This window comes from Saccopteryx leptura, chromosome 5, assembly GCF_036850995.1.
Source record: "Saccopteryx leptura isolate mSacLep1 chromosome 5, mSacLep1_pri_phased_curated, whole genome shotgun sequence".
In the NCBI taxonomy this organism is placed as follows: Eukaryota; Metazoa; Chordata; class Mammalia; order Chiroptera; family Emballonuridae; genus Saccopteryx; species Saccopteryx leptura.
The window spans coordinates 58,550,041-58,622,129 of NC_089507.1; the positions used below are offsets into that span (position 1 = coordinate 58,550,041).

General features: G+C 44.5%; 1 protein-coding gene and 4 pseudogenes across 1 annotated transcript; 4 read left to right on the forward strand and 1 right to left on the reverse strand.

Annotated features, from left to right (window-relative positions):
- Window positions 1-8,782: 8,782 nt before the first annotated feature.
- Window positions 8,783-46,046, reverse strand: LOC136406373 (DNA/RNA-binding protein KIN17-like; annotated as a pseudogene).
- Window positions 13,075-14,270, forward strand: LOC136405506 (RNA-binding motif protein, X-linked 2 pseudogene; annotated as a pseudogene).
- On the forward strand, window positions 24,727-27,011 carry LOC136405380 (RNA-binding motif protein, X-linked 2 pseudogene; annotated as a pseudogene).
- LOC136406788 (ubiquitin-like protein 5 pseudogene) lies at window positions 45,496-45,717 on the forward strand (annotated as a pseudogene).
- A 7,036-nt stretch (window positions 46,047-53,082) lies between the features above and the next one.
- LOC136406491 (ATPase Get3-like) lies at window positions 53,083-57,258 on the forward strand. Its single transcript, XM_066386542.1, has 2 exons — window positions 53,083-53,277; window positions 56,417-57,258. The coding sequence occupies exons 1-2, from the start codon at window positions 53,083-53,085 to the stop codon at window positions 57,041-57,043; spliced, it is 822 nt and encodes a 273-aa protein (XP_066242639.1). The 3' UTR covers window positions 57,044-57,258.
- Window positions 57,259-72,089: the final 14,831 nt, after the last annotated feature.

Consider the following 72,089-nt stretch of genomic DNA (forward strand, 5'->3'; position numbering starts at 1 on the left):
ACGTCTACCATCAAAAATGAGAATGCCGTGCCCTTCTTATTAGCAGAACAGATGGAAGAACAAAGAGTGGGTTTGGTTCTGTATGTGGTTCCATCCAGGCCCGACAGAAGATAGTGCATCAGCTTGCCTCCAGGCAGCTTTCTCCAGTGACTATGATGGGACTTAGTGTGTTTTACTTTTTACTCTCCTTAGTCATTCATTCCCATTGCTACTAGAGAGTTAATACCATCCATTACATTTTGATCTGATTATATTACAGAAGACTATAATTCCCCTATGGGAACTTTTTATCTTCTCTTGAAGTCCTGAGGGTCCCTAAGCAATCATTTCAAAACCGACTCTGACATTCCACATTCCAGAAGTGCTTTTGTAGTAAGTCTTGGGAATTTGGTATTATTTTTTCAGTAGACTTTTTAGTATATTTATAGAATTATAATTTTAAAGATAGTTCAGAATTTTCATATACATCAGGAAGAGCGAACACACAACACTGATGGGAATGTAAAAAATCCTGTGGAAGAAGAATCAAGAGGGAAGAAAGGAAGCTACAGATGACAAGAGATGATAAAAGGGCGTGCGGTGGGGATTCAGATGTGGAAGCGAGGAGCATTAGCTATGGACTCCAGTGAGAGCAGGCAAAGTCAGAGCGGGACAACTGTCGGTCAAGCTTGGACAGGGACAAGGGCTTTGGGTTTTAGTCCTGTATCTGTCAAAGCTGTCCAGCTTGAGCAAATTACCCTACTCCCCTGGAGCTAGCTTTCCTCTTTATAAAATTAGGAGGTTGAACTAGGTGACTTTCTGAGGTCCATTGTAGCATTTCCATTCTCATTCCAAAACGTAGAAGAAAATGCTAAAGCAACACAAGACTCATGTCTTCTGGGAAAATGTTTCTTAAATCCCAGACTAGAAGACTGTCATTATTTTAGTTGTAATCTATTTTTAAGATTACAGCCAGTCCATGATCCAGTCAAGTCTGTCTTAAACTTTAGATTACACGCAGTCAAGTCTACCCTGAGTTTTGTTAATTTTTCTTGAAAAGGATAGAACTGATAAACGATTGTACAAAGAATTATGATGGGAAAGTAGAATAATAAGCATTAATGTGTAGGAATGAATCCATTCAGCACAAATAGAATCAGAAACTAAGACAGGAATGATGCCGACCTTGATACAGACACATTGGGAACGTGCTGCAAGTGTGCCTGGTGCAGAAAGAGTCACCATTTGGGCAAGTCCATTATTGTTCAAGCCCTGGAGAGAGAGAAGCCATCGCAGGAAGGCAGTTCTATCAGCAGACGGGATCTGAAGGTGGCACCAGGCAGTGCCAAGCAGCATAGATTAGCAGAAAATAAGCCACATGTATATTTAATATCCAATGCATACAGACAGGCTATGCTGAACTGAAAAAACTATGAAATTGTAGCTCATGATGGATAGAAAGCTTAAAATATTTGGGTTGTAAAAAAAGCTCTGATGAGCGGTTCATTCTTCTGGTTTACATCTCACCTCTTCTGACTCCTCCCCACCTCCAGCTTTGTTTCATTTGAAACCAGCTGCCATGAGCTTCTTGGGAGAGTGCCTGTGTGTTCTTCATTGCTGCATGTCCAATGTCTCCTAGAGTCCTGTCACATAGTGGCTGCCCAATAAATAAAGGTTTAATATACAAATAAACAAATGAGCTACTTGAGGGTTCCTCAGAGGAAGTTATGCTCTAGGTCTGATGCTATTTTAAAGACCTACAGCAGGACCCTACAAGTATAAGGGAGTGGCAGTAAGGCTTCCTCAGAACTTTGAGGATTCAAATCATAAAGTCAACACATAATGGAAGAGAGCAGACATTTGGAGACTTTCTCTAAAGCAAAAACAAAACAAGCAAACAACTGAAGAAAAAATAAAACAAAATGTCTTCTGTGCCCCAAGGTGGGGTAAGAAGGACTTGGCTCTAGTATTCTGTGTTGGAATTAACATGGCTAAGAAAGCATAAGCAGCCTGACCCGTGGTGGCGCAGTGGATAAACTGTTGACCTGAAATGCTGAGGTTGCTGGTTCAAGACCCTGAGCTTGCCCAGTCATGAGAGATACAAGAACCAAGTTGATGCTTCCTGTTCCTTCTCTTTATCCTTTTTCTCCTTTCTCTAAAATCGATAAATAAAATATTTAAAAAATTTTTAAGAAAGCATAAACTAACAGAACAGGAATGCTTTGAATGGAAAGAGAAAAACAGGAGTCAGAGAATCAGAGACCAACTTTGCCAGTGTTTACCAGTGTGGGCTGAGGGCAAGGATGTCCTTTCTGAAATAAGAGAGAAAAGTACTCACATTCGGAATATCCTTACAGTGAAAATGGATTAGTCAGAGTAGCTTGCTAGGATCTTATGTTCTTCTAGCACTAATATTTGACTTCCTTATAGGGAACAGTATCTCGACGTATGTCTTTCCTATAAACTCCACTCCTCTAGGAGCAGATGCTGAGATGGAGTTTGGAGACTGGAGGTTTACTGCTCGGTAGGGGTGGGTAATGACCATGTAAGATAAAGGGGGAGGAAAACGGGATTGGGCAGGAAAAGTCTTCAGAGCACAATGCAGACTTGGCCTGTGAAAGGAAAAGGAAAGGACGCAGACTGGGCAGGGAGAGCTTCAGACTGTGCTGTGGGTCTGAACAAGTCTCCACCGCTCTACAGGGGCTCCGGGACAAGGACTAGAGGAGTCCCACGTTGGGCAGGCACAGCCAGACCCTGGTACTCCCAGCTGTACAGCATTGGCTGGGGGTTGCCTAGAAGAATGTGGCCTCAGCTTGAACATGTGTTATATACTGAAGGCACTGCCCCTGGAAGCTGTCAGCCAACTGCCCTCCTTGAAGCTGAACAAGCTGCTGCACTATTCAAAGCCATTTCCAAGTCTCTTATTTCATGCTGACTCTCAATATAGAACGTGGCTGGAGAGTTGGATGCTTGCTTTCCCAGCCTCCTTCACAATCAAAATGAGCATGTGCTGTCAAACAGGGCTCTGGGGAGTTAGTCAGGCAAAAAGACAAAGCTTTATAGAAAGAAAGTATTCTCCCTTTCCTAACTAGCTATTTTTTTTTTTTTCTGATTTTGAATGCAGCATTGATGTCTGGGGTGGCAGAAATCTTGTTACCATGAGGCCATAAGCAAACATGCTAAAGGATATAGTTCCTTGATGGCCATGATAAGACTGCTTGCTTTCTCTTCTTATTGAATAAACCATAAGAACATTTATTGAATAAACCATAGAAAAATGTTCTATGGTTAGCTCATTGGTTTATTTTCCTGTCATTTGAAGTTGACTGATACACCCACTGCCTGGCCCACATAACTTACAGCACACATGCACACACTCACACACTCACACATATAAATTCCCACACAGTAGATCTTAATATCAATGAGTAAGTTGGCATTTTGCTTTATATATTGATTTCTTATTACTTTGGTTAGAATGGCCCTGAAGTCAGAATCCACTGAGCACACTAAGAAAATAGTGTTAAGGTCTGAAAAGCTAAAGACTAAACCCGGAAAAGGGTGACTGTGTGTTCCATCAGTATCCTGTCTGAGCCTGCGGTTTCCAACCTCAGCAAGAGGTTTTGCACTTATTTATTCAAATCCCCGGATAAACTAAGGTTATATGTCCCAGTTAGCAACAATATTTAAAACACAGAAGCCTGAAGTCTGTAACCTATTTGATTCATTTCTCAGCAGTGGAGTAATGAAGCGAGCCTGCAGTTCTTAGGTGCGTTTTCAGGTTTGATTAATGATAGTCTGAGGCACAATGCTGTGTTCTGTAGACCATGAAAGCCAATGTGCACTGTCTGGGGAGGTGACAAGTGGATGCAACTTTTTTTTAATAGAAGACTATTAAACATTGTGTTAGCCTTCTTCCCTTTAATGTACTAGCATTCAAGAGCAAATTTGCTAACTGTCTCCTTGGGAGATAGAGTCATGGGAAAAGGATAGCGAGTAGTTAAGTTTTAAACATGGTTGAAGAAAGTATGGGGTGAGGATGGGGACCACGTGGAGAATTCTGTCTTGCTGGACTGTGGCAGGGGGAGTTCTGGTACCTGTCCCCTCAACGTGGGAGCCCTGGGCCCCTGAGACATCTGAGGAGCGTTGTTTAGAAGCAAAAATGGACTGCTTTGATTCTCTCATCTCCATCAGTCAGTGTTCTCAGAGAAATAAATGACACACTCAAACTAGGATAATTTGATTTAAAAATTTTCCATTGATTTGAGAAAAAGAGAGAGAGAGAAGCATCAACTTGTTGTTTTAGTTAGTTGCTCTGTTTAGTTGTGCACTCATTGGTTGCTTCTCGTACCCTTGACCTTGGTGAGTAGGGACAATACTTTATCCACTGAATGGCTCAGTGCTCAAATTAGGATAATATAAAGAGGATTTAATAAAAGGACCATTTTCAAAGGCGAAGATGGGCAGTAGGGAAAGCGCAAGAACTAGAAACAGCAAAGCTGTAACCAAATTAGAGCCAGAAACGAAAGGAGAATATGCTCACTGGAACCCAAAAGGTAGAGTTGCGTAGAAAACCTGAGAGAGGGTCTGTGACTTTGGGTAGGAGGCACAGCTCACCTAGGGAGAGAACCAGGGGAATAAATATCCTGAAATCACACTCTTTCCTCTCTTCGATCTCTGGAAGGGCTCCACATTGGCCCAACCAAAAGCCAGAGCAGAGAGCCTTGTTGATGTGGTCCATCAATTGTGTGTCCTGAGTACAAAGTACAAAAAGAAGAGCCAGGAGTGGAACTGAAGGACAGAGAAGATATGCTGTCATTTCCTCGTTTATACCTTTGTGAGGTGGTGTCAAACTTCTCCAGGACTAAGACGAGGAAGAGAGGTAAAAGAAACCTTGGTCTGGATCATCTGAAGGTGGTATAACTTGTTCCTCAAAAATTGAGAGATTCTAAAAAACACAAATAAATATACATATAAAGTCCAGATTTTCACGAAAGACTTGGATTCAGCAGGCTGTGTCAGGAGGTGCTGAGGAGGGTGTTTGAAAATGCACCTCTGACTGGTATTGAAGAAAGAAGGAGTCTCATTTCACCTGTTAAGTAATTATTTCATCCAAGAGATAACATCATAGGAATATATATGAAAATGAATGTTAAAGTGCTGAAGAAAAAGGAAAGTGGGACCAAGTAGGAAGAAGAGGTGAGGGACACTCATTGAGGGAAGCAAAGCTTTGCAGAAACCCTCAGTTTATGACTCACTGCTCAGAGCTTCGTCATGTGGGTGGTGGGCCCGCTGGCTGTGAGGGAGTCTGGGGAAGCAAGGCTTTCTACCTGGCATACTGATGCTCTAAACCAAGTCTGGTTTCTGGTAGAGGAAAGAAAGGGAAGTAAATATTAAGTCAGCAACTAGCAGTGCCTACCATCTTACAGAAAACTAAGACTCGGGGATGTGAAAGAATATACCTCCAAATGAACTGTTTTTAAGTGATGGAGCTGGGATTCAAATCCTTCTCTTTTTGACTCCAAAGCAAATGCTTTTGTTCACTAGGTTATAGAGCTGTAATGGAAGTTTGGTTCTGGCTTCTTATCTTAACACATAGCATGAGAGAACTGGTATTTATTAGACAGTTATTAGGTATTTATTAGATACTCGTACTTACTAAAGGACTGATATTTATTCAGGAGGTAATGATGGCTTTGGATATGTGGAGAAAGAAAAACAGTTTATTTTTAGGAGATGAATTAATCTCATCTGGAGTCAGGAACACTGAATATTGGTTCCAGTTTTGCCACTGACTTATGACTTGGATAAGTCATTTTTCTATCTGACATCTTCTTACCATCTATACAATAGAAATAATATCTTCTCAAAACTTACAGATGATGTAAATTATAATGACAATGTTAACAAATACTTTAGTATCTATAGATCAAGTGTTTTAAAGAGAAGTCCAAGACATGTCAAACCAGCATTTTTGACCATGGTACTCATCAAGAACATTTCCAGCCCTGCCTGACTAGGTGGTGGTGCAGTGGACAAAGGGTTGACCTGGGGTGCTGAGGACCCAGGTTCAAAACCCCAAGGTTGTCAGCTTGACCGTGGGCTCACCAGCTTGAGTGCGTAGTTGCTGGCTTGAGTGTGGGATCATAAATATGACCCCCTGGTCACTGGCTTGAGCAAGGGGTCTCTGGCACAGCTGGAGCCCCTCCCTCCCTGGTCAAGGAATGTATGAGAAAGCAATCAATGAGCAATTAAGGTGCTGGAACTATGAGTTGATGCTTCTCATTTCTGTTCCTTCCTGTCTGCCTGTTTGTCTGTCTCTCCCTCTCTCTCATACACACACAAGAACAAAAAACATTCCAGCCCTGGCCAGATACCTCAGTTGGTTGAAGCATCGTCCTGAAGCTCAGGGGTTGCTAGTTTGATGCCTGGTTAGGGCACATACAGGAACAGAGAGATGTTCCTCTCTCTCTTTCCTTTCTCCCTTTTCCTCCTTTCTCTCTTGCTGAAATCAGTAAATAAAAATTAAAAAAACAATAACATTCCAGATAAGGACAGAACATTACCCCAATTCAATGAAGTAACAGTGGAATTAAATACTACCAAAATCTAAGTGCTCAGAGAAATTGTTAGGACCATGAGCCACAGAGAATAACAATACTTCCTCTTCCCTTTCTCTTTCGAAAGAAACCTCCACTTTTTCTGAGCCCCTGGCCCTGCAATAGGCCTACAGAGAGGACCAGGTGCAGCAAGGAGCTGCTGCCAGGATCACTGCGGGGGAAGTTCCTCTGACATATGGCGTTCTGAGGAAGCTCTGTGGGACACCAAAGCTGCCACTGGCAGTCTCATTTCAAAGAGAAATGTGAAAAATACAACTGGCAGCAGCTACTGTGGTATGCAAGACCGTGGGAATAGTGGCTGAATAGCAAGGAGACTTGTGAACACACATCCACAGTATTTTGTTGTTGACAGCAACCCAGCATCAAAACAAAAACAAAAACAAAAGCAACAACACCTCAATTTATAGGTTTCCATTTTAAAAAGGTATAAAAGCTCCCTTGTTCAATGCTTAAAATGAGTAAATGTATTCAGGCTAACTGTTGAAATGAGCCAGAAATATAGGCTGCCTGAGCTTGAATTCTGAATTCTAACTGTCCCCTGTGGGCTAGTTACTTCATCTTTCTAATCTGGTTTCTCATCTGTAAAATGGGATATTAATAGAAACTTTCTTGGGTTACTTTAGTTAGACAAGATAACTCACCCCTTGGCACACAACTAGCACATACTCCATAAATTCTAGCTCTTATATTAGTACGTATTTATAAACTATAAGAATTATGTAGCCATTGTTTCTATATTCAGGGAGGCATATATTCTTCTTACATGCCGAGCTATCCTCTTCTGTGTTGGAGGCACAATGAAAGGAGGCAGCTCCACCAGATTTTGAGTCCTGCTCTGTTTCTTTTAACACTGTGCCCTTCATTCACTTTGCCAGTTTCTACTCTGTGTAACAGAAAAAAAAAGTGATTTTCTTCTTAGACCCTTACGTTCAGCAGCCCAGTACCAATCATGTAAACTCAATCCCTTCATTAATTTACACAAGCAATCCATTCACACTGAGTTTATCATAATTTTTTTGTTAATTCTTACTGTGGGTTTGTAATTCATAGGAAGATAGCACAGAGGGCCCATGATTTCACTTGAAATATTTGCATTAGGTTTATTTCTTCTTCCAATTATTTCTTACTGGTCTTTGTTTCTTGTCTTCCTCTTCCTCTTAAACTTACCCCAAGAATGCATTCAACCCCATTCTCTTTCCCTTTATTATCCAGAGGAAGGTGATTCTTCTGCCAGAAACCTGAGTTCCAGACTACTGCTCTCTGCTTTATCATGACCGGCTTATCAAAGTAGTTCTCCTTAGAACCAAGTCTCTTACCAGCTCTGGAGAAGACATACAGGGTGGAGCCAAAGTAGGCTTACGGTTGTAAACACATGCAACAGAATTTACTCTTGTATTGTTATATGCTATTATCATTTCTCATAGGAACAACTATAAACCTATTTTTGCCCCACACTGTATTTTTCTTTGTTATTCTTGAATTCCTTGACCTTTAGAATGTAGTCAGTGACTTTCGTCTTGGAGAGAAATTACTGAATATTTTCCATTTGCTCTTCCAGATCTCCTCCCAAACTCTCCTACCCTGCTCTGGGCCCTGGAGGGTTGACCTGTGTTGATTGCATCATTGGCTCCTTTGCCCTCTGTCTTCTGGTTGGTGTGGCTAGTGAGAGGCAGTTTCAGGAGACTGGAGAATGGGAGGAGAGTGATCTTTGTATTCTCTCAGCTTCTATCATGCAGGTCACTGCGGGGTGGATACATGTCTACTGAAGGTCACACCCATCTGCTGTCAGTTGGTCCTCGCAAGTAGTGACTTTCTCGGACTACACTCCCTCCTTGCACCTTCAGGCTCCTGTAGCTGGCCTCAGGGATGCTTCATTTTTTATTTTTTGTATGGTTCTAATTATCATATATAAAACACTTTACAATAACATTCTTTTAATGGACATTTAAAAAATTAAGAAAATATTATAAAGAACACAAAAATAAAAAATTTACATACTTTTTATATTTCATGAGATAAAATTAAATTTTTCTATAAGCTTAGTTCAAAAACTATACAGTACTATTTAAATAAATCCATTTGTTTTATGCAAAAGAAACATCTAACACAGTAGAGTCTTGTAGTGCCTTGGCGAACACCAATTTTATGCTTTAGGATTTTAATATGCTAACAAATTTTCAAACTCAAGCAAGTTTAGAAATGTCTCTATATTGAATTCTTTCAGCTATGTGTCCTTTTAAAGAGCCAGTTTCCATGATTGTAGTAGCTGAAAAGGTCTTCTCATTGATGGATTCTAAGATACCTTCATTTCCTCTGTGGCCTCCTTTTAAAATGAGAATTCTTTTTCCTGGTGCTGGAATTACTGTTTCCAAAGGAGTATGGTCAAGCTTCAGCTTGTCTCCAAAGTCAATTATCTTTACAACACCTGGATCATTTGTCAGATACTTTGCTAACAATGCTCTTTTTCTTATGCTTTTCTTTTTTTTTTTTTAATTTAATTTAATTTATTTATTTATTTATTTATTTTTAGAGAGGAGAGAGAGAGACAGAGAGGGAGAAAGAGGAAGAGAGAGAGAGAGAGAGAAGGGGGAGGAGCTGGAAGCATCAACTCCCATATGTACTTGACCAGGCAAGCCCAAGGTTTCAAACCGGCGACCTCAGTATTTCCAGGTCGACGCTTTATCCACTGTGCCACCACAGGTCAGGCTCTTATGCTTTTCTCTCTAAGTTTTTTGGTTATAATTTTCAGCATGATTTCAGGCTGCAGCCAGCAGTCTGGTCAGGCAGCTCTTTCCTTTTCCTCTTCAATCTCCATGATTTCATCAAGTGCAGATTTCTTTGTCTTTTTTCCTTTGGTTGAGCTAAGCTCTGGGGAGATTCTTTCTGTTTCACTGATGCTCCAGTCTCTACCACCTTCAATGAACTTGGTCCCTAAAAAGGTGATTTGGAAGATGTTGCTGTTGAACTATACGTTCCTTTATTCAAATTAAAGTCACTTTCTCTTCATCATTTTCTCTGCTTAATTCTGTAAAAACCAGGGTCTCCTGTTCTTTCCCTTCCAGACCTCTTTTCATTTGTTCTTCAATAAATTTGGCAGCTTTTTCTTCATCATCGCTGTCCTACTGCTTTTTCTCAAGTTCCAGGGGCTGTCAGATAGTTTCTGAGTGCCTGTCTATGTACTGAATATACCAGCCTTGTGGTGTCACACCGCTTCGCACAACCTTCTCTGCCCAGCCACTGGCTAAAATCACTCAGAGCCTCCCTCAAAGTGGCATTCACACGGAGGTGCTCTCAGTGGCTGAAGGACTCATTGCAAAAAATGTTGTGAACTTTATTCATGCCAAAGTGTCTCCTGAGAAGTTCTGGAAAGTCATTTCAGAATTCCTCTAGAAATCCATAAACTGCTGAGGATTTACTAAAACCAGCAGTGGTTTTCCTTTCAGGCATCTGATTCTGTTTAACTCAAATGGCTGGTGTATTTCCCTGTGCGGAACCAATCCTTTAGGAGTGTGGATGTGTGAGCTGTGTTGTCCAGGGGTTACCCAGACCAAGCAGCTTCCCTCACCCACCTTGAAATTAGCGCTATGGTCATGAGACTGGTGACCACAGCAAGTGACCAGTTGGTAGTGAACAACTCTCCTCTGAAGCTTGTTTTATGTGAGACTGGTCTGAACATGGCTATTGTCAGCACAGGACTGAGCACACTTTGGAAGGGAGGCCTCGTCCTCCCGTGGGCACCTGCAGCACTGTGTAGGAAGGCACGCAGACACCCAGCTGTGACTCGAGGTGCTCAATCAGTGGCAGTGCACAACTCCCCACAGAGAAGGGTGAAGGAAAGCTAGCTGGGAATTAAATCTGACTTTTACATCTGACTTTCTTTCTCCAAAATAACTTTGAAAACAATAATACAGTGGACTTCATCATTGATCTAAACTTCATTATAAAGCCCTTGTGGGTCTACATTTATGTGTCTTACGACAGCACAATCTTATTCAACTAGGTGATAGAAGTTTCCTGAAGAATCTAAATATGGAGTAGCAGGAAAGCCCTATAGATGATGTCACATAATGTGGTCTCACTTCCCTAATGTGATGGCCTGGAGAAAAACAAGACTAAGTTTTGAGAGAAAGAGGAAGCTTGGAAAAGTCCAGCATGTTTTTTGGTCCCTCCTACTGCTGGTGAGGTTTCTGAAGCAGTTTGGCAAACTTTAGATTAGGCATAATCAACTAAAGGAAAAGCCATAACTGTATAAAGATATCTAATTCTTTAGTCTATTTAGTTCTTTTGTCTTCCTAATTCACTTAACCTTTGGGCCTGGGGTCTAGGAACCCCCCCCCCCCCCAGGTAGGAGGTGGGATGTGGTATAAATGGAACAATTTTGTGATCTTGTCTAGTTCTCTGAAATCAAGTTTTTTTCATCCCTAAGAATTTTCAACTTGTACTTGAAGGCATTTATAGAAAGCTTCTAGATCAAAGGTCTCTGAGCACTGTCTCCACAGAGAACTTACAGGAAGCTCTAGAATAGTGATGTGCCCGACACATATCATATAAAATGCAGTATAAGTCGCATATGTAACTTTAGGTGTTATAACAGCCCCAATAATAAAACAAGCAGAACTTAGTATTAACCCAATAGATAAAATGTTCATCATTTCAACATGTAACATGAAAACCAATGAACTTGTATTTTCAGTACTAACTCTGAAGTCTGGTATGTACTTTAAACTGACAGTACAGCTCAGCTCAGATTAGCCCCATATCAAGTGCTATGGTAAGTGGCTATCAAGTTAGATTAGATTAAAGAAAAGGTAAATCGAGGGCCTACTATGCCTCTTAAATGTTTTTTGCCATCTGTTCCAGACAGATGATGGTCTAAATGACTTGCGTAGAATGTAGTTTCAGTATTTCTGGCAGGAGAGTAGAGATATTTCCAGAGGTAAGTTCCCAGGAACCAGAACATTGAAACCACTTAAGCTTTGCACTTGGACTTTGTCAGAATCACTGCCGTTTACATTTTTTTTTAATTGTAGGATTCCTTCTCTATGAAATGTCCAGAATAGGTGAACCCACAGAAATGGAAAGCAATTGGTGGATATCAGGGATAAGGATGAGAAGGGCATGAAAATAACTGCTTCATGGGTACAGGGTTTCATTGTGGGTGACAAAAATGTTTCAGAATTGGATACGGTGGCGGCTTTACAACACTGTGAATGTACCCCATGACACTGAATTATTCCCTTTAAAATGCTCTAACCAACTGCGCTATCCGGTCAGGGTGGGAAAGGCTTTTAGTAACTAATGGGTGAGCATCTTTCCTAAGATGAAGTATTTTCTGAAATACTGTCAAACTGTGTTCCCCAGAACCTTGGATATTCTCTGGGCCTTTGGGGTAGTAGGCTAGGGAAGAAGTTCTGCGTACAGTCTCGCCTGCTGCTCCTGCAGCAGGCTTTTCTTACCTTGATATGTGAGAATATTCTACAAAAAGTGTGGTTCATAAGCCACTAGTTTGATTTCCAACATCTAACATTGGCTCACCTACACGGAGATCTGTGCGGTTGTAGACAGCTACCTTCTAACATCCCTCCGAAGAAACTACAGCTTCTCCCAGAGGCACAGGTTTACTTCACCTGTTTCCAGTTTCTATTATGGAATTCCCTCGCACCTGAGTTCTCCTGCTATCACTTTTTCATTGCTTAATACTTGACGTTATCACAATTCAGATAGCACAATCTTAAGGAGATTTGCTGCTAAGAAATATAATACATGGCAACACCAGTCTCCTGGGCAAGAAGCCATTAGTGTGGAACAGCTTTAGGTAAACCCTAGATTCCAAACAGAAACCTACAGAGTGAGTTTAATCCAAAGTGGCCTTGTCACAATTGAGGTATTTTAGTTAAGGCCACGCTAAGGGTGTATGTAGCCAAACAGCTGAACGCGCGCCCCCTGTCGACCCAGCTGCACTTGACAGGAGAGCACCGGTACGCAGGGCGGCCGCCACTTTGTATTTGCGCCCAGAGACGTACCTGTCATTGTTCCCCACTGGACTACAGCCTCTAAAGAGGAAGAGGCCTATTTTATTAATATTTGGGCCAGAGCTTGTCGAATATTAAATACGGCATCGTTGGGCACAGTAACGTGCACAGGAGGCGATCAGTAAGGCGATCAGTAAATACTTGCCAGATGCCTACACGAACGAATGAATACCTGGCAAGAATGAGTCGGCCTCCTACCACGCCCACCTCCTAGAGGACTGCATTTCCCCGCGGGCCTGGCATCATGGGCTCCCGTGAAGTACCGGAGCGACAATACTTCCCACCGACCCCTATTAGTCTTCCCCAGTCGACGCCGCAGTGTTTCATGGGAAAGGTAGTTCTAAGGCTTGTTGTCCCGCCCCCAGCAAACGGAGGCCAGACTACACTTCCCAGCAAGCGGCGCACCGGCCTGGGAGGACTGGCAGCGCTGCAGAAGCCAAAGAGGGTGTTGTGCCCCGGTGGACCCTCTACAGCCCGAGTTTCATGCAGGTTCGGTCGCAGGGCCTCCGGAAGACGGCTGGAGACCGCCTGGTACGACTCCGGAAGAGAAGGATTTCTTGAAGAAATCCTAAGCCCGGAAGATGAACTCGTTAACTAAAGTAAGGCTGATCAGTGAGCTGAATGAGCGTGAGGTCCAGCTCGGGGTGGCAGATAAGGTGTCTTGGCACTCCGAGTACAAAGACAGCGCCTGGATCTTCCTGGGAGGACTTCCTTATGAACTGACGGAAGGGGACATCATCTGTGTGTTCTCACAATGTGGGGAGATTGTTAACATCAATCTGGTGCGGGACAAGAAGACTGGGAAGTCCAAGGGGTTCTGTTTCCTCTGCTATGAAGACCAGAGGAGCACGATTCTGGCCGTTGACAATTTTAATGGGATCAAGATCAAAGGAAGAACTATTCGAGTGGATCATGTGTCTAACTATAGGGCACCTAAGGACTCAGAAGAAATGGATATTGTGACCAAAGAGCTCCAGGTTATAGGCCATGGGGCTCCACTGTCCTCACTAAATTCATCTGAGGGCTCTGAAGAGGACAGACCCACCCAAAAACAGAAAAAGGAAAAAAAGAAACGAAAGAAAGGTAAAGAGACGACTAATCAGGAGGAACTGGCAGAGCCTCCCGCCTCCTCTTCAACTCCCAGAAGCAGGACGGTAAAGGACGAGGATGACCCTGGGTCTAAAAAGCAGGGCAGCAAGAACCCAGAGAGGAGGCAGAAGCCAGAGCACAAGGAGGTGCGGAAGCTGCAGCCCAGTTACCCTGAGCTCGGGTCGTCCAGCTGCGGGGAAGTCGGGGGCCGGGAGAGGGAGCTGAAGAAGGAGAAGTCCAAGCAGGAACACAAGTCCTCAAGCAGGAGAGAAGAAAGAGAAGAGAGAAACAGTGACAGAGACAGAAGTCAAAGCTCAGATACACATGGTCTGCACGAAGGGCGTTCTGAGAGACATAGCCATACAAGTAGAGGTCGTAGTGGAGGTAAATCCCATGTGCCTAAAACACTCCCACACCCCTCACACCCGGACCCCTGGAATGCCAGTGACCTTATACGTCACTGAGGCTGCAGCCCAGCAGCTAGCTGCTCGGTAAAATTGAAAATGAACTACATTTTAAAAATGCAGTCGAATTTAGTTATGCTTTAAAATAAAAAACAAAATAAAAAAATCACAAAAAAATTATTAATATTTTTATTCATTTTAGATAGAAGAGAGAGAGAAGCAGGGGAGGAGCAGGAAGCATCAACTCCCATATGTACCTTGACCAAGCAAGCCCAGGGTTTCAAACCAGCGACCTCATATTCCAGGTCGACACTTTATCCACTGTGCCACCATAGGTCAGACAAATCACATATTAAAAAAAAAAAAAGAAAACTCAGGTACTCTTTTACTGTTTCTGTATTTAAAATCTGAGGCTGCAATCTTTAATTCCTTGAATATTAGTCATTGAAAGAGCTGTAGTTTCAACAGTCAAAATTCTGGAGTTCTCTGCAAAATCTATCTGTCCCTGGGAATATGCTTAGTATTCTCAGGGTATGTATCCTTAAACTGGGTTCATAGGCCCTGGCCGGTTGGCTCAGTGGTAGAGCGTTGGCCTGGCATGCAGGAATCCCGGGTTCAATTCCTGGCCAGGGCACACAGGAGAAGCGCCTATCTGCTTTTCCATCCCTCCCCCTCTCCTTCCTCTCTGTCTCTCTCTTCCCCTCCTGCAGCCAAGGCTCCATTGGAGCAAAGTTGGCCTGGGCGCTGAGGATGGCCCATGGCCTCTGCCTCAGGCGCTAGAATGGCTCTTGTTGCAACAGAGCAACGTCCCAGATGGGCAGAGCATCACCCCCTGGTGGGCATGCCGAGTGGATCCTGGTTGGGCGCATGCAGGAGTCTGTCTGACTGCCTCCCCGTTTCCAGCTTCAGAAAAAATACAAAAAACTGGGTTCATAAATATGGCCCTTGAATTTATGGCCCCAACTAATGATGAGATGTCCAGGAAAGGGGAAATAGGAAGTAACTCTAGAATTCTAATCATTGTGCTAGATGTTTAGAACTCTCCTGTGACCTTTTCAGTTGGCAAGTAGACCCAAGAGTAGAGAAGTGTGCCTTAACTAGGTTTAAACAACTTGATGTGAATGTGATGATAATTCCTAAAATCAGCTCACTCTAACCCCATCTTTTCCTGTTTTTGAAAATTTAAACTTATTGGTGGTGTATATATATATACATATTGTATACATATATATGTATATATATATTTGACATATATATATAAGTCAAAAGTAGGTTGTTGGTCAAATAAGTTTGTAAAATATGATTTTTATGTTTGCTCACTTTTATTTTTACAAAATGATGCTGGGCAGCGCCAGGTATATGTGGTTTGTGAAACTGCAAATTATCTTACTGCTTGGGAAGGGTCATTTTGCTAATGTTTGCTGGAGGAGGGGTCTTTATGGGCCCAGGTAGTTTTGCAGAGAGAGAAAAAGGAGAAGGAAAAAGAAGCCATGTTTGCAGTGAGAGGAAAGAATGCAGAGTGCTGAAGAAAGAAGCCATGTTGGCAGAGAGAGAGAAGGTGTGCAGATGGGAACCAGAGGTGAGAGGCTTTTGCGAGCTCCGCTGAGACTGGTGGGCCTTTGATTCTAGGAGAAACCAGAGAAGATTCTCCTGGTTGTGGAACCGGAGAATGTGTCGGTGTCTTTGGGAGCCCTGAATGGAATGGGAAGTGTTTTCCCACTGTGTGTATTGCTCGCCTGCTGGGAGCGAGCTAGGATTAAAAAAGTAATGGCCCACCAGTTCTTGGTCCCGTTGTTTCATTACCCTCTGCCCAAATTCAATGAGAACCTGCATATGACTGGCCATGATGGCGGCCTTTGGCCATACAATCAATAAATAAAACATTAAAAAAAACTAAGTGTAGAAGATACAAAATAGGCATGTACAAAATAGGCATGAAGAGAGAAAACCAAGGGTTTAAGAAGAAGGAGCATACAATACTGACAGGAATGTAAAAGATTCTGTGCAGAGACAAGAAAGAGGGAAGGAAAGGAAGCTCCAAAGACAAAAAAACCCAAAAAACAAACAAACAAAAAAACCAAACAAACCATAAAAGGAGGGGCTGCAATGGGGATTAAAATATGGAAGGGAGAAGAATTAATTTTGGAAGCCGGTGAGACCAGGCAAATTCAGCGTGGAATAGCTGTTGGAGAAAGCGTGACAGGGAGTTTGGGTCTTTGGTGTTAGTCCCATATTTGTCAAAGCTGTGCGACTTGGCAAGTTACCCTCCTGCTCTGGAGTTAACTTTCCTCTTTATGAAATGAGAGGGTTGAGGGAGTGACTGTGATTCATTGTAGCTTCGCCATTCTCATTCCAAACTAAGAAAATGCTAATCAAGACTCAATCTTCTGAGAAAATGTTATTAAATCCTAGACTAGAGGACTGTTGTTGTTCTATTTGTAATCTTTTACATTTACATTTCATTTACATTATTACATTCAGTCTATAGCTAGTCAAGTCTGTCATTTTAAAAAAAAAAAAATTTTATTTATTGATTTTAGAGCGGGAGAATGTAAGGCTAGTGGCTGCCGCCATCATGGCCACGCAGATTCTCATTGGGTTCAGGCAGACGGAAAGGAACTATGTGGATCCAGAAAATGGTGGGCCGTTCCATTTATTAAAGTCTCGTAGTGGCGGACGAGCAAACTGGCAGGGAAGACCGCTTCCCTCTCTCTCAGGGCTCCCAAGCCCTGACTCATTCTCCGGACTCTCCTGGACTCACAGGCCCCCACCAGCCTCAGCATTCCCCAGCCAAACAGACTGGGGCAAAATCTCAGGGCTCCCAAATCCCTCAGCACTCTCTCTCTGGACAGTAGCAAACAATGGCCCCTCCCAAGCAGGAAGGCAACCTGCAATTTGCAATCTGCCGCCCTGAGGGCAAGTAACGCAGCCTTCTACAGACTACATACATGGCATGGCCCTGCGCCAATGCAAAATACAAGCAAGCAAACCTGACTCACTTGTTTACCCAACATTCCACTCCTTTAGGATTGCTCACTTCACAATCTACACCACAGGTATCCCTGTGTGAGGAGTGAGGTATATTACATAAACAAACAGACTACAGCAACAGCACAAGTTACACAATTACAACAATGACAAAGGTACCGTCTGCAATGTCTCCCTGAGCTCTCTGCCCAAGGCATAAACTGGAAGCCCATTCCTAGCCCCCTGCTCCACAGTAGGTGGGCCTCTATATTCCAGGGCTGTGTCCATGAAAACCTTAAAGTGTCGTTGGTGCATCTCTGCAACTGGATGAGAGCAGCTTTCTGGTGCAGGAGGGCCTCCACCAGACCTGCCCTGCCCTCCATCAGAGTCTCTCATGCTGTCCAAAAGCAGCAGTCCATTCAACAAGGGAGCCGGTGCCCCACTGTGGTTGCAGTCCAAGAGTCAGTCCACAATAGACAGACCAGCTGTTTGTGCAAATCACCAAGGTAAAGGTCCATTACAGTCAACTAGGTTCACACAGAGCCTCAGGCCTCCCCCCTCAAACCTGCCATCATGGGAGCTCTGAAGACACTGCCCCAAGGAGGAGTGCATGGCAACGGTGGCCAACCTCTCCACCTCTGCTCCAGAGAGCATGATGCCATCCACCCCTATGCCCCACAACCTCAGTAACCAGACTACCAGTGGCTCAGTAGGTTTCTGCCTAAATTGAGTTCCCAACTCCATCAACTCTGCCTGGGTGTAGGGCTGGGCCACAGAGTGTTCCATTACCTGGGAAGGGGGCTGTGCCTGCCCAGAGGGACTCCTGGCTACTGGGTTTTTACCTTCTGGATGACCACTGGCCAAGTTCTGAGTATGCGGACTGCAGCTTCAGCCTGAGCCTCCTCATCCTCAGAAAAGGAGCTTGAAATACCCGCTTCCGCCGACTCAGAGCCACTCCACCAGCACAGCTCCATCTTCGGCTGCTCCAGCTGCTGGCTCTTGGCCCAAAGCTGAACCCAGAGTTGTTTCTCCAACAACTGCTGCTGCCAACAGTCAACTTCCAGGGCAAACTGCAACTCATGAACCTGTAGATAGAGATAGATTTAATGGCAGGCGCACTGGGTGCGTGCCCTGGGCCCCGACTTCTGAAGGGCCCCGCAAAACCCCAACTTTACACTTTTTTCTAATGACACCAAGTTTGGTTTTATGTGTGCAATTTTAACATTAATAGAACATAATATTTTTTATTTAAAAATATGGTTAACATATATATATTTCTATTTTCCCTGTCTCTCTTTTTTTCAGGGGCCCAATATTTTCTTCTGTGCCTAGGGCCTCCACTGACCTTAATCTGCCTCTGCCTGCAGTTCCAGGTGCTGTCAGTGCTCAGCCTGCATCTCAGCTCCACTGACCTTAGTCTGCCTCTGCCTGCAGTTCCAGGTGCTGTCAGTGCTCAGTCTGCATCTCAGCTCCACTGACCTTAGTCTGCCTCTGCCTGCAGTTCCAGGTGCTGTCAGTGCTCAGCCTGCATCTCAGCTCCACTGACCTTAGTCTGCCTCTGCCTGCAGTTCCAGGTGCTGTCAGTGCTCAGCCTGCATCTCGGCTCCACTGACCTTAGTCTGCCTCTGCCTGCAGTTCCAGGTGCTGTCAGTGCTCAGCCTGCATCTCGGCTCCACTGACCTTAATCTGCCTCTGCCTGCAGTTCCAGGTGCTGTCAGTGCTCAGTCTGCATCTCAGCTTTCAAACCCGGCCAGCTTCCTTTTCCAGCGCTCACTCCAGCTCACACTGTTGCTGGTTCTCAGATCTGCAGCTCTTTCTCCAGTGACTGTTCCATCGTGCCGTTGGTGCCACTTGGTCTGTAGCTCACTCTGGAGCTCTCAAGCTCAAGCAGCCTCTCACAGGGCTGTATAAACAGCCAGCCCATGGTACCCAAAAGGACAGCCATGGGGAACCATAACAACCACCACTCCTCCACTCCACCCCTCAAGGGTGGCTGCGGTTCTATACCAGTCAGATCCAAATTCTGCTGGCTTCACCAGATGTAAGGTCAGGGGCCTTTTGCAGACTACACACACACACACACACACACACACACACACACACACACACACACAAACGGCGCTGCCCCGTGCCAATGCAAAATACAAGTGAGCAAACTCAACTCGCTTGTTTACCCAACAGAGAGGAAGGGGCATAAAGAGAGAGAAACATTGATTTGTTGTTCCACTTATTTGTGCATTCATTGGTTGATTCTCATATATGCCCTGACCATGGATCAAACCTGTAACCTTGGTCTATTGGGATGACGCTTTAACAAACTCAGCTACCCACCCAGGCAGTCCAATCTGTCAGAAGCTTTGGATTACATGCAGTCAAGTCTGTCCTTAGCTTTGCTAATTTTTACTGAAAAGGACAGAACTGATAAATGTTTGTACAAGATATTATGGTGGGAAAATAGAATAATAAGCATTAATGTGTGGGAATGAGTTCATTCAGCACAAATAGAATCAGAAACCAAGACAGGAATGATGCCGACCTTGATACAGACACACTGGGAACGTGCTGCAAGTGTGCCTGGTGCACAAAGAGTCACCATTTGGGCAAGTCCATTATTGTTCAAGCCCTGGAGAGAGAGAAGCCATTGCAGGAAGGCAGTTCTATCAACAGACGGGATCTGAGGGTGGCACCAGACAGTGCCAAGCAGCACAGATTAGCAGAAAATAAGCCACATGTATATTTAATATCCAGTGCATGTAGACAGACTATGCTGGTCTGAAAAATCTCTGAAATTGTATCTCATGGAGGATGGAAAGCTTGAAATATTTATTTATTATTATTTTTATGTGAGAGGAGGGGAGATAGTGAGGCAGACTCCCACATGCACCCCAATTGGGATCTACCCAGCTACTCTGTCTTCGGCTGGTGCTCAAATCAGTGGAGCTATTTTTAGCACCTGAACCTGCCACATTCAGAGCAATGGAGCTGTCCTCAGTGCCCAGGGCCTATGCTGGAACCAATTAAACAACTGGTTCTGGGAGGGGGAGAGGGAGACATGGGGGAGAGGATGGGGAGGAGAAGCAGATAGTTGCTTCTCCTGTGTTCCCTGACTGGAATCAAACCCAGGTCATCCATACGCCAGGCTGACACCCTATCCACTGAGCCACCAGCCAGGGCCAAAGCTTAAAATATTTATGTTGTATAAAGAGCTCTGATGAGTGGTTCATTCTTCTGGTTTACATCTCACCTCTTCTGACTCCTCCCCACCTCCAGCTTTGTTTCATTTGAAACCAGCTGCCATGAGCTTCTTGGGAGAGTGCCTGTGTGTTCTTCATTGCTGCAGGTCCAATGTCTCCTAGAGTCCTGTCACATAGTGGCTGCCCAATAAATAAAGGTTTAATGTACAAATAAACAAATGAAGCTACTTGAGGGTTCCTCAGAGGAAGTTATGCTCTAGAACAGATGCTATTTTATTTATTTTAATTTTCATTTTTTTCTAAGTTTTTATTAACATAACTTTTAATTTATTTTTAAAATTTAAGTATTGATTTGAGAGAGAAAGGGAGAGAGGGAGAGAGAGAGATATAATTAATCTGTTTCTGTATGAGCCTGACCGAGGAATAAACCTACAACCTTTGCACATCTGGAGGATGCTCTAACTAATGGAACTATCCAGCCAGGGCTTAACATAACTTTAAAAAAACCAAGCTTTAATACCAGTGTGTGTGTGCATGGGGGGGGGGCGGTGGGGGGTAAGGGTGGGAGAAGAGGTGAGAGGAGGACCAGGCACGGTGTGGGGAAGAAATTCTGCTCATTCCGTTGTGATTTCATAGTGCTCCAGAGGAACAGGGTCCTTTAAATTCATGTGCCCTTCTTTAGTCCGCTGTTATTTCAACGAGTACCAGTTGGGGTGATGATCAACTTCATAAAGTCCTCCAGGGTGTCATCAGTGTTGAACGGCAGGTGGCCCTTCTTCCCTAGATGGTTATTACAAATAGCCTCAATCCCCTTGTCTGGCCCTCCACTTGCCTAGAGCCTGAGAGGCAACAACCTCATCACTGGAGAGCAAAGCCAGGGCCGCAGCCAATACTGAGAAACGGCAGTGGAAGTGCACAGGCTAAAGAGCCTGTCCCCTCTCCCAGTGCCAGCCAACACCTGGCAGTGTTCTCTGTGATGCCAGCCCCCCTGGACGTGCATTGGCAGACATGGCTTTGGGTTCCACAGGCTTGTAGCTCATGTACTGCAGCTCTGGTTCCCCAGGGCAAGTAGACCAGGGATGAAAGGTATGTTCTAAGGAAAGTAACCCCACAGGGTGACCTGATCATAAGTTCCTAACTGGAAGGTCATGGTGGGTAGTGTCCCTTTTAAGCTGATGCTATTTTAAAGACTTACAGCAGGACCCTATAAGTACTATAAGTAAAAAGCAGTGGCACCGAGGCTTCTTCAGAAATTTATAAGAATTGAAATTGTAAAATCAACACATAACGAAAGAGAGCAAGTATTTGGAGACTTTCTTGAAAGCAAAAACAAAACAAGCAAACAAATGAAGAAAAAAGAAAACAGAATGTCTCTGGGCCTGAAGGTGGGGAAAAAGGGCCTGGCTCTAGCATTCCATGTTGGAATCAACACGGCTAAGAAAGCATAGACCAACAGAACAGGAATGCATCGAAAGGAGAGAAAACAGGAGCCAGAGAATCAGAGATCAACTCTGCCAGTGTTTACCAGTGTGGGCTGAAATAAAAAAGTACTCACATTCGGAATAGCCTTACAGTGAAAATGGATTTGTCAGAGTAGCTTGCTAGGATCTTATGTTCTTCTAGCACTAATATTTGGCTCCCATGGAGACTTCCTTATAGGGAACAGTATCTCGACGTATCTCTTTCCTATAAACTCCACTCCTCTAGGAGCAGATTCTGAGATGGAGTTTGGAGAACAGAGGTTTACTGCTCGGTAGGGGTGGGTAATGACCATGTAAGATAAGGGGAGGAAAACGGGATTGGGCAGGAAAAGTCTTCAGAGCACAATGCAGACTTGGCCTGTGAAAGGAAAAGGAAAGGACGCAGACTGGGCAGGGAGAGCTTCAGACTGTGCTGTGGGTCTGAACAAGTCTCCACCGCTCTACAGGGGCTCCGGGACAAGGACTAGAGGAGTCCCACGTTGGGCAGACACAGCCAGACCCTGGTACTCCCAGCTGCGGAGCATTGGCTGGGGGTTGCCTAGAAGAATGTGGCCTCAGCTTGAACATGTGTTATATACTGAAGGCACTGCCCCTGGAAGCTGTCAGCCAACTGCCCTCCTTGAAGCTGAACAAGCTGCTGCACTATTCAAAGCCATTTCCAAGTCTCTTATTTCATGCTGACTCTCACTATAGAACGTGGCTGGAGAGTTGGATGCTTGCTTTCCCAGCCTCCTTCACAATCAAAATGAGCATATGCTGTCAAATGGGGCTCTGGGGAGTTAATCGGGCAAAAAGACAAAGCTTTGTAGAAAGAAAGTATTCTCCCTTTCCTAACTAGCTATTTTTTTTTTCTGATTTTGAATGCAGCATTGATGTCTGTGGTGGCAGACATCTTGTTACCCTGAGACTGTAAGCAAACATGCTAAAGGAAACTGCTTTATCTTTTTGAATAAACAATAATAATAATAAAAAAGGTTCTGTCTAGCCTGTGGTGGTGCAGTGGATAGAGGATCAACCTGGTTGTGCTGCAGGTGCCAGTTCGAAACTCTGGGCTTGCCCGGTCAAACACATATGACAACCAATCAGTGAAAAGCTAAAGTGAAGCAACTATAAGTTGATACTTCTTGTTCCTCCCCTCCCCCCCATCCCATGAAGTGAATAAATAAAATCTTTAATTAAAAAATAAGACAGTGGAAGAAACTGACTGTTGTAATACCTCAGAGTAAGATTTCCACATCAATTCTAGTTTATCAAGTGACAGGTACGGATTGCTTCACAAATCAGATAGGTATTCTGTTAAGTGAATCTAGACTTTACTAATAAGTGGGGGAGTTAAGTACATGCATGTATTTAATCATGTATGACAAGCAACAGCCCTAAACTAGTTTTTATTGAAATAGCCCAGAGATTTATTAAATGAAGTTAAGCCACAAAAGTAGAAAACGAGAACAAAATATGTAACAAGTTATTATATTTATTCTACCTTTCTATGTCTATTAGGTTAATCTGATGCAAACATGCACATGACTAAGTTTATGACACTTGACTAGTTATCTTGCCACACCAAAAGCTTCCATTCACATAATGGGAGGAGCTCCATGTTACCCACAGTTGACATTTGAGTCAGTTTGAGGCAATGCACAAGAGCCAAGTAAGCAGACAGGACTTTGTGATACAGGAAGTGACTGTTGTCTTGCTAAGACATTTAGTTTCTGGCTGAGCTAGGTAGGAATGACGTCTACCTCATTATGTTTGGTTTCTGTTTATTTTAAAGATTTGGTTTCATACCTAACCCTTAACTACAATATTAAGCATTAAGTGGAACTTTTGTTCTATCATCACGTTATAGAAAGTCATTGTAAGGACAGCTTAATAGTACACAAAGACACTTAGGATTTTATTTGTTTTAGGTTAAGTGCCTCAGAATGTTTTCTCTATGAAGTGATGAAACCAACCTCATATACTAAGGAATAAGTCAACCAGTACATGTAAAGCATTTAGAACAATGGTACAAAGGCTTAGCTCCTGGTGCTACTATTCCTTGTCCATAACCACATGTTTTATAGAGTTAGTCATGACCCTAATCTGTTCTCATAACCATCACCATGGTTCTACATATTTGAGCAATGAGTATATGTATATACTTATATATACATATATACACTAAAAATACTGCATAAAAAAAGAGGGGAACCAGAATATTCAATATCCACTAGAGCAGGGGTCGGGAACCTATGGCTCGTGAGCCAGATGTGGCTTTTTTGATGGCTGAATCTGGCTCACAGACAAATCTTTAATAAAAAAATAATGTTAAAAATATAAAACATTCTCATGTATTACAATGCATTCATTTCCTACCGCTCATGTTCATGGTTGTGGGTGGCTGGAGCCAATCACAGCTGTCCTCTGGGACAACACCAAATTTTTATTGGATAATGTGTAAGATACATGGGTCATTGTATGGCTCTCACGGAATTACATTTTAAAATATGTGGCATTCATGGCTCTCTCAGCCAAAAAGTTTCCCGACCCCTGCACTAGAGATTAAAGAAAAGTAAAAACAGATTCGGGCTAGGGAATAGAATACAAAACATAAATGGTCAAGAGAGGTAGGGGAAATGTGGCATAAAGTTAGGCAACAAAGTAGCTAGTATGAACACAAAAATGGAACTAGGATAATAAATACTAAAGAGAACCTAAACGGAAGTGATGCAGGGTATTTTTAAGATCTCTGTAGCTAGGCCTGCTTGACAGCCAGCGGAATACCTTGGAGCTCAGCCAACGGTTTGGCAGATCGCGCGCCCCCTGGCGGCCCAAGCTGCTCCCGACATGGCAGCGCCAGTGCACAGGATGGGCGCCACTATGCGTCTGTGCCCAGAGGATGTTACACGTCATTGACCCCCACTGGACTACGAGCCTCTAAAGAGGAAGAGGCCTATTTTATTAATATTTGAGTCACCGCTTGTCAAATATTAAATCTGGCATTGTTAGGCACAATAACGTGCACAGGAGGCGATCAGTATATACTTGCCAGATGCCTACACGAACGAATGAATACCTGGCAAGAATGAGTCGGCCTCCTACCACGCCTACCTCCTAGGACTACATTTCCCCGCGGGTCTGGAACCAAGCACTCCTATCAAATACAGAAGCGACAATACTTCCCACCGACCCCTATTCATCTTCCCCAGTCGACGCCGCAGTGTTTCATGGGAAAGGTAGTTCTAAGGCTTGTTGCCCCGCTCCCAGCAAACGGAGGCCAGACTACACTTCCCAGCAAGCGGCGCACCGGCCTGGGAGGACTGGCAGCGCTGCAGAAGCCAAAGAGAGTGTTGTGCCACGGTGGACCCTCTACAGCCCGAGTTTCATGCAGGTTCGGTCGCAGGGCCTCCGGAAGACGGCTGGAGACCGCCTGGTACGACTCCGGAAGAGAAGGATTTCTTGAAGAAATCCTAAGCCCGGAAGATGAACTCTTTAACTAAAGTGAGGCTGATCAGTGAGCTGAATGAGCGTGAGGTCCAGCTCGGGGTGGCAGATAAGGTGTCTTGGCACTCCGAGTACAAAGACAGCGCCTGGATCTTCCTGGGAGGACTTCCTTATGAACTGACGGAAGGGGACGTCATCTGTGTGTTCTCACAATGTGGGGAGATTGTTAACATCAATCTGGTGCGGGACAAGAAGACTGGGAAGTCCAAGGGGTTCTGTTTCCTCTGCTATGAAGACCAGAGGAGCACGATTCTGGCCGTTGACAATTTTAATGGGATCAAGATCAAAGGAAGAACTATTCGAGTGGATCATGTGTCTAACTATCGGGCACCTAAGGACTCAGAAGAAATGGATATTGGGACCAAAGAGCTCCAGGTTATAGGCCGTGGGGCTCCAACGCCCTCACTAAATTCATCTGAGGGCTCTGAAGAGGACAGACCCACCCAAAAACAGAAAAAGGAAAAAAAGAAACGAAAGAAAGGCAAAGAGACGACTGATCAGGAGGAACTGGCAGAGCCTCCCGCCTCCTCTTCAACTCCCAGAAGCAGGATGGTGAAGGACAAGGATGACCCTGGGTCTAAAAAGCAGGGCAGCAAGAACCCAGAGAGGGGGCAGAAGCCAGAGCACAAGGAGGTGCGGAAGCTGCAGCCCAGTTACCCTGAGCTCGGGTCATCCAGCTGCGGGGAAGCCGGGGGCCGGGAGAGGAAGCTGAAGGAGAAGTCCAAGCAGGAGCACAAGTCCTCAAGCAGGAGAGAAGAAAGAGAAGGGAGAAACAGTGTCAGAGACAGAAGTCAAAGCTCAGATACACATGGTCTGCACGAAGGGCGTGCTGAGAGACATAGCCATACAAGTAGAGGTCGTAGTGGAGGTAAATCCCATGTGCCTAAAACACTCCCACACCCCTCACTCCCGGACCCCTGGAGTGCCAGTGACCTTATACGTCACTGAAGCTGCAGCCCAGAAGCTAGCTGCTCGGTAGAATTGAAAATGAACTACATTTTAGAAATACAGTCAAATTCAGTTACACTTTAAAATAAAAAAGAAAAAATCAAGTAAAAAATTTTAAAGAAAATTCAGGTATGCTTTTACTGTTTATGTAAAATTTCTTAAACTGCTACCTTTAATCCCTTGTATATTAGAGTCATTTAAAGAGCTGTAATTTTGATAGGGGGAAGTCAAAGAGTTAAAAATTCAGTTTGAGTAATAGTGGCTTTGGTGATGGTCAGTGGGCATAATGGTTAATGCAAGTAAAAGCTTTGTTCCAGGCACTGGGATACCTAAACAGACCCACATAACTCAAGGATCCACCTTTGTGCCCTAGGACATTCAAATAAAACACTTTTGTGCCCCTGAAGATCTGCCAAGAACAAAACACACCTATTGTAAATGATCCGATTAACTTCGACTGTGATCTGATTAATTCGAGGGCTTTCTTGCTATTAAAGAGAGGCTTCCTTCTCTTCACTCCATATATAGGTTCTTCAAGAACTTTCTATCAACTAGTTTAATAAGATTATGCTGTGACGAGACACCAAAATTTAGACCCACAAGGGCATTATAATGAGTTCAGGTCAAAGATGAAGTCTACTGTAGCATTGTTTTCAAATCCATTTTGAAGAAAAGTCAGACATAAAAGTCAGGTTTAATTCCCAGCCAGCTTTCCTTTACCCTTCTCTGTGGGGAGTTGTGCCTTGCCATTGATGAAGCATCCTGAGTCACAGGTGAGTGTCTGTGTTCCCTTCTAAGCTGTGCTGCAGGTGCTCACAGAAAGAGAAGCCTCCCTTCCAGCACAGGAATGTGGACAATAGTCATGTTCAGACCAGTCTCACATAAAAGAACCTTCAGCGGAGAGTTGTTCACCACCAACTAGTCACTTGCTGTGGTCATCAGTCTCATGACCATGACTCTAGACCTGGGTAACCTCTACCACAGCTCTCACCCACAGGCTTCTAAAGGATTGGTTCCTCAGAGGGAGGAAGACCAACTATTTGAGTTAAACAGAATCAGATGTCTGAAAGCACTGTCAGCAAAACTGCTTCATGGTTCAAAGGATTTGAACTACAGTGAAGGCCCACCTCCCTGCTGAGAGCCTTTTCTCCAGCTTTACCTCTGTCCCTGGAAGAGCACTGATCTGATGGTACTGAAACAGACATCAAGGGAGCCATAAGACCCTGGGTGATCAGTTCTACTTAGGTTTAAATTTGCCACAAGAAGAAATGAGATAAAGCCTAGATAAGGAGTTTTTCTAGAGGCAGCCTGAGAATTTGGAGGTGATAGCAATAACCACAACTGCAGCCTTGAGGTGTCTTTCTTAATATGGAACGGTTTTAAAATAACTAATAGGTGAGCATCTTTTCTAAGATGAAATATTTTATTGAAACACTTTCAAATTGTGTCCCCGGAATCTTGGATATTCTCTGGGCCTTAAAGAAGAGGTTCTGTATACGCTTTCCCCTGCTGCTCCCACACCAGGCTTTTCTTACCTTACTATGTGAGAATGTTCTACAAAAAGAGTAATTCAAAAGTCACCGGTTTGATTTCCAGCATCTAACATTGGCTCACTGTAATGCTGGTGGTTGGGCCAGGCAGGTTCTCATTGAATTCGGGGAGTTGGTAGAGTAATAACTGTGGAACCGGAAAACCTAGGGCCAGACCTGTTTATTGGAGGCTCGCAAAGATAGGCGCGTGAATAAACAAAAAAGGAAAAGAGCTAATAAACAAAGGAAAGCCTGCTTTTCCCAGTGAAGGGCAAGGGAGCAGGAAAACTGCACCTCACAGTGGTGGGAGAGTGACCTGGGAGAATCGCCAGAGGGCGAGCACCCGCAGCCTTACATACACCGTGCACACATGGCACTGCCACGGGCTCACGCACTAGTTGAGCAAAGTGCTTGCAGCTGGTAAACCAGCGAGCAAGCTTAACAGCTGTTTTCCCCACCTTCCACCTTCCACCCCTTTAGGGTTGCTCACCTCACAATCTATGCAACAGGTATCTTCCACAATGGTCCCTGTGTGAGGAGTGAGGTACATTACATGAACAGAAATAGTACAGTCAGCAACAGAATTACAAAGCATAAGCTATGGGCGAAATGAGACAGCGATCAGCGGCACCAAGAGAGGCAAATCTTTCCCTTCTGGCAGAATACAGAACAGAGTTTTGTCCGCAGACAGCACAGTAGCTGGTACTAGAGTCCGCCCCAGGTGGGCATACAAAGCTTACTAGCCTGTAACACCAGGATCTGCTGGTTCTATGTGTAACAGAATGGGAGAACTCATATAGGCCATAAAGAAATTACAAAGGTGCCCTTCATAATGCTGTCCCCCGGAGCACTCAAGGGATTAATACACTTCTGTCTTATGTGGCCAAGTGCTGGTTGCCCAGACCTGTCCAGTCTGGGGCCATGTCCATTGAAGCCATTGGCCTGTAAGGAGGGCTGTTGGGGCAGGCAGGAGCATGTTGTCCTGCTGTCCAAAGCCTGGCTTGGGTGAAGCATCCTGGCTGCATATCTACAACTGCAGGGGGGCAGCTGCCCTGTGCAGGAGGGCCTCCACCAGAGCTGCCCCCCCATCGAGGTCTCTCATTCAAAATCTGAAGTACCGTCCACAAGTGGCGTGTCCATCCAGAAAGGGAGCTGGTGCCCCCCTCCTGTTGCAGTCCCTGCTTTAAGAGTTCATTTTACTGCTCAGTGATATCAGCGGCCTGGGGGTGGTAGAAAACATGGTACTTCCAGTCCACCCCCAGCTCTTTTTTTTTTTTTTTGTATTTTTCTGAAGTTGGAAACGGAGGCAGCCTGACCTGTGGTGGTGCAGTGGATAAAGTGTCGACCTGGATTGCTGAGGTTGCCAGTTCAAAACCCTGGGCTTGCCCGGTCAAGGCACATATGGGAGTTGAAGCTTCCTGCTCCTCCCCACTTCTCTCTCTCTTTCTCTCTCTCTCCTCTAAAATGAATAAATAAATAAAAATAATTAAAAAAAAAAAAAAAAAAAGGAAATGGGGAGGCAGTCAGCCCGACCAGGATCCACCTGGCATGCCCACCAGGGGGCGATGCTCTGCCCATCTGGGGCGTTGCTCTGTTGCAACCAGAGCCATTCTAGCGCCTGAGGCAGAGGCCATGGAGCCATCCTCAGTGCCTGGGCAAACTTTACTCCAATGGATCCTTGGCTGCGGGAGGGGAAGAGAGAGACAGAGAGGAAGGAGAGGGGGAGGGGTGGAGAAGCAGATGAGCGCCTCTACTGTGTGCCCTGGCCGGGAATTGATCCCCGGACTCCTGCACGCCAGGCCGATTCTCTACCACTGAGCCAACCGGCCAGGGCCCCACCCCCAGCTCTTAAGTCCATTGCTTCACCATAGAACCAGTGAAATGGGTACAGTTGTCACTTTCAAGGACCAGACACTACCCATATGAAGCACTCAGGTGGTCCAGAGCCTGAATGAGTGCCCCCTGTTCTGGGGTTACAGGCTGGGTGGCAAGCAGGCTGGTGGCAGTACCTATGAAGGTGACTGCATACTGGTACTCGTCTGACTTTGGTAAGGGGCCAGTGATGTCTGTCTGCCACCATGTCAGTGGAACATGACCTCTCTGGATCTGTACAGGCGATGCCAGTTGTCTCCTAGGATGCTCCTTGGAACACACTGCACATTGACCACAAGCTGCAAGTACCTCTGCATAGGACACAGGCAAGTTCCATGCCGTAACCATAGCCCACATAGTTTTCTGTCCTGCATGGAGCAGGCACCGGTGGAGCCACTGCACCATGTCACCTGTGGATACAGTATCCAACAATCTTACCCTTGCCAAAGTATCTACATGCCTTGTGACATGATACACTATCATCTGCTTCTGGTGTCCTGTTTCCCATAAATCCTGACACACGGCCTGATCCCACTGGTTAATGTGCCAAGTAACAAACCAAAAGGTCTGTGATAGCCCAGATATCAGTGCAAATCACCAGAGGTGAAGGTTTATTACAGGTAACTAGCCATATGGCTCTTCATTCTGCCCATTGGCTGCTTTGGCCTGTACTTGTGTCCATCCAAATAGTCTCAGTGGCCAGATGGAAGGCTATGGTCATCCATTTGGCAGGTTGGCCCCTGCTAGAACCATCAGTATACCAGGCATCCTTGGGGATGGGCATTCACCCCCTCCTGGTAGGGATTGACTTCAGGTTCTGCCTCCTGGGCCCCAGCTGCACCTGACTCTAAGGTCACATAGGTGACTGGACCCAAGACTTCCTGCAGTTCTGCTCTCAATGAGCTGGTGCTAAAAGGACAGCGTTGTTGCAAGTATGTACCCCACTTGGCCAGGGTGGAGGTGTGGGCCGTATCACTACGGGGTTTGGTCGCCCAGTTTCTCACCCTCTCACCCATCCTGCAGTAGGGTATATGGTCTTGACCATAACCGGAGCTGTGGTCATAATACTCTCAGTGGCTCGGAGACCAGCACACACAGCTACCAACTGTTTCTCCACTAATGAGTAACGGACTTCAGCGCCTTTCCACAATTGGGACCAAAACCCAATAGGTTGCCATAGGCATTCTGTCCATTGCCACAAGCCCCATCCAAACCCCTCAGAGGTTACATGGACATCAAGTTCATAGGGCCTGGCAGAATCAAACACCAAGGCCTGTTTTGACAGCTCTCTTAGCTGCTGCAAATGCACCTTGTGCCTGCTCAGTCCAATCCCAGTGAAACCCCTTCTGAATAAGGTTGTATAAGGGGCACAGTAACCGAGCCAAAAGGGGTATAAATGCTTGCCAATACCCCAACAGACCTAGGAATTCCTGTAACTGCTTTACATAGTGGGCACGGGGTATACTTAGATCTTATTTATAACTGTGTCAGGGATAACCTTTGTCTTACCTGACCAGACAACCCCTAGGAACTTAACAGATAACCCAGGTCCTTGTAATTTGCCCTTGTTAACTGCCAGCCACAAGCTTTCATATGGAATAGCAGGTTATTTGCTCCAATGCTCCAAAATGCTTGCTCCAATTCTGGAAGAGAGTCACTAGTTAGCAGAATGTCATCGATATAATGATACCTAACCTACCAACTGCCTCTGGCTGTTTCTATTTAGCCAGGCCAGTAGCCACCAGCCCATGACACAGGGTGGGTTATGCAAATAGCCCTGTGGTAATATTGTAAAGGTTCATTGCCACTGTTCCCAAGTGAAGGAAAGTTGGTCTTGACTCTACAGCTATTTCAATAAAGAAAAAGGCATTAGCTAAATCTGTCACAAAGTGGTATGTTCCCAATTCATGGCTTAACCTACCTATCCGGTTAACTATTGAGAGTACAGCAGCGTGCAAAGGGGAAACAACTTTAAGTTCTCTGTAATCTACTGTTATTTGTCAGGTTCTGTCTGGTTTGTGCACGGGCTACACTTGGGAGTTGTAAGGGCTGTGTGCTGGCCGTATGATCCCCACCTTTTCTAGTTCGAGGACTGTCCCTGTGATGTCTTCATAGCTGCCTAGCAGGCAGTACTGCTTCGTGCTAGTCACACACTGGGGAATGGATAATTGCAAGGGATAATGTGCTATGTGTCCCTGCAACACTGCCTTTACAACCTGGACTTACAGGCGGAATTCCCTGGCTGTTGTTTCCAACCCCAGTCCTTGTAAGACATCTACCCCCAAACTATATTCAGGAATAGGAGATACATATACCTTATACAGCTTAGGAGGTAGTCTTCCAATCCCCAGTGGAATAGTGTTATTGGCTTCACTTGAACAGTTTGACCCCCATAACCATCAATGGCCACTGGGATCCTAGCAAACCACTCTGGGTTCCCATAAAGAAGGGTACATTCTGCAGCTGTATCCACCAAGGCCAACACCCGTTGTACATTAGAAGGAGACCAGTGGATAGCCAGTTCCAGGTGGGCTTCTGATCCCCTCCTGTCCCTGTTAAATGGGCCATCCAGCTTTCCCCCTATTCAAACTGTAACAACGCGTCTTGGGGTCCTCCTCTCCCTCAGCTGTCTCCATCATATAACCTTGTAACTGTGCTGCCTGTTCACCAACTGTTTTATTGGTAGCTGCTGGGGCATTTTATCTCAGCAGCTGGAACCTCTGTCCTGGTTTAAGCTGTTGCCAAAGCTCCAAAAGAACTTTATTAGGCTTGTCATCTAATTTCTCCCTATCTGCCCCCACATCAAATCTACCCACCTCTGTGTTTGAGTAATGTTTACAGACCCATTTTTCTTGTTAGTTGGCAGGAGGGGGCAGCATAAACAGCAGTCCTCACAGCTTTGTGGTTTTGTGCTGCCTCCAGCTCCCCCAGATATGCTACCATTTGTGTAACTGTGTTGATGGGCTGCCCCACATAAGGGCCTATGACAGCCACTAGCAGCTCAAAAAGGGCTATGGGCACTGCAGAGGATAAGATCCCTCATCCCGGCTGTAAACACTTCCTCATCTGACCCATGGGATCCTGGGTTGAGAGCAGCATTCTTCATAGCTAGTTCCCGAAGGACCTGGGACAGTTCACTATAGCACTGCCACTGACTCACTGCCCCTGGAAAGTCTCCAGTATTCTGACAGACTGAATGAATACCAGCCATCACCCATTCTAGTAGGGTATTGTTTCCTGGGTTGTCATGGCAGTTCTGAAGATGCTGCCTCAAGGAGGAGTATGTGGTAATGGTGGCCAATTTCTCCATCTCTGTTCTGGAGAGCATGATGCCATCCACCCCTATGTTCCATAACTGCAGCAACCAGGCTGCCAGGGGGCTCAGTGGGTTTCTGCCTGAATTGCTCCCCTAACTCCATCAAGCTCTGCCTGGGTGTAGGGACAGACCACAGAGTGCTCCACTACCTGGGAAGGGGGTTGTGTCTGTCCCTGAGGGACTCTTGGATGCTAGATTTTTACCTTCTTGGTGACCACCAGCCAGGCTCTGAGTCTGCAGATGGCAGTTGCAGCTCGAACATCCTCCTTAGAAGAGGAGGAGTTAGAAACATCTGCTTCCACCGACTCAGAGCCACTCTACTGGTAGGAATGCAGCTCCATCTTCCCTGCCTGCTTTGGCTCCTGTGGCTGCTGTCTCTCAGCCTGAAGCTGAGACTTGAGTTCTTGAACCTGCAGTTGTTTCTCCAACAGCTATCACTGCCAACATTCAGCTTCCAGGGCAAATTGCAACTTGCAAACCTGTAATTCCTTTTCCAGAGACTGTTCTAGTTCCAGGCACTCTTGGTGCTCAGCCTATATCTCACACTGCAGCTCTTAAACCTGGTCAGCCTCCCTCTCCAGTGCTTGCTCCAGTTCATGTCATCACTAGTTCTCAGCCTGCAGCCTGCCCTGCACTTCTCGGATCTGCAGCTCTTTCTCCAGTGACCGTTCTAGCTCATGCCATTGTTGCCGCTCAATCTGCAGCTTACCCTGGAGTTCTTGACCTTGAGCAGCCTCTCACACACAGCTCTCAGTTTCCTCTTGCAGGGCTGTAAAAAAACACCTAGCTCATGGCCCCCAAAAGGACAGCCGTAGGGAACCATACAGTGGAGAACAACAACCACTCCTCTATCCCACCCTTCAAAGGTGTTGGCGGCTCCTTACTGATCTACCTCGAATCCTGCCCACTACACCAGATGTAACGCTGGTGATTGAGGCCAAACAGATTCTCACTGAGTTTGGGCAGACAGTAGAGGAACTGCGGAGTGGGAAAGTGTCAGGCTATACCTGTTTATTGGAGGCTCACAAAGACAGGTGAGTGAATAAACAACAAAAGGAAAAGAGCTAATAAACAAAGAAATATCTGCTTTTCTCAGTGCAAGGCAAGGGAGAAGGGAAAACCGCACCTCACAGTGGCAGGAGAGCGATCTGGGAGAATTGCAGCTGAGGGAAAGCACCCACAGCCTTACATAGACCACACACACACACACACACACACACACACACACACACACACAGCGCTGCCACACACACACACACAGTGCTGCCACACGCCCACACACACACACACACACAGCGCTGCCACACACACACACACACACACAGCGCTGCCACACACACACACACACACAGTGCTGCCACACGTCCACACACACACACAGCACTGCCACACACACACACACACACACACACAGCGCTGCCACACACACACACACACACAGTGCTGCCACACGTCCACACACACACACACACACACACACAGCACTGCCACACACACACACATACACACACACACACACACAGCGCTGCCACACGCCCACACGCCAATCAGGCAGAGTGCTTGCAGCCGGTAAACCAGTGAGCAAGCCTAAAACAGCTGTTTTCCCCACAATCACTCACTTGTGTGTGTTTTCTTTTATTCTTTAATTCACATGTATAAAAGCCAGTGATTCAAGGAACCAAGGAAGTGACCTAGTGCAACTTTGGGTTTTGTCTCTGCTTCTCAAGCTGCATGCTAGGAATATGAGACTCTTCAGGATACACATGTTTTTGTAAGGTCAATTCTGCTTGTGGATGTGGGGGTAAAAGGCATAGTCTTTAATTAGTGTCACCCCAGTATAACTAATTTTTTTTTTTTGTATTTTTCTGAAGCTGGAAATGGGGAGAGACAGTCAGACAGACTTCCGCATGCGCCCGACCGGGATCCACCCGGCACACCCACCAGGGGCGACGCTCTGCCCACCAGGGGGCGATGCTCTGCCCCTCCGGGATGTCGCTCCGTCGCGACCAGAGTCACTCCAGTGCCTGGGGCAGAGGCCAAGGAGCCATCCCCAGCGCCTGGGCCATCCCCACTCCAATGGAGCCCTGGCTGCGGGAGGAGAGAGACAGAGAGGAAGGAGGGGGGGGTGGAGAAGCAAATGAGCGCCTCTCCCACATGCCCTGGCTGGGAATCGAACCCGGGCTCCCCGCATGCCAGGCCGACGCTCCACCGCTGAGCCAACCAGCCAGGGCCCCAGTATAGTTCAATTTTTAAAAAGGCATTGTTGCCTGACCAGGCAGTGGTGTAGTGGGTAGAGTGTTGGACTAGGATGTAGAGGACCCAGGTTTGAAATCCTGAGTTCACCGGCTTCAGTGCAGGGTTGCTGGCTTGAGCAAGGGATCATAGACATGACTCCATGGTTGCTGGCTTGAGCAAGGGGTCACTTGGTCTACTGTAGCCCCCCCAGTCAAGGCACATATGAGAAAGTAATCAATGAACAACTGAAGTGCTGCAATGAAGAATTGATGCTTCTCATCTCTCTCCCTTCCAGTCTGTCTGTCCCTATCTGTTCATCTCTCTGTCTCTGTCACAAAAAATAATTAAATAACATAAAATAAAAAAGACTGATTTATGTTAACATAAAGGCAATCCAAATTGATATAAATAAATGACTTATTTACTAAATAAAGGAGAAGAGACATATCTCCCTCACAAAGAATTTCCAACAGGGCCCTGGCCGGTTGGCTCAGTGGAAGAGCGTCAGCCTGGTGTGTGGAAGTCCCAGGTTCGATTCCCGGCCAGGGCACACAGGAGAAGTGCCCATCTGCTTCTCCACGCTTCCCCCTCTCCTTCCTCTCTGTCTCTCTGTTCCGCTCCCGCAGCTGAGGCTCCATTGGAGCAAAGATGGCCCAGGCACTGGGGATAGTTCCATGGCCTTTGCTCAGGTGCTAGAGTGGCTCTGGTCGCAACAGAGCGAGGCACCGGATGGGCAGAGCATTGCCCCCTGGTGGGCATGCCGGGTGGATCCCGGTTGGGCGCATGCCGGAGTCTGTCTGACTGCCTCCCCGTTTCCAGCTAAAGAAAGATACAAAAAAAAAAAAAAAAAAAAAGAATTTCCAACAGTATATGTCCATATTCCTCCGTCCAGGAAGTAGAGTTGATCTTCCCTTCCCTTGAGTGTGGTCTGGATGTCTAAAGAACAGAGTAAAGAAAGGGGAAAATAATAATTTTACAGCAAAGAAAACTGGCAGACACGGTCATAATCAAGTGATCCAGGTTAACATCACCATTTATAAGTCATGACTTGTTGCTATTATGAACCCCCGATATGATGTGATGAGAAGAGCACTTCATTCTGTGCTATTCTTCCTTACAATCCATAATCCCAACCTAACAATGAGAGAAACCCTAGACCAGGGGTTCCCAAACTACGGCCCGCTGGCTGTATGCGGCCCCCTGAGGCCATTTATCCGGCCCATCCTCACTTCCGGAAGGGGCACTTCTTTCATTGGTGGTCAGTGAGAGGAGCACATTGAACATCTCATTAGCCAAAAGCAGGCCCATTGAAACACTGGTCAGTTTGTTGATTTAAATTTACTTGTTCTTTATTTTAAATATTGTATTTGTTCCCGTTTTGTTTTTTTACTTTAAAATAAGATATGTGCAGTGTGCACAGGAATTTGTTCATAGCATTTTTTATAGTCTGGCCCTCCAACGGTCTGAGGGACAGTGAACTGGCCCCCTGTGTAAAAAGTTTGGGGACCCCTGCCCTAGACAAAAGCAAATTGAGGGACATTCTATAAAATCCTGAAAAGTTAATCAAGGTCATGAAAAACAAAGAAAGACTGAGAAACTTGTCATGGACCATACAAGACTATGAGCTATGGCAACTAAATGCAATGTGATACCTAGATGCAAACCTGGAACAGAAAAAGGTATTAGTGGTACAATTGGTGAAATTCAGATAAATTTTGGAGGTTAATTCATGGTGACATGCAAATGCTGATATTTTAGTTTTGGCAAATGTACCATTGGCATATACGAGTTAACATAAGGGGAGCTGGGTAAAGAGAATAGGGAACTCTGTACTATCCTTGTAACTTTCCAATAAACCTAAAATTATTCTAAACTAAAACATTCATTTTTAAAAAAATAACAAGAATAAAATGTGAGCCGTTGAAAAAAATCTAAGCTTATAGGAGAGGGCTTTAAACTTTGCTCTCCCCCTAAACCACTTGCTGAAAGCACTTTTCCAGCCCTGGTCAGTTGGCTAAGTGGTTAGAATGTCAGCATGGCATATGGAAGTCTTGAGTTTGATTCCCAGTCAGGGCACACATGAGAAGCGACTGTCTGCTTCTCACACCCTCCCTTTTCTCTCCTTCTTCCCTTCCTGCAGCCAGTGGCTTGATTGGTTCAAGCGTTGGCTCTGGGCACTGAGGATAGCTTGGGTGGTCCCAGCACATCAGCCTCGGATGCTAAAAATAGATTGGTTGATTAGAGTATTGCCCCAGATGGGCATTGCTGGGTGAATCCTGGTTGGGGTGCATGCAGCAGTCTGTCTCACTATCTCCCCTCCTTTCATTTAAAAAAAAAGAAGAAAGAGAGCACTTTTTCTATTGCTAAGGGCAAAAGGTTGAGAATGAGCATATTTAGCTAGATAATCCCATAGCTTCTTGGAGGATAGACATGCAGGGGCTGAAAGTCCAGCTGAAATCTAGCTGGGAAGTAACCAAGTCTAAGGCAGGAAGTCAATATACAATGAGGAACAAATTGACTTATTGATTCCTGTGATTGCTACCAATGCTTTCTGGGAGTTTACTAATTAATTCAACCAGATATGCTTGTGAACAATGTGTTTAAAAAAACCCACCTGGTCCTGGCCAGTTGGCTCAGCAGTAGAGCATCGGCCTGGTGTGTGGAAGTCCTGGGTTTGATTCCCAGCCAGGGCATACAGGAAAAGCACCCATCTGCTTCTCTGCCCTTCCCCCTCTCCTTTCTCTCTGTCACTCTCTTCTCTTCTTGCAGCCAAGTCTCCACTGGAACAAAGTTGGCCCGGGTGCTGAGGATGGCTCTGTGGCCTCCACCTCAGGTGCTTGAATGGCTCTGGTAGCAAAAGAGCAACCTGCCCAGATGGGCAGAGCATTGCCCCCTAGTGGGCATGCTGGTGGATCCTGGTCGGAATCATGCAGGAGTCTATCTGCCTTCCCACTTTTCACTTCAGAAAAATACAAAACAAAACAAAACAAAAAAACCCCACCTAAAAAACTAAAATACAATAGTTACTATGGAAGACAGAATATAATGATTAAGAACATCGACTTTGGAGGTAGACAGAAAATCCTGGGTTTAATTCTCACCTCTACTGCTTACTAGCTATGTGACCTTACACTAACTAACCTTTCTAAGCTTCACTCTTTTCATCTGTGAAATAAAGACAAAAATAGTGCTCAGTTGATTGATGATGTATATGAAAAGCATCAAGAATACTTAATACTACACTAATTTTTGCACAGATTTGTTCTACATGCTATACCTACTGACTCACTTAATCCTGAGGTCATGGGTTCAATCCCCAGTCAGAGCACATACCAACGAGTATGTGCAACCAGTGAGTACACAACTAAATGAAACAATTAAGTGGAACAATGATTTCATGCTTCTTTCTCTCTTTCCCACCTTCCTCTCTCTCAAATCAATGTAAAAATTAAAAAAAAAATCAAGAATAATGATCAGAGATATATACAGGGCAGGATAGTAAGAAGCCAGGACTATTCCTTGGCAAGTGGAGTGAGGAAACTGAGGTAGATAGCTGAATAAACTGGTTGAGCAAGTTACATCCAGATATAGAAAGTAACCAGGTCGGAAAGCCCTGGGTGCTTAGCAAAGAGCAAATGGCACCAGACCTTGCCCCATGATGGACCTTTCTTCCCCTAGCATATTGCTGGTCATGTGGTTTAGACCTCCTGAACTTTGATATTGCTGGTCATGCAGTTTAGACCTCCCTGACCTTTATCCCCCTAGAGACAATATCTAGGCCTCAGTTTATTTCAGCTCCAGGGTCAGAAAAGCAGTAAAACCAGGTGGGGAACATCAGGACCAGTTGCAATGACTAATGATCCCCTGTCTGGTGCTGACCAATCAGGGGAGACCGTGACCCTGAAAGAATAACCCTGGAAAAGCTGATGCATGGAGAGCCTCCCCTGAGACCTCCCCTAAAATACCCGTCTTTGTAAAGCAGATAACATCCTTGAAGACAAAGAAGCCAGTGTGAGCCCTCCTTGGGGCACGTCCTTTTGAATCCCCTTTTCTAATGAGTTTTCATTCTCCTAAACTCTAAGTGTCTCCTTGAGACTTGCAACCACCCAGTGTAACACTTTTCCAGGGTTAGTTTTTAGCTTTTCAGACCTTAAGACTATTTTTTCATTGTACTCAGTAGATAATGATTTCACAAATATAGGCTCATTCTAATAAGAGTAATGAGAAATTGATATAGAAGGCAGAATGCCAACTTGCTAATTAATAGTAAGATCTATTACATGGGAATTTATATATGTACGCTCTAAGTTATGTGAACTTGGCAATGAGTGTATCAGTCAGCTTCAAGTAACAGGAAAACAAACCAATGCATTAAACCATAAGAAGATTTGTTTTTTATTGTTTAAAGATTTTAATTTATTGATTTTACAGAGAAAGGAGAGAGAAGGGGGAGGAACGAGAAGTATTAACTCATAGTTGCTTCATTTTAGTTGTTCATTGATTGCTTGTCGTATGTGCCTTGACCAGGCAAGCTCAGGATTTCAAACCAACGACCTCAGCGTTTCGGGTTGATGTTCTGTCCACTGTGACACCACAGGCCAGGCTCTCTCAGTGTCTTAACCAAGAAAGCATTCAAGTATTGGCCCAATGTCACATAAATGCATCTCAACTAATCAGTCCTGGGTAGTTATCAACTTTTATATGTAATGCATAGAACCTAATTGCCCAAAGTCTCCCAAGTAATAATCTTATAGCTCTATTTTTATGCCTTGGTAATAAACCTCGAACCAGCATGAACCAAAGTATCTACTCTGTCCTAATATTGGAAAGGTAGAGCTTGGGTAAATTAATAAGGCAATAAAGAATTAGTTAATATTAATTAAGTAATTATTTTAAAAATTAATAAGGTAGATTCATGCCTTAAACTTATCACTGACTCTGGATTTCCCAACCACCAAACACTAGTAGAGGGGAGAAATGGCAATAGCCAGAGAAACAGTGTTTTAGGGCAATCTGAAGCTTAATCTCTAAAGAAAAAAGGTAACATTTGCTTTTTTCTTACAACAAAAACTTCTTGCCTTCAGAGATTATAAGAAACTTGGTAAAACATGCATTAAGCACCACAAATTGATGTTGCATGAGTTGAAATTTGTATTTTGATGTTATTCTCACCAATTCTGCTTTATTGAACTCACCAATTTAAGTAGCTGCCATATTCTAAGATGGGTTCCTCCCAATGACTTCCTTCTTAATCAGTCTTGGTATCTGACTGTAAGAGGCTAAGTCTAGCCACAGGTCCTTAGGGCGAGGAGCCTCAAATAACATGAAACTCTGCACGGTGGTTTGACACATTAGGCCTCTGAATATGACAGTGTGCCACAACTATAGTATGTTGAATGACTTGTCCAAAGAAGGAGGGGTTGGGTGACTGTATTTCTAGCCTGCTCAGAAGACAGCCAGGATTATCTTGCCTCTACAAGATTGTATGAAACTGAGAACAAGTATCTTCTAGTGGACTCCAACTAAAAATGTTTCCTCAATCTATCTCACTGTGGTAAAGCAAATCCCTCTTAAAAAGGGAACCACACTTTTAGCCAAAAAAACTTCAGGCAAAAGCAGTCACGATTTTTAAACTTAAAGCTTTACTCTTTTTCTCTAGTTACTAGAAAGTTGCCCCCCCTCCCATTGGAATATATGTTTAAAGCTCAAATTGGTGTTGTGCCCTAAAATGCTCACGTAGCAAGACTGTGTGTATTTAATCCATGAACAGAGACCAAGGCTTCACAAACATGATATTAGATCCCCATTAGGTCATCTCCCGTGGCCTTTGCTTTGATAATGTACATATGTGCCACAGTCTTGACTGTTGGGGTATTTCCTTGTCTGGGTCTCTTGTCCTACATTAATGCTCTTGGGGTTGATATTTATCAACACTATCCCTACGTTCCTCCTATAAAAAGGCAAGTTGCTTTTTCTCATTTACTCAAGATATTTGAGAATGAGTAGAGTGGAAATTCTGAGCTGGTTGGATCCCTGAACACTGGCCTCTGACTGGTCTTGACAAAAACATCTTTTCCCCCCAATAATACTTTCCCATTTTTAGGGGAAGTTTTGGGACTGTGGGTAATGAGATGACAGGAGTAAAATGGTTCCTTTCTAGACAGTAATCATTTTTATCAAATGAGTTTATAAGGCTGCAGTGGCCCAGACTGTCCGGCTTAGGACCAGTTTGTTTCTAAGCTGTCATGGGCTAGCATCTTACAAAATACAGTAAAATTAATTATCAGAAAAATAAAACCAAATTATTTTAGTAGACATACATTTGGTTCTGGCTGGGTAGCTCAGCTGGTTAGAGCATCTGTCTGATATGCCATGGTTGCAGGTTTAATCCCTGGTCAGGGCAAATATAAAAGTCAACCAGGGAATGAATGGATGGGTGGAACAACAAATTGATGTTTCTCTCTTTAAATCAGTAAGTAAAAATTAAAAGCAATTAAAAACTAAATTTTTTTTTTTTTAATTTTTTAATTTTTTTCATTTTTCTGAAGCTGGAAACGGGGAGAGACAGTCAGACAGACTCCCGCATGCGCCCGACCGGGATCCACCCGGCACGCCCACCATGGGGTGACGCTCTGCCCACCAGGGGGCGATGCTCTGCCCATCCTGGGGGTCGCCATGTTGCGACCAGAGCCACTCTAGCGCCTGAGGCAGAGGCCACAGAGCCATCCCCAGCGCCCGGGCCATCTTTGCTCCAATGGAGCCTCGGCTGCGGGAGGGGAAGAGAGAGACAGAGAGGAAAGCGCGGCGGAGGGGTGGAGAAGCAAATGGGCGCTTCTCCTGTGTGCCCTGGCCGGGAATCGAACCCGTAAAAACTAAATTTTGATAAACATAATGGAACAAAAGGAGAAGAACTACCATATTTCCCCATGTATAAGGCACACCTTAATTTTGGGGCCCGAAATGAAAAAAAAAAAAAGTATTACATAAAGTTATTGAACTGAAGTTTTTTATTCATCATAAAATTCATACAACTCCTCATCAAGCACAAAAAGAGGGAAATAAGATGCACCCAAGTTTTAGACCCCAAATTTTTCAAAAGAGTGTGTCTTATATATGGGGAAATACAGTACATATTTTATATTCATTGAAATAATAGGTGATCAAAAGAATTACAGTTGAAGAACGATAGGTTAGTTAATAAGTATAGTTATAGCACTAAATGTTCTTATACAGAATGAATATTATGCATTAGTATTTCAAACACTCTGGTTTTTTGTTGTTGTTTTTTAGAGAGAGAGTCAGAGAGGGATAGATAGGGACAGACAGACAGGAACGCAGAGAGATGAGAAGCATCAATCATCAGCTTCTCGTTGCAATGCCTTAGTTGTTCATTGATTGCTTTCTCATATGTGCCTTGACCGCGGGCCTTCAGCAGACCGAGTAACCCCTTGCTCGAGCCAGCAATCCTGGGTCCAAGCTGGTGAGCCTTGCCCAAACCAGATGAGCCCGCGCTCAAGCTAGCAACCTTGGGGTTTCGAACCTGGGTCCTCTACATCCTCATCCAACGCTCTATCCACCATGCCACTGCCTGGTCAGGCAAACACTCTATTTTTAATGTGACAAATTTGCTTCTATTAAAAAAAATTATTGATGAGAGAAAGAGAGAGAAATATTGATTTGTTTTTCCTGACCAGGGATTGAACCTGCAACACTGGTGTATCCAGATGACACTCCAACCAACTGAGCTACCTGGCCAGGGCACAAATTGGCTCCTTTTTTTTTTTTTTTTTTTTTTTACAGAGACAGAGAGAGAGTCAGAGAGAGGGATAGACAGGGGCAGACAGACAGGAACAGCGAGATGAGAAGCATCAATCATTAGTTTTTCTTTTCTTTTTTTTTTTAATCTGAAGCTGGAAATGGGGAGAGACAGTCAGACAGACTCCCGCATGCGCCCGACCGGGATCCACCCGGCACGCCCACCAGGGGCGAAGCTCTGCCCACCAGGGGGCGATGCTCTGCCCCTCCGGGGCATCGCTCTGTCACAACCAGAGCCACTCTAGTGCCTGGGGCAGCGGCCAAGGAGCCATCCCCAGCACCCGGGCCATCTTTGCTCCAATGGAGCCTTGGCTGCGGGAGGGGAAGAGAGAAACAGAGAGGAAGGAGGGGGGGTGTGGAGAAGCAAATGGGCACCTCTCCTATGTGCCCTGGCTGGGAATCGAACCCGGGTCCCCCACACGCCAGGCCGACGCTCTACCACTGAGCCAACCGGCCAGGGCCAATCATTAGTTTTTCATTGCGCATTGCAGCACCTTAGTTGCTCATTGATTGCTTTCTCATATGTGGCCTTCAGCAGACCGAGTAACCCCTTGCTCAAGCCAGTGACCTTGGGTTCAAGCTGGTGAACTTTTGCTCAAACCAGATGAGCCCTTGCTCAAGCTGGAGAGCTCGGGGTCTCGAACCTGGGTCCTCAGCATCCCAGTTCGACGCTCTATCCACTGCGCCACCGCCTGGTCAGGCCAAATTGGCTTCTTGATTTATTGAATCTAGGTTGGATTGACAGCAATGCTACTCACAAGTGATAATGAAACTAAAGTACTGTGTCTTGTTTTAATAATCCTTCTAGTAGAGAGACTAGTTTCATACAAGTATGCTGATCAGAATGGAAGAAGACTGTGAATCCATCACAGCAGTCTCTGGAGATACTTAGCCAAAATAAATCAAGAAATGCTGTATTGCCTGACCAGGCAGTGGCGCAGTGGATAGAGCATTGGACTGGGATGTGGAAGACTCAGGTTTGAGATGCTGAGATCGCCAGCTTGAGCGAGGGCTCATCTGGTTTGAGCAAAAAGCTCACCAGCTTGAGCCCAACATCGCTGACTCAAGCAAGGGGTTACTTGGTCTGCTGAAGGCCCACGGTCAAGGTACATAAAAACCAGACAGCCTGACCTGTGGTGGCGCAGTGGATAAAGCGTCGACCTGGAAATGCTGAGGTCGCCGGTTCGAAACCCTGGGCTTGCCTGGTCAAGGCACATATGGAAGTTGATGCTTCCAGCTCCTCCCCCACTTCTCTCTTTCTCTGTCTCCCCCTCTCCTCTCTAAAATAAATAAATTAAAAAAAAACAAAAAAACAAAACAAAAACCAGACATTGATCTCCAACTCCCCTTCCTTCTGAGATTGCCTTCTCTGTGTTTTCTTACTGAGTAGTGATGCCTGACGGTTGAGATTGTCATTATAATGGAAAGTACCATAGTGAATAACTTTACACTTCTAAAGCTCTCAGTATGTATAAAAAATAAGGAATTTGTTCTGAAGTTGAGTATGGATCATAGTTTCTGAATAAGATTAAAGAAAGAAGGACTACAGCACATATTCTCTTAAAAAAAAAAGAAATGCTGTATTTTAAAAACTCACCTTCAATCCTTTATCACTAGTCAATTCCAGTTAAAGCTATGGTTATCTTTCTGCAAAATAAATGAATTCCAGGTCTAAATTTTCTATGCATGGATCTCTTGATAGAAAGCAAAATTCAACATGTTCTAATTCATAAGATCTTCGATTGTGTTGAAGATGTGCAGTATCAAGAATCCCTACTTCACTGATAAATTGTCAAATTATATAACATAATAATTTCATTGTTCCAAGGGTGTAATTTTTTTAGCGCAGTAGAGAGAGGGCAGGAAGGAGAGAGGGATAGACAGACGGGGAAAGAGATGAGATGCATCAACTTGTTATTATGGCACTTGATTGTTGTTGTTCACTGATTGCTTGTCATATGTGCCTGGACCAAGCTGCTCAAGCCAGCGACCTTTGGGCTCAAGCCAGTGACGGTGGGATCATGTTGATGATCCCACTCTCAAGTAGGTGACACCATGCTCAAGCTGGCGAGTCTGCACTCAATTTGGGGACCTCAGGTTTCAAACCTGGGGCCTCAGTGTCCCAGGTCCACACTCTATCCACTGCACCACCACTGGCCAGGCTCAGGTGTATGTAGGTCTCTATATTAGCATCAGCTCGGATGGAAGACTACCCATGACTTCTCAGGAATTTATGGTCCTACTACACTGTGAGGTTACTTTCCTTAGAACCGCATTTTCATCTCTATCCCACCAGCCCCGGGGAACCAGACCTGAAGTATAGAGACCCCATAGCTGCTCCTGGGGACGCCAAAGAGGGAATTGGCCTGGGACCCAAAGAACTGGCGACCCTTTATTGATTGGCACTGCGGGAGGGGCGGGTGCTTTCATTTGCGTACTTCCGTTTCCGTTTGTCGGCATCTGCTGTGGCCCTTTGTTCTCCAAAGAGGAGGTTGTGACTCTGCAGCTCCTAGGCAGTTGGAAATAAGATGATTGAGGTTGTTTGCAATGACCGTCTGGGAAAGAAGGTCCGAGTAAAGTGCAACACTGATGACACCATCGGGGACCTTAAGAAGTTGATCGCAGCCCAAACAGGTACCCATTGGAATAAGATTGTGTTGAAGAAGTGGTACATGATTTTAAAGGACCATGTTTCTCTGGAGGACTATGAAATCCACGATGGGATAAACCTGGAGCTTTATTACCAATAGAGCAGTGGTATTCACGGGGGTGTACTCTTGGTGGCTTTTGTACTCATTATAAACAATGTTGTGAACTCTTCTAGTGCCAGAGTATCTCTTGAAAAGTTCTAGAAATTCATTTCAGAATTCCTCTGAAAAATAATTTACTAACTGCTGAGGGCTTTCTGAAGACAGCAATAGTGTCTCTGAGAAGATTAGGACACACAGTGACACTTAAAGACATTCTTGTCCCGGCGCTGCTTCTGGCACATTGAGCAGTACCAGTGCAGCTTCTGAAGGCCTTTGGAGTTCATCCTGTTGCTGATGGCTTTAGGGATAAGAACATCTGGCTTCCCCATTGCGACCACCACAGCCATACCCTTCTGGAGCCCAGTGCCTTGCCAACCAGAAGCAGAACAGGGCTGAGGGGAGGGGTGGGCAGGGTGGGAGCGCTTCATTTTTCATCCTGGGTCTTCCTCACCTTGTCTACACCTTTATAAGTAGTTCCTTTATTAAACTCTTCTCAATTTATCATTTGTGTGTGCCTTTTGTTTTTGGATAGAGCAAGCTAGCCATTTATTCATCCCTTCATTCTTTCATTCCCTCAAAAATCAGGGTGGACAATTTAAAAATAATCAGAATGGAACAACCCATTCAGGCCAGAACTATTTTAGGGACTGGGACACAAAGGTGAATAAGAAGATATTGAATTTTCTCTGAGTTCAACGTTGGTGAAAGAAACAGAGAAGTGAACAGGTAGTCACAGTGCAGTTGTGATAAGAGGTATGTTAGTATATTTGCTCTGAGAGGACATGAGCGAGGTTCTTACTTTGGGGAGTCTAACAGAAATACTTACTGAAGAAGACAAAGCTCGAGTTAATCCTTGAAGTATGAGTGGGAATTAGCCAGGTAGTTTGGGAGGGTGAAAACAGAGGAGGATAAACTAGGGGAGAGAACAGTATTAGAAAAATATTAGAAAGACTATTAGAAAAATATCAACTGAAGGGGGCCAGAATACAGATGGCACTTGAGTGATTAATGGGAGACTGGATCAGTCAATAAATGACCTGAACTTTCTATCTTTGTCTCTTGCCATGCAGGAAATTTGTCTTTATTCTGAACATGATGGAAAGCCAGAGAAGGGTTTTGTGTTTTAGAAAGATCTCTCTGGATGCAGTTTGGGAGAGATGGGGATCCTGAAGGTAGTAAAGTCAAAGTACCAAAGGAATAGGTGAGAAATAAGAGCTTAAGCTAAGGTAGTAGCTGAGTAGATGCTGAGGCAAGGACTCAAGAGAAGTCTACTTTGGTAGGCTGTCTGCGAAAGCTTGCAGGAGCTTTCCCAGTTTTAAACAGGGGATATAGAAAAGTAGGCAAGGCAAGCAATTGAAAAGTTCTAGGTTCATTTATTTTCTAAGTTACACAGTACACTCTGAAGTTTATAATCATCAAAGTTGTAAAAGAGCAAATAAATACTGTGATATTGATATATATCTGTTATATGTAATCCTATCACACCCATTCAAATAATGAGTTACAGAGTAATAATCCAAGCTCCCAAAGGGCAGACACCAACACAGAAAGCTGTTCTTTGAAAAACAGGCCTGGATCCTGGCTGGCATCAGAATGCAGTGTGAGGGACAGTGAGTTCTGGTGAATTCGTCCCAGTCAGAATGAGTTAAGAAACTAAAACCGGAATTGTCCTTTATACAAAATCTATTTCCTCATCTGTTTCCTCCTCCAATGATTCAGTTTTTTTGGGTTTTTTTTGGTTTTTTTTTTGAAGGGGGTGTGGTGGGGAATGAGACAGAAAAGCCAAAGAATGGGTAGGATTAGCATTCTGCAACAGTTTACCGTGGCTCAAAAGTAATAGAAATTAAAGTCATTGAAATGAAAATTGGAGTGCTTTCCTCACACTTCTTCTCTCTGTGCCTCCATCTCTAATGATACCTCCCATGACAGGAAGAACATTTTTGTCTTTCCTCTCTTGTAGGTTTCAGGAATCTTTCTTTGGAAAATCTTTGAAAAGTATTTCTTGCACCCAGCGGGCAAGAAATACACACAGTGGGTAAATCCTTCCCTTTCCATTCAGGGTTCCCAAAGCCACTGAATTACCCGAGTTCCCTAGAATCTAAGGTTTCTAGCTCACCAGCCTTATTCACCTCTGTTCCCCATCTCCTCTCTGCACAAACTGGCTTCTCACTCAACACTCCACCATCTTGGCTGCTTCTCCTGGCCTCCTCCACATGGCCTTTCTCTGCTCTCCTTTCTGCTCTCTCCTCTAATATTAATCTCAGGAACTGAGAGAGCAAGCTCCCGTTCTGCCCCCATTTTATAGTGTAGAAATCAAAACCTTTAATCCAATATACAAAATAGGGAAGTCTCTAATACAAAGTCACTTATCTGAGGCATGATGGGATTGTACCACCCCACATCAAAAAGAGTGGGAAAGGCTTAGTCCTAAAACCAAGCCCCAGGCTACAAGGATTCTGCCTTCCCACAGCCCACCCCCAACACACATTAATAATATCACCTGGGTGACAGTTCTCTACGTGGGCAGCGCCATCTTTAACAAAGTGAGCATAATATATTTTATCTGCCCAACAGATGGGAAAGGCTTAGTCTGAAAACTAAGCCTTCTTAAGCTATAACAATCTGGCCTGCTTACAGCCTGTCCCCAACACCCAATGCAAACTATAAACAAGCAAACTTATATATCATATTTACAAACTTATTTGACCAACAGCTATCATTCTAGTTGGCTCTGAGACATAAATCTGGTATTGTTACCGGTTCATTTTTGCATTATATTTGTATTGTATTATCTCTTTTTTCGGTCCTCTCAGCCCATCAAGTTGCCTTTCTTTTTTCTTTTTATGCTACTGATAACAGAAGAGGCAATGCTGTCTGCTGGCTAAAAACAAGGACTCTAGAGCCAGACTGCTGGTGTTTGAATTAAGCTCCAATACTTAGAAGCTGTGTTATCATGGGCCACTTATCCATTCTTCTGTGGCTTAGATTTCTCATGTGGAACACTGTAAGGCCAGGAGCCACCATCGTGGCCATTCACAAGCAGGTTTGCATTAGATTCGGACAGATGGTAAGGAAACAACGGAGCCAAGAACTGGTGGGCCATTACCTTTAATCCTAGTGTAAAGCCAGTAGCCACAGCCACCATCACAGCCGCTTGGCCCATGCAGGTTCGCATTTGATTCGGACAGACAGTAATGAAACAACCGAGCCAAGAACTGGTGGGCCATCATCTTTATCCTAGCTTGCACCCGATGGGCAAGTAATAACACACACTGGGCTCCAAAACCCACTCATTCAGTGCTCACAAAGCTACTGACTTATCTGAGTTTCCTAGAATCAAAGGTTTCTAGCTCATCAGCCTTATTAACATCTGTTCCTATCTCTTTCTCTCTGCACAAACTCTGGACTAACTGGCTTCTCCTTCAGCACTCCGCCATCTTGGCTGCTTCTCCTGGCCTCCTCCACATGGCCTTTCTCTGCTCTCCTACTGCATGGGCTCCTCCTAGAATGTAATCACTCTTCTCCCAGAACAACTTGATCTCTCTTCTTTTTAAAACCTTTTGGCACGATAGCCCTTCCCCAACACACATTAACATAATCACGCCCATCCCAAGCAATAACCTGGGCGAAGGGCTTCCATGTGGGCAGTGCCATCTTTAACAAAGTGAGCATAATATATTTTATCTGCCCAACAATCTACCCCTATGCTCACTTTACTACCCACAATCTACACCACCGGCATCCCTGTGCAAAGAAATTAGGCACATTACACAAATTACAAGAACATGGCAAATGATATAATTTCAACAATTACAAAGGAACATTTCACCAGTCTCTGAGCACTTTGCCAAAAGTGCAAAATGTCCTCGGTCTTCTTTCTAGCCATGGGAAAAGCTTCCCGGGGCAGGAGGAGGGCCTCCATCAAAGCCGCCCCCCACCCCCATCAGGGTATTTCACATTGTCCAAAATCCATAAGTCCATCCAGCAAAGCAGCCAGTGCCCACTCTGGTCGTAGTCCAGGAATCAGTCCTCGCACATGGGGCCTCAGCCATCCCCCTCATCCCTACCGTCCTGGCAGGTCTTACACTGTCCCAAAAAAGAGCACATTGCAATGGCAGTCAGCATTTCCATCGCTGATTCAGAGAGCATGATGGCATTCACCCTTATGTCCCAAAATTTCAGACCTACCAGGAACATAGTAGATACTTCTTGCTGCTGGGCTCTCACCTTCTGGAGACTGAGGACTGCAACTCTAGCCCAATTCTCCTCATCCTCCAAAGAGGATCTGGAAACACCAGCTCCCACTGCTGGGCTCGAGTCCTGGGCTGCTGCTGCCATCTGCTCCGCGGGCCTTGCAGTTCTGGCCCCCTGCTACTGCTGGTTCTCCACAACGTCCAGGGCAATCTGCAACTCACGAACCTGTGAATTCTCCTCCAGCAGCTGCTCCATTTCCAAGCGAATCTCACAAATCTGGTTGGCCTCCTTCTCCAGTGCTTGCTCCAGCTCCAGGGTTGGCATCTCTTTCTCCTGCATTTGTTCCAGATCCTTCCGCTGCTCGGTTTGCAGGTCCCAGGCAGCTTCTTCCACAGAGCTTTCGGTTTCCTCATGCAAGGCTGTAAAAGTCAGTCAGCCTACAGCCCCCAAAAGAACAGCCATGGGGAACCATAACAGCAGCCAGTTCTCTACTCCACTGCTCAAAGGTGGTGGTGGCTCCATACCAAACTGTATCAAATCTTGCCACAGACTATGCCAAATCTAAAGCTAGTAGTCACAGCCACCATCACAGCTGCCTGGCCCATGCAGGTTTGCATTTGATTCGGTCAGACAGTAATGAAACAACTGAGCCAAGAACTGGTGGGCCATCATCTTTAATCCTAGCTTGCACCCAGTGGGCAAGTAATAACACACACTGGGCTCCAAAACCCACTCATTCAGTGTTCACAAAAATACTGACTTATCCGAGTTTCCTAGAATCAAAGGTTTCTAGCTCACCAGCCCTACTGACCTCTGTTCCTTATCTCCTTCTCTCTACGCAAACTCTGCACTAACTGGCTTCTCCTTTAGCACTCAGCCATCTTGGCTGCTTCTCCTGGCCTCCTCCATGTGGCCTTTCTCTGCTCTCCTACTGCGTGGGCTCCTACTAGAATGTAATCACTCTTCTCCCAGAACAACGTGATCTCTCTTCTTTTTAGAACCTTTTGGCATGAAAGCCCTCCCCCAACACATATTAACATAATCACACCCATTCCAAGCAATCACCTGGATGACAGGCTTCCATGTGGGCAGCACCATCTTTAACAAAGTGAGCATAATATATTTTATCTGCCCAACACCTAGCTTGTACCCAGTGGGCAAGTAAAAACACATACTGGGCTCCAAAACCCACTCATTCAGTGCTCACAAAGCTACTGACTTATCTGAGTTTCCTAGAATCAAAGGTTTCTAGCTCATTAGCCTTATTCACCTCTGTTCCTCATCTCCTTCTTTCGGCACAAACTCTGCACAAACTGGCTTCTCCTTCAGCACTCTGCCATTTTGGCTGCCTCTCCTCTCCTCTACGTGGCCTTTCTCTGCTCTCCCCTCTAATGCTAATCTCAGGAACCGAGAGCGAGCAAGCTCCCAGTCTGCCCCACTTTATAGCAGTGGTAGTCAACCCGGTCCCTACTGCCTACTAGTGGGTGTTCCAGCTTTCATGGTGGGTGGTAGCGGAGCAACCAAAGAATAAATAAAAAGATAGATTTAACTATAGTAAGTTGTTTTATAAAGATTTATTCTGCCAAACTTAGCGAAAATCTGACATAAAGTACTTGGTAAGTAATTATTATTATATGCTTTAACTTGCTGTAACTCTGCTTTATAAATTTTATAAAGTAAAGTAAAGTTACTTCCTACTTTATAAATCACCATTACTGTGGAACCAGTGGGCAGTTAGAAAATTTTACTACTAACAGAGATACAAAAGTGGGCAGTAGGTATAAAAAGGCTGACTACCCCAGCTTTATAGTATAGAAATCAAAACCTTTAATCCAATATACAAACAAGGAAGTCTCTGATACAAAGTCACTTATCTGAGGCATAATGAGATTCCTCATGAGAGTGCACCACCCCACATCAAAAAGGGTGGGAAAGGCTTAGTCCTAAAACCAAGCCCCAGGCTACAAGGATCCTGCCTGCCCACAGCCCGCTCCCAACACACATTAATATAATCACGCCCATCCCAAGCAGGAAGGGCAACCAATACAATCACCTGGGTGACGGGTTTTCATGTGGGCAGTGCAATCTTTAACAAAGTGAGCATAATATATTTTATTTGCCAAACAAACACTAAAGGCTAATAATAGCATTTATTGTTGTGAGGATTAAACCAATCAGTAGGTATAGCATGTAGAACAACAGATTTGAGCCATAATTAGTGCTTTATGAACTATTCTAGATGTTTCTCATACACATTAGCAATCAGCCCTCACAACAATCTTACTGAAAGGGGAAACTCAGGAGTTAAAATTTTAGCTTGATAAATGGTAGCTTTGGTTATTGTCAGTGGGCTCAATGGTTAATACAAGTGAAAGCTTTGTTCCAGGAACTGGATACCTGAACAGGCCTACAGGACTTAATGAGATCTGAGAGTGCTCCACCTTTGTGCCCCAGGGGACAGCAAGTAATACACTTTTGTGTCCTATCTGACAGTGATCCACTTTTGTGTGTCAAGGAACTGCAAGCCAAGCCGTTGCTCCAGGGACTGAAGGCCTACTGACTATAATCCAATTAACTCTGACTGTGATTTGATTAACTCTCCTTTGAAATTCCAAAATCCTCACCAGCCATTTTTTCCCCTTATAAGAAGATTGACTGCTGTAAACTAAGGTTTCTTCAAAGGCTCACATTTTATTTTAAAAATTTAAGCAGTTTTTGAAATTATCTCTTTTTCTTGTTGTTATTTTTTTCTTCTAAATAAATGTTTTCTGTAAAGACCAAGAAAAGATCAGAATATTTAAAATAACAGGATGTAGGCAAAGCACTAACAGAACAGGGAACTTAAGTGTACAGGCAGGTCCTGTCCCTGACCATTAGGAATGCCATGACCAAGGTTGTTCAAGATACTGACTCACTGACCACACAATAACAGTATACGTGTTTAGGTTGTTCAAGATACTGACTCACTGACCACACAATAACAGTATACGTGTTTAGACTTGCAGAATTTTGAAAAATTCCATTCCATATTTGGGTTGTTATGCTACATAAGTACGAAATAGCCAATAGCTAACCGCCACGTTTGCTTCTATGAACTGCTTGCTTGCTGAGCTTATAAAAAGACTTAGCTGTAAGCGCTAGGCGCAATTCCCATTGCAGCTCCTTGTGAGTATGGTGTCTCTGGACATCAGGGAATTTGCCCCTGCGCAGGTTAAACTGGCCAATAAAGAAACATCTATACTCTTGAAAGTCTCCGACGTTTGTTCTCGTACCCGGTACATGCTACGTTTTCCTCAGTGTAAGACCGGGGCCGCTGCCGCCATCATGGCCATTCACAGGCAGGTTCTCATTAAATTCAGGCAGATGGTAAAGAAACCATGGAGTTGGAGGATGGTGGGGCCATTCTGTTTATTGGTGTCTCCCCAAGACAGGCAAGCCACAAGAAAAGCCAATGGAAAAGCAGAAAACCTGTTTTTTCCCATCCAGGGCAAGGGATCAGGGAGGAGAGAAAAAGAAATCCTCCTGCACCTCCGATGGTGGGGCAGAATCTCTCTTCTAGTAAACATTAGCAAGACAATGCCCCCCCCCCAATCAGGAAGAGGACCTGCAACCTCACAGACCACCATATCTGGTGTTGCCCAGCCCCCAGTGCTAACCACAAGTGAGCAAACATATAAATCATATTTACAAACTTATTGGACCAACATTTAGGAATGATTTATATTTATTGGAAAGTTACAAGGATAGTACAGAGTTCCCTATTCTCTTTACCCAGCTCCCCCTTATGTTAACTCGTTATGCCAATGATACATTTGCCAAAACTAAAATATCAGCATTTACATGTTACTCCAAATTAACCTCCAAAATTTATCTGAATTTCACCAATTTTTCCTCTAATACCTTCTTCTGTTCCAGGTTTGCATCTAGGTATCACATTACATTTAGTTGTCATAGCTCCATAGTCTCATATGGTCTATGATGTTATAAAGCACTGAACCCCAGATTCTGAAAGGCACCTGTAAAGCCAGTATCCACAGCCAGGGCCACCACCACAGCAGCCCAGCCCATGCAGGTTCGAATTGGATTCGGACAGTTGGTAAAGAAACAAAGGAGCCAAAAACTGATGGGCCATTATCTTTAATTCTAGCTTGCACCCAGCGGGCAAGTAAAAACACACACTGGGCTCCAAAACCCACTCACATTCAGTGCTCACAAAGCTACTGACTTATCCGAGTTTCCTAGAATCAAAGGTTTCTAGCTCACCAGACTTATTCACCTCTGTTCCCCATCTCCTTCCTTCTCCCTGCACAAACTCTGCACAAACTGGCTTCTCACTCAACACTCTGCCATCTTGGCTGCTTCTCCTGGCCTCTTCCACGTGGCCTTTCTCTACTCTCTGCTCTCTAATGCTAATCTCAGGAACCAAGAGAGCAAGTTCCCGTTCTGCCCCTATTTTATAGTGTAGAAATCCAAACCTTTAATCCAATATACAAAATAGGGAAGTCTCTAATACAAAGTCACTTATCAGAGACATGATGGGATTGCACCACCCCACATCAAAAAGGGTGGGAAAGGCTTAATCCCAAAACCAAGCCCCAGGCTACAAGGATTCTGCCTGCCCACAGCCAGTCCCCAACACACATTAATATCACCTGGGTGACAGCCTCCATGTGGGCAGCGCTATTTTTAACAAAGTGAGCATAATATATTTTATCTGCCCAATGTGGCATTCAAATAAAAGCCATAAAATACATTAATGGGCTTTAGAAATAACTTCAAAGGAACTAGTCCAGTAAACAGATGAGCCCAGACTCCCAGGATGGCTAGGAGCTGAGGAGTCCTTGAGATAGGGAAGTCGTTAGACTCCCAGGATGGCTAGGAGCTGAGGAGTCCTTGAGATAAGGAAGTCGTAAAAACTCCTAAGATAGTAAATGTAACCACATCCTAGGGGATAGATAGGGACATTTCCAGCTGGGGCTTTCAACTGTATGACTGGTTACTAAGGCACGTGACTAAAATTTAATTTGGGGGAGCCAATTGCTAAACGCCAAATTCGCTTCTGCATGAACTGCTTGCTTGCTATGCTATAAAAACCCCTAGACTGTAGGCGCTCGGTGTGGCTCTTGTGACTACCACCTGAGCTCACCCCTGCACAGGTTTGTTTTGTTTTCTTTTTCTCTTGGCCATAAAACTTTGTCTGAAACTCTCCAAACGTCTCCAGTGTTTGTTTTACCCGGCGAGTGCAACACCCAACACCACCGTACCTCACTTCATTGAGTCCATGTAGAGACACCCAGTCCAGATAAATTCTGAAGAGTTTTATTGAAGGAGGAGGTTTGTTAAATATGCCGGCCACATATGGCTAACACGGGGCAATTGCAGACCCAAATCATGCGTGTCGAGTATATTTCAGGGGCTGGTTATATACCCTTTGACCACACACAGGCTGGGGGGCATGACAGCATGACACAGTCATTAACAAGATTATAACATTTGTCTAGGGTGGTGGTCCCCAACCCCTGGACCATTTGGTACTGGTACACAGAGGAAGAATAAATAACTTACATTATTTCTGTTTTATTTATATATATGTCTGAATGATGTTTTATTTTAAAAAAATGACCAGATTCCCTCTGTTACATCCATCTAAGACTCACTCTTGATGCTTGTCCTGGTCACGTGATACATTAAACTGGTCTGTGGCCCAAAAAAGGTTGGGGACCACTAGTCTAGGGGATTTACAAGAAATGTAACTTTCAGCCGGTTCTAAGATGGTGGCAGGGGTGGCCGGGTGGGGGGTTGAGACAGAGGAGTTCGAGGATGCCAGGAGCCACAGCCAGAGCCACCATCAGAGCAGCCTGGCCCATGCAGGTTCGCATTGGATTCGGACAGTCGGTAAAGAAACAACGGAGCCACAAACTGGTGGGCCATAGTCTTTAATCCTAGCTTGCACCCGGCGGGCAAGTAAAAACATACACTGGGCTCCAAAACCCAATCACATTCAGTGCTCACAAAGCTACTGACTTATCCGAGTTTCCTAGAATCAAAGGTTTCTAGCTCACCAGCCTTATTCTCCTCAGTTCCCCATCTCCTTCCTTATCCCAGATACAAACTCTTCACAAACTGGCATCTCACTCAGCACTCCGCCATCTTGGCTGCTTCTCCTGGCCTACTCCACGTGGCCTCCTTCTGCTCTCTACTCTGCTCTCTCCTCTAATGATAACCTCAGGAACCAAGAGCCAAGCTCTCATTCAGTCCCCATTTTATAGTGTAGAAATCCAAACCCTTAATCCAATATACAAAACAGGGAAGTCTCTAATACAAAGTCACTTCTCTGAGGCATGATTGGATTGTACCGCCCTACATCAAAAAGGGTAGGAAAGGCTTAATCCCCAAACCAAGCCCCAGGTTACAAGGATTCTAACTGCCCACAACACACATTAATATCACCTGGGTGATGGCATCTTCAACAAAGTGAGCATAATACATTCTATCTGCCCAACAGGTGGCCGGGTGGGGGGTTGAGACAGAGGAGTTCGAGGATGCACCCGATGTGGAGCCGCTGGAACCTACGCTTAGCAACATCATCGAGCAGCGTAGCCTTAAGTGGATCTTCATTGGGGGCAAGGGTGGAGTTGGCAAGACCACTTGCAGCTGCAGCCTAGCAGTCCAGCTATCCAAAAGACGGGAGAGTGTTCTGATCATCTCCACGGACCCAGCCCACAACATCTCTGATGCATTTGACCAGAAGTTCTCCAAGGTACCCACCAAGGTCAAAGGCTATGACAACCTCTTTGCCATGGAGCAGACAACTTTCATCTGCGTGTGCATCGCTGAGTTCCTGTCCCTGTACGAGACAGAGCGGCTGATCCAGGAGCTGGCCAAGTGCAAGATCGACACACACAACATCATTGTCAACCAGCTCGTCTTCCCAGATCCTGAGAAACCCTGCAAGATGTGTGAGGCCCGCCACAAGATCCAGGCCAAGTACCTGGACCAGATGGAGGACCTGTATGAAGACTTCCACATTGTGAAGCTGCCTCTGCTGCCCCATGAGGTGCGGGGGGCGGATAAGGTCAACACCTTCTCTGCCCTCCTCCTGGAGCCCTACAAACCGCCCAGCACCCAGTAGCACCGCTGCCAGCCCCAGCTGCTACCATTTCCACCCACCCTCCACGCCACCAGGGCAGAGTTTGCACAAAGTCCCCCTATAGTATGGGGGGGGAGCCACTTGGGAGGTGGAAGGTGGGGAGGGCGTCTGTTCCCCCTGGTGGAGCTGGGGAGGCTGTAACTACTCCCCCACCTCTTCCCGCCTCTTACTCCTCAATAAAATGATCTTAGACCACACACACACACAAAAAAAAAAAGAAATGTAACTTTCAAGGTAATACAATCAAAGACAGTCACAAATCCTTTTAGTATCTATCTCTCCTCCTCTGCCCAGAGGCACACGTTAAAATCAGGATTCCAGAAACAGAGGGAAAGCTAAGATCAGTGTAGGGTGGTACGTTAATTTTGTCTCTCATTGAAGGAGAAAGGGAGTTCTTCAGATAACCTTAATCCTTTCAGAGAACTTAAAACCAAATGACTCTAGTTGTCCTTGTAAGTCAGGAGACTTCTATATTCTTTTTCCTCCATTTTCCAAAGAAGGACAGGAAAGCCTGACATTTTCTCCCAGAATACGAATATTAATTTGCAGCTTTTTGGTACCTTACAACAATGACAGTTTCTCTGTCTTTCCTTATTTTTCATGACCTTGATTAACTTCTCAGAATTTTGTAGAATGTCTCTCAATTTGCCTTTGTCTAGGGTTTCTTTCATTGTCAGGTTGGGATAATGGGTTTGTTGGGCAGATGAAATATATTATGCTCACTTTGTTAAAGATGGCGCTGCCCATGTGGAAGCTGTCACCCATGTGATATTAATGTATGTTGGGGGTGGTCTGTGGGCAGGCAGAATCCTTGTAGTCTGGGGCTTGGTTTTAGGACTAAGCCTTTCCCACCCTTTTTGATGTGGGGTGTGCAATTCCATCATGCCTCAGATAGGTGACTTTGATTAGAGACTTCCCTATTTTGTACATTGGATTAAAGGTTTTGATTTCTGCACTATAAAGTGGGGCAGACCGGGAGCTTGCTCTCTCGGTTTCTGAGATTAGCATTAGAGAAGAGAGCAGAGAGCAGAGAGCAGAGAAAGGCCACGTGGAGGAGGCCAGGAGAGGCAGCCAAGATGGCAGAGTGCTGAGAGAGAAGCCAGTTTGTGGAGAGTTTATATAGAGAGAAGGAGATGGGGAACAAAGGAGAATGAGGCTAGTGAGCTAGAAACCTTTGATTCTAGGAAACTTGGATAAGTCAGTAGCTTTGTGAGTGCTGAATGAGTAGGTTTTGGAGCCCAGTGTGTGTTTTTACTTGCCCGCCGGGTGCAAGCTAGGATTAAAGGTGGTGGCCCATCAGCTTTTGGCTCCGTTGTTTCTTTACCATCTGTCCGAATCCAATGCGAACCTGAATGTGAATGGCCACCTGGCCTTACAGGGGTGGTGCACTCTCATGAGGAATCCTATTATGTTTCAGATAAGTGACTTTGTATCAGAGACTTCCTTGTTTGTATATTGGATTAAAGGTTTTGGTTTCTGCACTATAAAGTGGGGCAGACCGGGAGCTTGCTCTCTCTCGGTTCCTGAGATTAGCATTAGAGGAGAGAGCAGAGAAAGTTTGTGAGAGGAGAGGAGAGGCAGCCAAGATAGCAGAATGCTGAAGGAGAAGCCAGTTTGTGCAGAGTTTGTGCAGAGGGTAGTAGATGGGGAACAAAGGAGAATGAGGCTGGTGAGCTAGACACCTTTGATTCTAGGAAACTCAGATAAGACAGTAGCTTTGTGAATGCTGAATGAGTGTGTTTTGGAGCCCAGTGTGTGTTTTTACTTGCCCGCATAGTGCAAGCTAGGATTAAAGGTAATGGCCCACCAGTTATTGGCTTTGTTGTTTCTTTGACGACTGTCTGAATCTAATGTGAACCTGCATGGGCCAGGTGGCTGTGATGGTGGCCGTGGCTACTGGCTTTACACTACTCTAAGCTACCAAAAGCAAGTATAAAATTCCTTTTTATGTCCAACTCTCTATACACAATTCTGAGCTCCCATACACAACAGTAGGCCCCTATCACAATATCAGGGGTTTTATAATAGCAACGTGACTTATCAATGATGACGTTAACCTGAATCACTTGGTTATGTCTGTGTTCACCAGTTTTCTTCACTGTGAAATTATTATTTTTTCCTTTCCCTACTCTATTTATTTTTTAAATTTTTTTTGATTCATTTTAGAGAGGAGAGAGAGAGACAGAGAGAGAGAAGGGGGGAGGAGCTGGAAGCATCAACTCCCATATGTGCCTTGACCAGGCAAGCCCAGGGTTTCAAACCAGCAACCTCAGCATTTCCAGGTAGACACTTTATACACTGCGCCACCACAGGTCAGGCCTCCCTACTCTGTTTTTTAAAAGTCCAGACCACACTCAAGGGAAGGTAAGTTAAATTCTACTTCCTGAATGGAGGAGTATACTGTTGGACATTCTTTTGTGAGGAAGATATGTTTCTTCTCCTTTACTTAGTAAATAAATCATTTATTTATATCAGTTTAGATTGCTATTGTCTTGACATAAAATAATGTCTGTTTTAAAAATTAAATTTTATTGTGGTGACACTGGTTACAAACAATGCCTTTTACCACCACAATCAAAAGTGGAAATTGACCTTAAGAGACATGCATATCCTGAAGAGTCTCATACTCTTAGCATGCAGTTTGAGAAGCAGAGAAAAAACCCCTCATGTTGAGTGAGCAATAATGTATAGTGTGTCCGTAAAGTCATGGTGCACTTTTGACTGGTCACAGGAAAGCAACAAAAGATGATAGAAATGTGAAATCTGCACCAAATAAAAGAAAAACCCTCCCAGTTTCTGTAGGATGATGTGGCAGCATGTGCGCATGCGCAGATGATGATGTAACACCATGTATACAGCGGAGCAGCCAAGGCCATGCCAGTTGAGATGTGGACGGTACAGAGGAAAGTTCAGTGTGTTCTGTGGCTCGTTAAATTCGAATCCATGACCAAAGTGCAACGTGAATATCGGCGCGTTTATAATGAATGAAGTGCCACCACATAGGAATAACATTACTTGGTGGGATAAGTAGTTGAGGGAAACCGGCAGTTTGGTGGAGAAACCCGTTCTGGTAGGCCATCAGTCAGTGACGAGTCTGTAGAGGCTACATGGGATAGCTACCTAAGGAGCCCTAAAAAATCTGTGTGTGAGCCCACATGAACTCCACTGAATAGGTATAAAACTGGGACAGTTTTCCTTTTATTTGGTGTAGATTTCACATTTCTATCGTCTTTCGTTGCTTTTCAGTGACCGGTCAAAAGTGCACCATGACTATACGGACACACTGTAGTGTTGTTGTTGGACAGATAAAATATATTATGCTCACTTTGCCCTGGCCGGTAGGCTCAGTGGTAGAGCGTCGGTCTGGTGTGCAGGAGTCCCGGGTTCGATTCCCGGCCAGGGCACACAGGAGAAGCACCCATCTGCTTCTCCACCCCTCCCCCTCTCCTTCCTCTCTGTCTCTCTCTTCCCCTCCCGCAGCCAAGACTCCATTGGAGCAAAGTTTGCCCAGGCACTGAGGATGGCTCTGTGGCCTCTGCCTCAGGCGCTAGAATGGCCCTGGTTGCAAAGCAACGCTCCAGATGGGCAGAGCATCGCCCCCTGGTGGGCACGCAGGGTGGATCCCTGTCGGGCGCATGTGGGAATCTGTCTGACTGTCTCCCCGTTTCCAGCTTCAGAAAAATACACACACACACACAATATATATATGTTATGCTCACTTTGTTAAAGATGGCACTGCCCACGTGGAAGCCAGTCACCTAGGTGATGATATTAGTTGTCCTTCTTGTTTGGGATGGGAGTGATTATGTTAATGTGTGTTGGGGGAGGGATTTTGAACCAAAAGGTTTTAAAAGCAGAGATTACGTTGTTCGGGGGGAAGAGGGATTGCATTCTAGAAGGAGCCCATGCTTTAGGAGAGCAGAGAAAGGCCACGTGGAGGAGAGGAGAGGCTGCCAAGATGGCGGAGTGCTGAAGGAGAAGCCAGTTTATGCAGAGTTTGTGTAGAGAGAAGGAAATGGGGAACAGAGGTGAATCAGGCTGGTGAGCTAGAAACCTTTGAGTTAAGGAAACTCAGATAAGTCAGTGACTTTGGGCGCCCTGAATGGAAAGGGAAATGTCTTCCCACTGTGTGTATTGCTTGCCCGCCAGGTGCAAGCTAAGATTAAAGCTGATGGCCCACCAGTTCTTGGCTCCATTGTTTCATTACTGTCTGTCCGAATCTAATGCGAACCTACATGAGCCAGGCAACTGTGATGGTGTCCATGCCTACTGGCTTTACAGTTGTCTAAAGGTAAAGTGTCTAACACTCGTGGCTGACCAATATGGGGCTACCTAGGAGATAATGTTGTTTTGATTCCAGACCACCAGAATAAAACAACTATCACAATAATTTGAGTCGTGATCATTTTGCAGGTGGAAGGTTTTACCTTTAGTTTGGAAAAAAGCTACACCTGTGAAGCACAATAAAGCAAAGTGCAATGAAATGAAGTATGCCTGTAGGTACTCATATTTTCCATTTTGGAATTCCTTAGGGCATACTAAAATCTTCCATATTAAGATGAAGTGCTAGCGAGACAGTTGATTCAGCCACTTTTTGCAGATGACTCTAAACTATTTCTTCAAACTATGTCTTCAACAACTCAGAAGCTCTTAAAACTTGTAAAAAAGTAGGCAGGGAGGCTGAAACTCTTTAAATTGGAAGCTTAAAGAGAAGGCTCTTGGGCAGCCAAGCATCCAGACATTCATTTTCACCTGCCAGAAGTCAGGGACCAATAATAGAGCTGAAGTGGTTCTTTGGCATTCTCATTGGTCTGCACCCAAGAAGAAGAGGCATTGAGTATGAAAAAAGAGGGCGTCTTTTAGGAGCGTGCATTGCTTGTTGTGTTGCTGCGTATGGTGGAGGGCAGTGGGTGATGTTCAAAGTTTTACAGGCATGCTGGTTCTTTAAAACTTCTCCAATGGCTAGGAGCAGTGGCTGGAAATGAACCAAATGTTTGTTCCCTTTGGTGGGGAGAACTGAGAAGACCAGATTATGGGGGAAAAGTGAAGGAGCTCTGCGTTCAAGGCACATCCACATTGTGTGTGAAATATGTGACAGTGTTTCATGAGATGAGGCATCTCTTTCTCTAAAGCAGGTTACAGAATTTCAGACATCATCACCACCTGATGGGCATGCGTGGGATATGACTCTACCTCTTGGTCGGGGGAAATTCTCCTTCCTTTTTTATAGTGGATATCTGTGTCTGATGCCTCAGTGCAGCTCCAAGTTCTGCCCTTACAGGGTTCAGAGGAGATTTGTTGGTCCCAGCAAGGGGGTAGGAGAATGTAGGGAGAGTCCTGGGCTATACCTGTTTTGTAGTTCTCATAAATTCTGCTTGAGCTATTGCTATTTGTCGGCCCTTGTGTGTAGCCCTGGCCCCAATTCTGCTTCAGAGGCTCTCTCATTGTGGCCAGAGATCTACAGGAACTGGAACGGAGCATGAAATGCAGGAAGTCTAGGATTGTGTTTCATACTTCAGAGCATTCAAAAGAGGTTTGAAAATCCACTTATGTCTGAGGCAGGGTTTGAAGCTTCAAGTTCTTAACTCCTGATCCCATGGGGTAGAGCTAATCAGCTGTGTCACTGTAAAAATAGAGTAACTAGTTATTTTACCAGAAGAAATTGCTTTGTTCAGGACTAGTAGGCAAATTGCCACTTGGAATATGCAAACTATGGTGAATCATAGGTGAGTCTGGAGAATAAAGAAGGGAAACCTTATTTCATAGAAAAAAAGGAGGAAGTTGGGAGAGGCTGTTATGAGCACAAGTCCATTGGAGAAGAGTGAGAGTTGGTTGTGGGGGATTCTTATTGGCTGAGTTGTGGTGACTTCTCAATGGCTGGTTTTTTATTGGGTAAGGAGAAAATCTACCTTCTTCTTGCCAGGGTCTATAAGTAAGCTCCTTTCTGCCCAAATTTGTAGAGTAAGCTGTGATAGGTGGATATCATGAGAGCTCCCCCTTTAGGGCTTCCTGATTTCAGGTTTTTGTTTGTTTGTTTTGTTTTTTTGAGAGAGAGAGACAGGAAGGGAGAGAGGTGAGAAGCATCAACTTGTAGTTCCATCACTTTAATTGTTCATTGATTGCTTCTCATCCATGCCTTGACCCGAAGGTGGAGGTAGGGGGTGGGAGGGGTTGGGGAAGGCTCAAGCCTGTGACCCCTTGCTTAAGTCAGCAACCTTGGGATCATGTTGATGATCCTGTGCTTAAGCCAGTGACCTTGGGATTTCAAACCTGGGACCTCAGTGTCCCAGGTCGATACTCTATCTACTGTACCACTACTAGTCAGGCCCAATTTACTTTATCTATCTATCTATCTACCTACCTACCTATCATCTATTTATTTTTAAGTGAGAGGAGGGAGATAGAGAGACAGGCTCCCTCATATGCCCAGACTGGGATCCACCAAAAAACCCTGGTTTAGGGATGATGCTCAAATCAATTGAGCTATCCTCAGCACCCAGGGTTGACACTGGAACAAATCAAACCACTGGTTGTGAGAGGGAAAGAGAGAAGGGGGAGAGGGAGAGGAAGAGAAGCAGATGGTTGCTTCTCCTGTGTGCCCTGACCTGGGGATCAACCCAGGACTTCCACAGGCCAGGCTGATGCTCTATCCACTGAGCCAGCCAGCACACCAGGGCCTGATTTCACTTCTTTTATTCATTTTTACAGCTGGTTTAATGGTTTCTGATCCCAGCTGCAATTGGAATTAAGTACCGTATTTTTTGCTCCATAAGATGCACCTGACCATAAGACACACCTAGGGTTTTAAGGGGGGAAATAAGAAAAAAAAATTCTGAACCAAATGATGGGTTAAAATATTTTTTGAAATACCATATTTTCATTCCATAAGACACACGGGCATTTCCCCCTCCACTTTTTTTTGGAGAAAAAGTGCGTCTTATGAAGCAAAAAATACAAAATATTATGTATTACCTATGTACCCGCATTTCATGTGTTATAAGTTTCAACTCAAGTTAAACCAGTTAGTAGCTTCATGTCTATTTGGAAAACATAAAAAATACAATGTAATGACTACTTTTTCTTTTTTAATTGGGTGCAGAATCCATTAATTGGGCAGCTCCTTTGGTAGGGAAAGTATGAAAGAGGAACATGTCCACAGCAATTATTAGAATAAACCTAATGATTTCCTGAATTATCTACGGAGCTATTAACATAATATCCCATTATAAGTAATGCCAGAAATAGATCAGAAAGCTGAACTCTGTATTTTTAAAACAGGCAAACAAATACCAAGTTGCCCAATTATTTAGTTCTCTTGTCCTTAATTGGGTAGCCAACTAAACAGGTATCAAGGGGTAATAACTAATGGAGCTCAAAGCAAAACCGGGGGTTTTCAGAGTAGCAGCTGCTCAGTGACAAAGTAGCTATGAACTCAAAAGGCTAGTCAGCTTATATTAGGCTCAAGTCCTAGAAAACACATATGTCAGATATTTCCTCAATATTTATTCCCACTTTCTCAGGCAAAAAGTACCTCTGAAATTCTTTTGCAGAGATTTTCATTCCACAATCTGTTTCAATTCTTGGTCATTCTCAGCCATAAGTGACTGAATTTAGTTTAATAAACTATCCCATTTTCTTATCCACATACCATGACTGTATTGATTTATTCAGGGATGGGCATGCTATCTGATCAGCCACTAAAATCAAGGAAATATTGCTGGAAAGGAGCAACTTCCTTCCTTGAAGAACTTTGGGAAGAAATAATATTTAAAAGATAATAAGAAAAAGTACTTGCTATCACGAAGAGAAAGCCTGCAGCTTCTCAGACGGGGTGCAGTACTGAGGCCCTGGATACACCTTGAGAATGAATGATACCATGAAGGATAGACAAGAGACAAGGAAAAAAAATCTGGCTTCAGATGAACCTGAACCTCTTGCATAATACTACTTTTAAACTTAACAGTCTTTGAGCCAGTATATACCATTTTTAAAACAACCACATTTGGGATTTTCCTGTTATTTGGAACCACATAATTCCTAGTGGTTTAGCATAATGAAACATCACTGAAAATTGTGGGTATTAGAGTAAAGTGGTTTCTTTCATCATTTGTGAGGGTTAAAACCAACTTTAGATAATAAATTGGAAGAGCTGGTAGTAATAATAAAAAATACTAATAATATTTCAGAATAAAATCTTCAAAATGCAAAATGGAGGGAGATTTGTATAGGTCTCCTAATGGGAGCTAGGAAGGCCATGTCAAGACCAATGAAAATGAAAATTATCCCATTGCCAATGGTTGTCCCGCCGATAAATGTTTACCAGTGTAAGTGCCATTTTTACAAAGTGGTACTTTGAAAACCACATCTGGTGTTCCATTATAATACACTAGTAAAAACTTAGAGACATTATAAAGTTATCACCTCTCATGAAACTTCTGTCCATAAATGATAAATATTAAAGCAAAGAAAGACAAGTAAAGCAAAATATGCCAAAGGAAGAATTAGCTGAGCGACGTCACGACTAATAGCACTAGGCCTGTCACTAGCAGTGGTGGTAGGACTCCTACAGGTACCAGTCAGCCTCCATTCCAGAGACAGATCTGAATCCTGGCCTCTTTCCATGATCAGTCTGGGTCCCTCTAGCCACCTAAATTTTAGATACTTGGTGATCAGCCTCTTCTTAAGGCAGGATGAATAGATTGATGGTGGACACAGGTAGATACCTATTATGGAACAGTCATTAGTTCATCTGGGTAGATAGCAGAATGTAATGGCAGGTAGGACATATGAAGACTAGAAGGATCCAAAATAATTGGCCCCAAGAATATTTGAAGTGCTCGCTTGGCAAATAGTGAAAGAATTAGAATTAAGAGGAGTGAGGACTAAGGGTGAATGATATACCTCAGGCATTTATTATATCAGTGTGGGGTAAAGTTAATATGCATGGTGCTAAGGTAATTAAGAAGCCAAGTCTAGCCACCACTTCTGACTTGGATGATATCTTCCCTTTAAATAGGAGTATTTTTACAGATGTCTACAGGAAAATACAAGCTCATTTTCACAACTGGATGTAGTCTAGTGCTTCAGTATTTAGTTGGACACCAAACCTCTATTAGATTGTGCCCCCTGAGAAGCAGATACCAAGATGGGATTAGATGTTCAAGAATTTTTTTGAAGAAAAAAAAAGATTTTAAGGGAAATTAAAGAGGTGGCCGGAGGCGAGAGCCATTGGACTACACTGTAGTTCTGAACTGAGTAAAAGAATGAGAAAGGAAGAAATGTTGGGTAGGAAGTGCCTTAGACTCCAGTGCAATATAAACATTTTGTAAAAGTCAATGGCAAGTACAAGAGCCAAAAATCACCCCTCAGGAGTCCTAAGTCTCCCAGGAATGGGCCTTACTCAGTATCCCTGCGTCACTCAGATGCAGGTTGTAAACCACCCATAAGATTCTAAATGACCATTGCAGCCTGCCCCTTGTGCTGACAGCTGTACTTTTCTACCTGAGTCCACAGAACAGCAATTCCATGTTTCCCACAGCTCTTCCTTCCAGAGGGGGGAACTCAAAGAGGATGTTAGTGGGATGAAATACAGCTCTTTTTGCTGAAGTTGCTTTTGGATCGCAGCTGACACCCTCTTCTCCCTCCTTCACACTTGGCTCACACCCCAGCCGAGGATTGGTGGCTTACTTGGTGTTAGAACTCTAATCTTCCTCCTAAGGGGTCTGAACTCTTACTACAGGGGGTCCTGGGGTTATAACATAGTTCCGTTTCTACGACAGTGATAGAACCCAAATTTTGGTGTAAGTTGAAATACACCCTAGCCTAAGTCACTTACCTATCCTAACAGTTGTAAAATCATAATCTAGAATATAAAAACACAACTAAACCCAGAAAAAGGAAAAGGACGCAAATATACTGTACTGTACACTGTACTGTGGTAACAAAAAATGAGTTTAAAAATAATTCCTTACCTTTATTCCTGGGGTTGGCTTGCACATGGGAAGGGGCTGACTCCCTCACTCATATGCATGTTATTGTGTATTCTTCTGCTGTACGCAACCAAACTAGTTAGCCTATGTAGTCCATAAGTACGATGCTAACAGTGTAAGCCAAAACACATCTCAATTTTTTAAACGTTTTATGAAAGTGAGCATCGTAAACACGAAATGTCGTAGGTCAAGACTGTTGTAACCCGAGGACCCCTATATTCATATGTTTTCTATCCAGAGTTGCTAAATATGTCTGAATTATAAGGAGGCAAGTAGGAGATAATTGAGTATATCATCTGGGTCCCACACACTCTGACCTGATCTTATTATTTTGAAGTAGTTCAACCTCCTCCTTCTGATCAGAGTCAGTGATCCTGCAACAATGATTACTGACAAAATGATCCACAATGTCATCTGGAATGACATGGGACTATTCCTGACTTTACCTCCTTACTTCTGAATCCAAGTTTTCTTCCTACCAGGCATATAATACCATATAGATGTCTCTTTGATGTACAGACTGCATCTTGATAAAAGGTACCCCAAGTTGAGAGCATGTTAATGGAGTTAGCGTATCTGCTATGCTTTCTGAGGCTTTTTCAACTTTCTATGAGGCTAATTGTTTCAGAATGGTGTTCTGTAATATGATCAGAGGACTCCACTATCGAGGGGCCCATCTACATCTTTTCTGTGAAGTGAACCCATTGGTCATATTGTTGCTTTACTCTTGGGTATCCATGCCTAGATGGAGTATTACAAAAGCCCCTGATAGTGGTGCTAGTTGAGGTTCTGCAAGCAGGAGAGGTAAACTCATACCAAGATTAGGTATCTGTTGTGTGAAGATGAACTACTGACTTTTCTATTATGGAAAGACCTTAATGTAGTTGAGGCAGTCAACTTGCTACCAAGTGGCAAGTTGGTTTCTTTAGCAAATAGTGCTATAATTGAGACATAGCATTCTGTTGTTGAATTTGGGATTCCAGAGGCAATAGTAGATTGTCTTTGGAAAGTGGCATTCCATGTAACTGGGTACATGTAGCCTTCATCTCTGCAGTGATGGCCACTGACTCATTTGCCCCTTTGGTTGATGAAAGTTGGCTGATGTCAACTGGTGGAGTCATTTTGCCTATTGGTCAGTCCTATTGGTCAGTGCCTCTTCCATGGTCAGGGTTTATAGTGGCTTGTTAACATGTGATATGAAAATCTGCATATCTGTATATCCATATGTCCTTTTCTAAACTGCTTTGTCTAATTTTCTAGTTCTTTTCCATCCTTTTTCCTGCCCAGAAATCAGTATATATTTTCTTTTTGGGCCACGTGTCATTCCAGTTACAGTCTATTTGTAGTTCAGCAGGAGGAGCTGTCAGTTAATTACTCTCCCCTAAGCAGGGGGTCAGAGGAACAGATTTTCAAGGCTGCCACAATCCTGAAGTGTAGCTAAGATGCTTTGAAGCTAGGATTCTTGTTTAGATAGCATTTGGATCATAATTCTCTTTCCTAATCCCAAAACAGATTTAGAAATGCTGACAGAGGTTCTTAATACCTGAAGAATCTAGGCATGTGACCCAGGAATATACCTGCTGTTGGGTTTTTATGACAAGGGTGGTGAGGGAGAGCTTTTATTTGATAATGAAGAATGTTTGATACAAAACTGTGATTCTCATTTACTCGCAAATTTGGAGGAAAAGAAACTAACCCTGGGGTATTACAGGTTCTGGTCAGTACTCGCTGGGCCCAATGGTGGAACCCATGTTCCATGCAGGTTAGGAAGTGAGAACTGAGTGACAGCTGCCAGTTTTGGGCAGAGGGGGTGGGGGAGGAGCTGGATTTCTTATGCAGTTGGTGGACCCTGACTTCAAGCTCTGCTTCTTTTGTGAACAAATGTTATGAGTCATCTATCATTGGTTTTGTCAATCATAATGGGTTGAAAATCAGTAGTGAAATATCAAAGGTCTAATGTCCTATTCTAGGATTCTGTTTATATTTAGCTAAGTATGAAGGCTTATCTTTCCTCATTTCTTAACAGGCAAAAATTCTGGGGCTAAGAAGAACAGTATAAGATGTCTGTACACACTTGTCTGGGCTTACAGGACTTACATGTGTCCTCTCTAGCCTTTTGGTTCAGTGTGCCAAACTGTACCTAGAGCTGTTAACGCCTATGTCAGGGGCAGTCCTAGACCTCAGGCAGGCCTCTGATTCTGAGGGACAGAGGAGCCTGGGCCCACTCAATTGCAGTGGCACCCGGACATCCACAGGGGAGCTACTGTAGAGACTGTTCTGGTATTACAGGTTGTGGAATGGTGTATTATTGATGTTACTGCCGTGGTAAAGCCATAGTTTAACCTACACTTCAAATTGGTCAATTGTTTTTTGTGTGTGTGAGTCTGAGACTTAGCCTTGGTCATAGATCTTTGGTAGAAACGTTATATTTTATTTGTCCATTTGTCTTTGGAAGAAGCGAGAGTTAATCTCCCCATGCACACCAAACGGGGTCTACTCTAGTGTACTCTCCCTTTCAGGGGCATGTCGAGCCTCCGCCGCCAACCCCAGCCACATTACCCTTGCCTTTCTCTCTCCTAAGCTCCGAGGGCCCTTCTTTTACTTCTCTAACTTGTTTCCTGAGCCCACGCAGATCAGCTGGCTCACTTCTACTACCTTTGTAACTTCCTAAAAAAAACTTTCTCTTATAATTTGAATTTGAAAAAAAAAGGAGTCTACTCTGTATTTATATGGGGTCTCCTAAGAGAAGGTCTGCCTTCCAAATGCTGTCACTCAGGAACCAACCTTACTTAATCTGGCAGACACAATCAAGCAAGGCACATCTGCACTTAACAGCTCCGTAGCTCTTCTGTAGACCCTGGCTTCTTTGACTGATGGGTCAAATAACAGGGTACGCTATTTGAGCTGGTCTTCCTCTGTGAGCCAAGTGCTTGGGGAGTCCCAAAATGTTGAAGTTTCTGACTCCCTAGGATGTTGCTATTAACTAATTCTTTAAAATCTATCCCGTATAAGATGTGGGTGATCTGAACACCTCTTCCATCCTGGCTGGGAGTACAGGTGGAGGAACCAGTTGTACAGAGCCACAGGTAAGGCAGGCCCAAGGGCGACCTCTGGGGCAACAAGCTGGGACTGAGTTCAGTGTTTTGGCCAGGAGATGGCAGCACTCGACCGTGCATGGGAGCTCTGTGTTCCCGGAGACACCCCAGGGGAGTTGGAGCCTCAGCTGGGCTGTGTTTGAGAGGGCTTTCTGGGTGGAAGGAACCAGTAGTGATGCATTTGTTGGTCCAAGGGATATCCTGGGTATGCAGCCCTGGAAGGAAGAGAGTTTGGGGAAAATAGAATAGGTTAAGTGAAAAAGGAAAATGGATTTCTGCAGATGCTGCAGAACACAAACTTTTTAGTGGAAAGAGGAAAGAGAAAAGAGGACCTCTTGGGGAAATTAACTCTAAAGGCTAATGCAGAGCCTCCTGCTTCAGAAACACAGAGTTAGCCCTTGTTTAGATGTGGGCACAGGGCTGGATCAGCTGTGATGCCAGCCAGTGTCCAAATAATGAACACAGCCAGAACATTGGCAGCATTCACAGATGTAAGGGCCCCTTAATTTCCTACCCAGGAGGAAAGTACCTTAGAAGGACATGTTCTTGTCTGTTCACCTTCAAGGGAAAGAGTGAAAAAAGCCAGCTCACAAAGTATGAGTGTAGATGTGTCTACATGAAGAAGTACTGTACCAGTCTTCACACCCGGTGGGGTCTGTGCAGAATGTATTCGGGGAAGTCTTGCTGTTTAATTCTGGGTCTAGAGTTCTTCAGGTCTTTGAAGTAAAATGGAAGTATGATATTTGAGTAATAGGTAATGGGTAATTGCTCGATGACTCAGAAGTAACCTTATTGTCTGACTCACATTGGTGGGGAGATTTTCAATGAGGTCTAATCCTGAGTTGAAAGCTCAGGTAGGTCCTAAAGTGGACCTACCCTATGAGCCTTGCACTCCCTTTCCCCATGTCAGGTGTGAGTGTAACATGACGGTTATGTGCGCGTGCGCTCACAATGGAACAGTTCTAGAAGCCGAGATTCTTGTACTACTCACAGCCCGTGTTTTACTGCTAGCACTGCTGGAGAGTACTTGAAGTGCATCTGTGCGTCTGCCAGCCCACTGGGGCCGCAGTGTCCGAGGTGCTGCAAGGAGTCCAGCAGTTTGGATGCATTCCATGCATCTCATCTTTCCCTTCTAGCTGTTCAGGTATACTTTTAACCAGTCAATAGGCATACTGATTATTACCTTGGATAGAATCTGATAGAGCAACTGAAAACATACTCACAAACCCCGTTCATAAAGACTGCATGAGGATGATCAGGGTCCCAGGAAACAAGCAGGTCTGTAAAGACTTAGACTTGGAGGTGAATGTTTGCAGAGATGGGAGTAGGGTTACCCTAACAAGGATATTATTGCATTCAGGGGCTAGCAGGAGGAATCTATTACCACTGTGGAAATGCCTGTGCAGAGGGAAAGAAAGGTAACAGAGTCAGGTGAAAGGGGTGTTATGGAAGGCAGCTGCTCACTAGGAGTCCTGGCCGTAAAGGGGGGATGAAGCTGCTCGGAGTACTGAAGTGCTGAGAGGGCCTGTGGGGAAGGATCCTCTACTGATCTCAGCTGCCTCCTAGTGTCTCACCTGAGCATGGGCGGGGACCCCATGTGATGCCGTCTGTGCAAAACCAGCCCAACAGGGTGTGGAGCAGAACAAAGAAGGATGGACAATGTTTACGGAGGGGAGTGCAGACAAACAGTGAATTGTTATATTTTAAAATGATTTATTTTATATTGTTTCCCGGTACTTAAGACCCAGCTTTGTCAATTTTATTTTTAAAGCCTTCTGGGCTTTTGATTGGGATTGCTTAAATATATTGATCAATTTGGGAAAAGTTCTGATAACAATACCAAGTTTTCTCACCCATGAGGAGGGTATAGTGTTTCATTTACTTAGGTATTCTTTAATTTTGGCAAAGTTCTATAGTTTTCAACATAGAAATCTTGTTAGACTT

Coding starts and splice junctions, on each gene's coding strand:
- LOC136406491 (XM_066386542.1), top strand. CDS start 53,083: ATGGTGTCTCTGGACATCAGGGAATTTGCCCCTGCGCAGGTTAAACTG. Junction 53,278..56,416: donor TCATTAAATTCAGGCAGATG/GTAAAGAAACCA, acceptor TCTGCCCAACAG/GTGGCCGGGTGGGGGGTTGA.